Source organism: Pagrus major, chromosome 8 (genome assembly GCF_040436345.1).
Source record: "Pagrus major chromosome 8, Pma_NU_1.0".
Classification (NCBI taxonomy): domain Eukaryota; kingdom Metazoa; phylum Chordata; class Actinopteri; order Spariformes; family Sparidae; genus Pagrus; species Pagrus major.
This window is the reverse complement of record NC_133222.1, coordinates 26411493-26483581: the sequence shown is the minus strand read 5'-3', so window position 1 is coordinate 26483581 and position 72089 is coordinate 26411493. Positions and strand designations below refer to the sequence as shown.

Genomic DNA, 72089 nt, shown 5'->3' with positions numbered 1-72089 from the left:
TGATGACACGCACTGTTTGATAGATTTTGTGTTTACAACAGTTCTAAGTCCGTTTGTTACAGTTGCAGTTGGAATGTTAGTTTTAAGAATTTGAGCTTTAAGTAAGCTAACACTTGGAAAGCTACATTTGCTAAAGACAAAACTGTTCAGTCAACATCATCACATTTGAAATACATACATTAGCCTATTGGTTCAACTACTTTTACTTTCTGATTTTGGGCTAATAGAAATAAATGGACCATATAAAGTCTTTGATCGACACCAAATCTCAACAATAATTACAGTTAGCCTCTTTGTCTTGCCTTGGTTCCATTTAAAGTGTTATTGTACAGACAATTTCACAAAAAGACCACCAAGATAGATTCAGATGTTGCTGGGAGTTTCTTGATGCAACTGGAAAATAAGTTAGTAATATTTACGAACTACCTTGATTCAGAGCTTAAGGTCATACATATTGGTATTGTCATTTTGCCAAATATAACTGAACACAGTATATAACTGAGTTTGCAATTTATGATTTAATCATCAGTATGTTTACAGTTGGATTTTCAACCCCAAATGTCTAGGTATCAATATTGCTTACAAACAACCCAGCCATTCTCAATTCAAGTAAAACAAAAGTTTTATATTTGTACTTACACACTACATGTTCACACATATAATATAAAGGCAAGTTAAAGCCACCAGGTGCAGGATTTGAACATTACTGACTCTGTCACCATCCAGTAGTAGTATCTCGATAGACACTGTTGAAGAAAAGAATGTACAAATTCATTATTCATGATGATTGGGCTGAAGAAACACATGGGCTGCATGTGTTTTCAGCTGGATTGTCTCATTATTCTACAAACTAATTTGTGCCATCAAAACAATTTTATAGATATTTGAAATCAAATAAAGAAATGAAGAAGTGTAATCACTTTAAGACCACAGAGATTCTATAGTTTCTGATAATGATATTCAAGCTGAGGAGGTCAGAACTCCAGCAACACTTATAATATAAAGATCAGCTTTGTTGTCAGACTACCATGTTTTGACTTGTGGTCTTCATCATGGTCATGATGAAGACCACAAGCTGATGACCCCGATGAAAGCAGCTGAAATATGCTGGTCTGATAATTAAGTTGTTCTTTATGTTACGAGTGTTGCCTAAGACTTTTTCCCTCCTCAGTGCACCTTGACAACAGTGACGTTGGGCTAGAACTCCCTACCCTACTTCTACAATGATATTCAAGCTAATGCAAGTGTACATAATGAACCTGTGTAATGTTTTTTCTTGTTTGTATTGTGTGATTTGGGTTCAGATCCGTATCTTCGCCCGGAAGCCTGCTATTGCTGCTGGGCAAGGAGATTATGCCCTGAACATAACTGGACCCATTCTCAAGTTCTTTGAGAATTATTACAGTTCCAAGTACCCTCTGCCCAAGTCTGGTAAGTCCACCACACATGATGATCTGGATATAAATGAGTCTGGTTTACAGACAGATATAGGCCTACGTCTGCAAGTTGTTGCTCCCTATGCAGTTAGCATAGTTAGAATTCAGGGGGATTCCTTCTGTGTTCACTAGCATGATCTATGTGAAATTAAAGTTTATTTGGAAAGCTTTAGGAGGCTTGCACTTATTGGCCAGATATACTTGTCCTAAGTCTGCATCTCCTGAATTTCTACAGTGGAGGTGGAGAGTGCAAAGTTGGCCTGACCCGCAGCGCCTGATGCAAGAATTCAAAATGAATGGACCCTGGTTGAAAATACCAGAATGTTCTTTTCCTAACCAAATCAGTCACACTCTTTCCTCAGAGGAAATTTTCATTTCTGCCTTTTTGTGTCCTCATTAGATGTATCATTTCAGTCAGTGTTCTTTAGTTCTTGCAATTATGTTTATTGCCATCATGTGTGTTTTTATGGTTGACTCCAAATGTACCTCCTTTTGTAGACACTGGCTGTCACTATAAAACAGCTGTGTCAACACTTTTGAACACCATATAAAACACGTATCTTTAAATCTCTCCCTTATCATCTCTCACAGCAAGACTTATCTGCTGATCTGAGGGAAGCTTTTATCTGTCAGTTCTACATTTTTATGGCAGGGCTTTGGGGACAGGTGCGATCACATGCAGTATCAATTATTAACCGATCAAACTTGTGACTTAATTGTTTTACAGTCTTTGATGATAGTTTTTTGTCTTCAGCAAGTCTTTCTAGGCCATCCTCTGTGTTAAGATTTAATGCTGGTGCCATTACAACTTAAGTTTAGTCAACTTATATGCATTAATTTAGAAACTCCACAGGTAATTAACCATCTCTTTCCCTAACACAGATCAGATAGCTCTACCAGACTTTAATGCTGGAGCCATGGAGAACTGGGGTCTGATCACATACAGAGAAACAGCACTGCTCTACGATGAAGCGTTCTCTTCCAACTCCAACAAGCAGAGGATTGCCACCATCATTGCTCATGAACTGGCTCACATGGTTAGGCTTTAACACTCCAAACTGTATCAACTATGTCCAGAGAAGGTGGTTACTGTCATAACCCCTGCTGGATTTGGCAGTTAGCTCTTTAATCTGTTTGGATAAATTCATTTAAAATTGAACTGAGGCTTGTAAAGACCTTTTTGAAAATCTGAATAGTGTCAAGCCATCTGACACAAGTCTAAACCAAGTCTCTAGACATGTCAAAGCAAGTTTTAAGGCTGGTCTAGTGTCCTTGAGAGCAAGTCCAAGTCTAGTCTAAAGTCATGTCAAAGCATGCTTCAAGAGTGTGAAGAAACAACAGTGTTGATGTTATGTCAAAGACATCTGTGTACTGTGTTGTAGAGATGTCTACTGTAGTTAGCATGCTAAATAGTTAGCCCTGGCTTGTCCTTTTTCCTACTACTTTGTACCTGAAGAGGTGATAGCCCCCGTAGTTTCAGTGGGGGCATATATGCCAGTGGCATTTCACAAGCTCTCTAAACCTTTAGTGTAATAAATGAACAAAATACACTCACATGATGGAAATATTCTTACATCTATTTTCCTTACTGAACAGAAAAATACAAACGTACACCATCTGAATTCAAGCCATGAGCAAATATGTTAACGGTAGCCAGCTACAGCTAAGGATAGCTAGCAATAAAGAGCAGCAGTTGTCGCTTACTCTGGTGATATGCTGCCCCCTATATTTTTGAGCTAGCTTCAAATACTTATTTGAAGTCTTATTCATTTTTTAAGATTTTATACCTATACCTTTCCTCTGTGCTGTCTCTTTAGTGGTTTGGTAATCTGGTGACCCTGAGGTGGTGGAATGACTTGTGGCTAAATGAAGGCTTTGCATCCTACGTTGAGTACCTTGGAGCACATGAGGCTGAACCCGACTGGAATGTGGTAAGGATTTCCCTCCCACCTCATGGCCTTAATAATCAGTGTAATGAAGAATGACGGTGAGAGTGATGAGTGGAATTTTAACCTTACTGTCATACTTTGTCTCATAATAGAAAGACCTCATAGTGCTCAGTGATGTCCACAGGGTGTTTGCTGTCGATGCCCTGGCCTCTTCTCACCCTCTGTCCTCTAATGAAGAGGACATCCAGAAACCGGCACAGATCAGTGAGCTGTTTGATGCCATTTCTTACAGCAAGGTAACCCTTATACAGCGCAGAACATATTTCCCATCTCTGATCAGAAGATTAATCAGCCATTACCACGTTGAAAATGTGTTTGCATATCCTCAGGGAGCGTCTGTTCTGAGGATGTTGTCAGATTTCCTAACTGAAGATGTCTTCACACTGGGACTGCAGGTAAGAACTTTACAAAAATATACAGCATTTATCTAGTAACTAGTAATGCAGTCAGCCAACTGACATTGATTATTATGTGAATGTAGAATATGTACAGCATTGCTCTTTGGGATGGAGGCTCTGGAACATGAGCTGGGGCCAAGAAGTAGACTCAGAGGGTATGAGGTGGACTGCCTGAACTAGCTTGCAGACTTTGCTTCATTAGCAGTTCAGAGATGTTTTTTTTTTTTTTTTTGCTAGATTGAACATGTGACATGAACACATCCAAAGCAAAACCACTAATTCATTTCTTTGTTTTCTCTGTCCACTCTGCAGACCTACCTGGAAACGTTTGCCTTTAAGAACACAGTCTACACGGACCTATGGGATCATCTGCAAATGGCATGTTCTCTTTCACAGACTCTTTAGATCTGAACATTTAGCTGCATTTTAAACAAGATGCTCTCCAGTACAGCCAAATGACTGTTACCTGTATTTTTTATTGTCTGTCTGCTTCTACAGGCTGTTGATGCTAATGGAACCAAACTTCCTGACACTCTCCATAACATCATGAACACCTGGGTGCTGCAGATGGGCTTTCCTGTGGTTACCATAAACACCAGCACTGGGGTCGTATCCCAGGAACACTTTCTCTTGGATCCAGACTCTGAAGTCACCTCTCCATCTCCCTTCAAGTATGCTCATTGTCTTTCATTGTCCTTCCCACCCTCTCCAATAACGCATTAATTTTTATTTTTTTTGTTTTTGATTACATTAGCTGCTAATTACTATTACAGAAATACTATAATGTTCACTAATTCTGATTTCTATTGTTATCTTTAATTATGATGCTGCTGAGACTGAACCTTTATTTTACTCAATTGTTTCCTATATATATATATATATATATATATATATATATATATATATATATATATACATATATATATATACACACACATATACATATATATATATACACACACATATACACCTATACACCCACCCTTGTCCAGTTCATTAACGTTTAAATAGATAAACAATACTATATGTAGGTTTAATCAAGCAGCTTTTATCCATAGCTATGAATGGATTGTTCCAATCAAGTGGATGAAGACTGGAAACAACCAGACAGCAGAATGGCTAACAAAAAAGTCAGGTAGGATTAAGACTAGCTCTTTCTCTCTCTCTTTCTCTCTCTCTGCCCCTGATCTTTCTGTTGTTTTTCTACAGTCTCTTTCCTTTTCCCTCTTGTATCACAGGATTATCAGGGGGAGTTACTGTATACTACCTCACTTGAAGTGTGATTTTGTTTGCCTGACTTTGCGTAAATGGGTGAATTGTGTCTACTTATGTTTTATACAGTTGAGCATAAATGTATCATTTGGTTTGAACCCATCTTAAGAGGAACAAATGACCACTGCTGTCATTTTCCTGGTGAAGTCTTGTCATTGCATGGTACTGCTGCAGCTGGAAGCACTTATTGACTTTTTAATGTCTTGTCTGAAAACTCCAACATGTGCGACTTCAGTAATCACTGGCTAAATTTGAGGAAAATCAACCCCAGAAGACAAATAATAACTAAACACTGACACTGATAAAATAATCAAGTTCATTTAGCATTCTCTTGGTCTTGTGCACAACAATCAAGACAGACTCCAACCTCTTTTTCTTCTGTAGCAACAATCGAGAAGATGAAAGCAACAGGCACGGACTGGGTGTTGGCCAACCTCGACGTGGTTGGTTACTACAGAGTCAACTATGATACAGTCAACTGGAATAAACTCCTAAATGCTCTAAGCACCAATCATAAAGTAAGAACACCTGATGCATTGTTAAATTATTGTATTAAAGCTTTATAATAGAGATATTATGAACATGTGTCTTGATCTGAGAAGTTTGAGTAGTAGTGACAAGGATATTGCTCTTGATTTCAAGGATATTCCAGTGATCAACAGAGCTCAGTTGGTGGATGATGCCTTCAACCTGGCCAGGTAAGTCCTGCTCATACAGCATCATATAATGATGATAATATTAATGAAGAGAATAAACATCTGGATTATTGAGGTGAAGAACAAATAACTTGTTACCTTCAGTGAAAACAATATACACCATTAAAGGTAGAGCAACAACATCCCGTCTGTGACATTAATCAGCAGGATTTATGGGGAAAGGGACCTCAAATGAACTAAATATTGCTATTATACTGCACTGAGAGCATGACTATGATGCTGCCAGGTACTTTGACTTATTTAGGAAAGTACAGAACTATTTTGCCAGGTATTGAAGGGTAAAACTGACAACACTCAAGACTATTGAGTCACCCCAAGAGTAAACTCTTGTCACCCCAAAGGGCAAAGATCATCCCTACAGTGCGGGCCCTAGATACCACCAAGTACCTGAGCAAGGAGACAGAATATATGCCCTGGGAGTCGGCTGTGGGAAACCTGGACTTCTTCTACCTCATGTTTGACCGCAGCGAGGTTTATGGTCCCATGCAGGTATACTTTTTTATGCCATACATACCAGCATGAAAAAAAACAACCCAAAAAGTGACTTTTATTAGTCTGATCTTCATGGAATCACAATTGCTTTGCTGTTTTCCATGTTTTCAGGATTATCTGAGGAAACAGGTCACCCCTCTGTTCCTACACTACAAAACTTTGACTGACGGCTGGAAAAAGGTACCTGATGGACACATGGACCAGTAAGTACACACAAATACATTCTGGAGATGTAATTTTTTTTTAACTTTTGTGTTCAAGAAATGTTAGCCTACCATTGATCACTTGAAGAAAACCTGAAAAAAACATTATAATGGATAATAGATCTCGGCCCATTTTCCCCAAAGCAGTTTAAGATGAACATGATGTGCCTTCTTATGTTGCGGCCCTGAGCAGTTTGCGTACCTTGCCTAATGGTAAAGTCCACCACTGAGATTATGTAATATTAGTTTTAGGAAATGGCCATTGATACACTGTGTAGGGAAATGTACCCAGTGTTTTTAATGACATGAAAGAGATACAGTGCTTCCAAAACATTTTACCAGTAACCTCTTGCTCAGAATTTGTCTGAACTGTTGAAATAAAGTACCAGATATTGTAACACATCATCTTGCAGCAATATAGAAGGTCTGCGGCATTATGTCCATTTCTTTTTCCTGTGACCACACATTAGCCAGGAGCAGCCTTTAACCTGCTGGATTAGCATGGCTCTTATTCCAATTCTCTTCCTCCCTGGGGCAGTCCAGCCGGTCAGGTTGGATGGTCGAAAGACGCCGAGGGCTGTGATGATCTTAAAGTCTGCTGCTCTTAATCCAAAACACCCGCTTTCTTCTCCAATGACAACAATATTTCATAATAGCATAATTTGGAGGAGCTACTAGCCACTGCATCTCCATGTGCCATTGCTGTAGCAAAATGCATGTTTGATGCTTTCATATCTCATTAATGACAACACTTTCACAAATATTGGGTTGGAGACTAAGACCTAGTCCACGTGTACACAGGTATTTTTAAAAATGCAATTTTTTCCTCCTCCAATTTAAAAAAATTCCCGACCACACCAACTGTATTTAAAAGACATCTCTGTCCACGTGAAAACGCAAACGCAGGCTGTCAAGCGCATGCCAAAGCAATGATGCACAGAGGGCTGCCACTGGCTCTGTGTAACCCTGCTGTCACGTCAACTTCTGAATCGCGCACGCATGTTTTAAGACGGGTTGGGTGGGTTTGCCGACTTCACCGCAGACCCCTGACGCCTCTTATGTGGGCCGGTCCCCGCCCCGGTGTTGTGATGCGGTTAGGGTTTAGGAAATACCGGTGTATATGTGTACTGGGCCTAAAGAAAATGACAGCTTGAGTTTACCCCAAACTGATATTGTGAGATGTCGCTGTCATAGATATCAAAGACGCAAGCAAAGCAACACAGTACATCAAATAAGCACTGTAGTAACATCAGATAGTTGGACCACATTTCACTAAAAGTAACAGCTACTGCTGAATGTAGACACAGAAATGAACAAGTTTGCCGATTTCACATATGACTCTTCATGTTTTCTTTCTAAGATCCTGTAAATACTCCTTCTACTTCTCCTCTCTTCAGGTATAATCAGGTGAATGCTATCAGCATGGCTTGCAGGACAGGCCTTGAGGAATGCCAAAATCTGGTCAAGGGATGGTTCAAGCAATGGATGGACACTGAGACCAACCCGTAAGTTCATCCTCATCTGTAACTTTTTCCCCATCTACTATACTGTACTAAAAATACAACCATCATAATCTACTTATTAACTTTAAAGAGGTAATTATTCTTCAGGATCCACCCCAACCTGCGTTCCACTGTGTACTGTAACGCCATCGCAGCAGGTGGTGCTGCAGAGTGGGAGTTTGCTTGGTCAAAGTTTAAGAACGCCTCCATTGCTATTGAAGCTGACAAACTCCGCTATGCCCTGGCCTGCACGAAACAACCCTGGTTGCTAAACAGGTCTGCTCACAGACACCCTAAATACTATATATACATATACATTATACTCCAGCTTACAACTGACAGTTACTGACTAGCACACACTCTTTGTGTATACTCTCCTCACTGTTCTGCTTGTACATTTTCAGGTACCTGGAGTACACTCTGATTCCAGACATGATCAGGAAGCAGGATGCTACCTCCACCATTGTCTACATTGCCAACAACGTGATTGGCCAGTCTCTGGCTTGGGACTTTGTCAGGGCTCGATGGTCGTACATTTTCTCTGAGTGAGTATGACACAAAACTTTATAGTACTTTATAGTACAGACAACAACTCAGCATGCTGCTTGGCTTAACAGTTTTCCCACAACAATTGTAAAGGTGCTGTAAATCCCTTTAGCGCTGAGTAAAAGGTTGTTATGAAGGCAGATATATGGTGTGTGAGGTAACACACCTCCGTGACCTTTAATTTTCTCATGCCAAACTAAAACACAGTCACATCATAAAAGATCCATCATCACATCATAACATGATAACAGATAGGCAGTTTCACAGTCAAGTTTATGATCAGGGACAGCTTTTATTGACTCAGCATGCTAAGTGTAATTCAAGCTCTGCCTCAGGTGACCTGCAGTCTCGACCCCATATAAAATGTGTGATGTTTCAGTGGTGGTTCATGGAGTTCAATTGTGGATTTTCTTTTATCATTTTTACAAATATAACTAGTGCAACAAACAATTTGATTGCCCTCTCTGTACACACACAAACTTAGACCTATTTGACAGGTTCAGAGTCTAATGATGTAGTCACATGCAGTCAAAAACATTTGCCCTTCCCCAAAAAGCACTGAACTGATACAATGTGTCTCACAATGGAAAAGATGTATTCCATTCACAGTGAATGGTAGGCATACATTTATGCTATCAGCAGAGCTGATTTACAGATTGATTTACTGTACAGTACATACATACTGTAAATACAGTTAATGTCACAGCTTGTAATACAGTTCTCAGTGAAAGGAAGGAGCGGGTATGTGAACAGTGGATCTGATTATCTGCTTGTCTTGGCTTTGTTTTCACTCTCAGGTATGGTGGTGGATCATTCTCCTTCTCCAACCTCATCAACGGAGTCAGTGAGCGATTTTCAACTCAATTCGAGATTGAACAGGTGAGATAATATAGTCTTTTTGTTCCACACTATCTTCAAAAGTTTCTATACAATAGGTTCTTCCATAGTCTTTCTCACATCCAAACAAATTTGTATCTCTACTTTTACGGATTTCTAATGTCTTAAGATTGTTTGTTTCCAGATTGTTCTGCTTTGCTATCAGATTAGATAACAGCAGCTGTGCAAGCCCCAAATCATTATCCACTCCAAATGCAGTTTCAAGCCCTTGGACTAAAACTTTAGAACCAATTTGATTTCTGAAATGAGGCAAGCTCATTTGCTTCAGTGGGTTTTTTTCTTTATTGAATGCCAAGTCCAAGTCAAAAAATCAGAAGTGACAGATTATTTGCTTAACCCTTTGCCCAAACAGTTACTGTCCAATCATTGCTTAGCCACTGTTACTAGGTACTCAAACCAAAAACAAGCTGTAGTGAAAGCAATAGAACAAATTGTGTCACATGTGACTGTATTTTCACCTATTTGTTTGGGATTTCCATACCTTGTTATACCTTGTTGACCAATGTCAAGGAGAGAATCAATGAAAATATAGATAAAGCTGTCATGCTATTATATAGAATGAAATATAAGATTCAGGTTCCCCACCCCAGTACTTTCCGTACTGTCCCTAAATCATGTAATGTGGTTTATGATGACATAAAATGTTGCGTTGCGTCAGACTGGCCCTCAAGTCATTTGACTCTGGACCTTGGTCTGTGTTTTAGGATGACTGACACCTGCACTTTTTGACCATCCCTGTTTTGTTATTCGTTGCTGCCAACTCCAAGTTGCTTCGTCACGTCTCCAAACAAGATGCTCATTTCACGTTTTGTGTGTTGTTACAGCTGCAGCAGTTCAAGGAGGATAACTCTGAGGTTGGGTTTGGCTCTGGAACCCTGGCAGTGGATCAGTCTATTGAGAGAACCATTGCCAACATGAAATGGATTGCAGAGAACAAGGAAACTGTTCTGAAATGGTTCAATGACCAAAATAAGGCCTAGCTCTGCATGTACTTGTACTTCATGTGATTTAAAAATGTTATTTTTTTTCACAATGATCATTCTTAAAGGAAGATTTCACATGACTTTAATTGAAATCTACACAGGCTCTTGAAAGAGGCAGTGTGTAAGGTCCTGACAAAAGGATTTCATCATCTTTAAAATAAACCAGGTTTGCTCGCTGAGCCTTTCTTCTACATCAGTTTAGTTGAATTTAAAATGGAAAAAAGAGAATTACAGTGTATTTGGATCTTTGAAAGAAGTACTAATTTCAAAGTAAAAGTTGATACTTCATGGTAGGCCGAGGGGCAGAGAGGACATTTTAATCACAGTTGTGATTGAATGTTTTCTCATAAAGCATGAAAAATAATTTAGTCATTTCGTGCAGTCACAAAATGACTTGTGATTGCAACATTGTTATTTTGTATATATATATTTGTCAATTAAGGTAAAAATATGGCTCATGATTAAACATGCTTACTCTTTGGCCTTCTGTTAATATCAGCTGAGAAAACACAGAAAATGTTTTGCACTGTACTTTTCACTGTATTGATAACTGAGCCTAAACTGTCAATGCTTTATGTACCAAAAACTTTATTTTTTAACAGGTCACTTCAGGGACCCTGTAATTTGTAAATGTTTAACATATTATCTGTTCCAATACACAATAATGTACGATCAAACTCGACTTTTATAGAATAATTCCTTTATTTATTGTTTCTGCAAAATCTGTATTTTATCTGGTTATGACAGCTGTTTACTATGACCATTACAAGGCAGCCTGAATCAGTGTTCCAGTCCCAGTTATTAGGCATAAATGCAGATAAAATGTGTGTTGGGTACAGTTACAGTTAATCCCAGACAAAATACTCATCTATCTGTTTAGAAACATCTAGATAATATAGCTGTGGCCCTACATACATACATTAATACTTTGCTTTACAGCTAACACACACCATAAGCTTCTGTACAATGTTGTAAAGTAAATATAATGTCTATGTGCACCTTGAAAATGAAATGCACAAATGTTCTATGTCTCCAGGTTATTGCTGTGGATTTGAAAGAACAGCTTCAGAAATGTATCACACAGTTATTGCCATCTTCTGCTGACACTGGATATCCTTACATATTTGAATTGTACTCTATTCTAAAAACCAGAATAAAGACATTTGTTAAAAAGTTAGTGTTGTGCTCTATTTGTCTGAATGTATACTATTTCTGGCACATAATCATTTCTACATACAGTCATCATTCTGTACTGATTATACTGATTATATTCCCTTGTAAGTTAAGATGTATCAAGGTTTTCAAACATCCTAAAAAAACAAAGATTTTCTCAAAATATCTAATGGCTCACTCACTGAATAAATACTATATGTTCTTCAGAAATGGTTTACATGTTCTCTTGTTTTTTCCCCCTTTGCAAAGCATAATAAAAACAGGTGTCGCAAGGCTGGCAGCTAGAAGTGGGTTCTCTTCAGAAAACTTCAAATGTCAGAGACTGTACACATGTAATTGGGGTGTGCACGAGGGCTCAATCTTATATTCCTTTTTTTATTCTTTAAAAAGCAAGACCCTGCCCAGTGTTAATGATATTGTGGTCACACTTTATTTTAGAGTACACTGGTAAGATGTAATAAGCTTTACTTTTTGTCAAATTAGACAAAAACTACAAATAATATAGTCTTTATTAGACAGTAAACATACACCACTATACACTAAGTACACTAATAAAGACGTAATAAGCCATAATTTGTACAAAATAAGGTAATTAATGTAATTCAGTAAGAATAAAGTTAACCCTCAAATTAACCAGTGTTACTCTGGTGCCAGAGCGTTAGTGGACTGCTAGTTTTTACAGAGTTCTGCGTGAGCTTTGCTGTGGCTTAACAAGCTAACTGCATGTGCCACAACAGCACCTGTTTTATGTCTCTCTTTGCTGTGGGATGCACCTAACCCACCTACAGCAAATGCTAAGCTAATGACTTGGTAGATGTCATGGTGGAATAAAACAGACTGTCGGACAATGAATCCTCAAGATAACAACAAATGATGACATAGGCCTGTGTGAGTATGAGAGAGTGACTGACCAGTATTAATATGCCATTGCATTTGTCAGATCAGCTTGTATTGTCTAATTAAGCCATTGTTGGTCCATGTTGGTAGCTTTAGGCGTGCTGTCTACAGTATTATTTTGTAGAAAGGGTAAAATTGTGTCTAATTAATATATTTTGGATCTGATATGGTCTTGCATTTGATTTCTTATTGCATAATTTTGTGAAGTAGTTGTAATAGTGTATGTTGATCTCCTGTTTGGTTTTGTAATTACAGTATAATTCAGTACAGTAGTGTCAAAGAATGGTACATTTAAGCTCTTATAGCTTATTATATGCAGTTTCTAATTACAGTATGATCTAGGTATTTAGGTGCATGGTTTAAAATGAGGATATAAATATAGATAATATTATAGTTTTTACCTAATTTGATATAAAATTCAGTTTGTTACATTTTAGTTAGTTAGTTAGGATATCACGCTATTTTTTTCTAATAAAGAACATATTTCTAGTTTTAACCTAATTTGATACAAAGTATTGGTTAATACATCTTTATTATATTACTTAGTGTATAATGGTGTATGTGTACTGTCTAATGAAGACCATATTATTTGTAGTTTTTGTCTACTTTGACAAAAAGTAGAGCTTAATAAACACTCAAATAAAATGTATTAATTAATTTAATTCTCATTATGCTTCAGGATTGTATAATTACATTTCTTTTCTAATTCCCGAGGCTACAAAACCATAATCAAGTCAGAAAAATAAACTGTTCACAGTTAACTGCTGATGAAAATTAGCCAATCAGCTAACTTGGATTCATTTAATAAATGTACACTGTCCCTTTTCAAAAATAAAGAACTAAAGCGTGTTGATGATGAGTTCAGGAGTCTCACAGTCTGGGGAGTGAAGCTGCTCTGTAGTCTGGTGGTACTGCAGCAGATACTTCTGTATCTGTTGTCAGAGGGCAGCAGGGTGAACAGACTGTGGCTGGGTGGGTGTTGTCTTTCAGTATCCTTTGGGCTCTGTGCAGACATCTCACTTCACCGATGTCACTGATGCTCTGTAGATGGTACCAGTGATGTTCTGGGCGGTTTTAATCACCCGCTGTTGAGCCTTCCTGTCCTGGGCCATGATGAACCATGCCAGTTTGTGATGTTTCCAGTCAGGATGCTTTCTATTGCTCCTCTGTAAAAGTTGACCAGAACTTGTCACAGGTATTTAGCCTTCCTAAGCTTCCTTAGGGAGTAGAGGCTTTTTTTTTTTTTTTAACCAGAGTGGTGATGTGTGATGACCAAGATAGGTTCTCTGTGATTTTAAGTACCAGGAACCTAAAACTGTGTACCTGCTCCACCTCAGTTCCACTGATGTACACAAGGGAAGCATTTTATGCCTCCTTCTTTCTAAAATCACTGATTTCCTCCTGATATGAACTCTCATTGTAATTGGTAATGCAGCCAATGATGGTGGTGGTGTCAGTCATAACATCCACTTCCACATTTTTAGTACATGGCCAGGGCTGTTCTCCCAGTATTTCAAAATGATATATGAATGAAAAACTGAACAAAATGTTCACTTATTTTCAAATAAATCGCTTAAACATTTATTGAAGCCACTACATGAGTGAAGTGTCTCAATCTTTTTGACATGTTTTGCAATAAATCTCACAAGCGAAAAATGTGAAAGACAGTTAAAACATAAGGATATTACTTAGAGATTACAGATTCTGTACAGTGAAACATAAAGCTCAATAAGAAAAAAAGTTATTTTGAATGGAGCTGCCTTCTTGAATCACAATCTGAAAGACCTAAAGGTATGTGCTGTTATCTTCTGGAACCGCTGACAACAAGTTAAACAGAGGTAAAGCTTTGACCTATGACCAAAATGAGACAATGGCAATAATATTTTTACATCATACACGTGTGAATTCCCAGCAGACACGAGTATTTTATGACTGATATGTGGACATCCACTGAAACACAGTAGATAATTCATCAGTCTTATCACTTGTGAGCTGCTTATCAACAGTTTCCAGTTCTTCCATTGTCATGAGAGCTGTTCTCTTGTAATACATCATCCATTTACTGCAAATGATGAGAAGACTGGATTATGGCGGATGGGAGGTGGTGGTGGTGGTGGTGGGGCAGTTAAACACAAGTGTTGGCCACTCTGCATGAGATCTGACACTGTGAACCCACTCACTCAGTTTTTATAAGGACTTTTATTAGAGCACTTGCATTACAGCAGTGAAGCAGTGGTTTTAATCTTTCCTCTCAGTCATACACTTTGGATCGATCTGTGCGACTGCGTGCTGTTTGTTGCCATGGGGAAAAGCTGCCGAGTCAGCAAGATATGCATTTTGGCCGTGGTCTTAGCCCTAGTCTCTGTGGCAACCATTGTCACGTTGTGGACTATTGCCCTGACAGGGGGAGATGATGGTGATGATGTCACAGATCCTTGGGACAGGTAGGACAAAAAGTTTGACACTTCTGTTATACAGGATACATGATAGAAAATTCACCTAAAGTCACAGGGCAGGCCAATACACTGATCCACTGTGCCTCACAGGACGGGGGAAAATGCCAAACAACATGAATGAAGGATAAACTTGGATCAGTAAATCTGAGCAGCTGCTTTATTTTTTATTAACCAGAATTGAGACCTTCCAAATAAGCTGAACAGATGAATGACATAAAGTCTTAATGACTCATTTGTTCATTTTATAAGTCAGTGCAGGGTTTCACCACTTAAATATAACCACAACTAAAAGACTTGGGTTAAAAACAGCAAACTGTAGGAGCGCATATTTAATTTCAAGCAAATGTAGTGTGGTCTCAAGTTCAGGTTTTAGTGTAAACTTTATAGAGAGGTACTGTTTTTGACATGTTTATGCACCTTGAATTATGCAAAGGCCTTTGTCATGTCATGACAGATCAGCTTACTTAATTACATTTGGCCTAAAGTGTTAAAGCTAAATCTGACATTTTCAGTTTAGCTGTTAGTATCTCATAAATATATACAACATTACAATTTATGAAATGAAAAAGGGGACAATTCTGGTTTCATGTATTTAAACAAAGGTAACTGGATGGTGGTGCAGGTGCAGGTATTACTAATTACAGAAGGTATGAAAAGTACTCATGCAGTGAAGTGGTACCTCTCAGTGTTTTTGTGGTGTTTGGATTACTATTCCTGCTGCATTAATGTGTACGTGTCATTTTACTGCTGTAGATGTTTACAGTTGAGCTCAACATAACTACTGTACATACTACTTTTTTTGGCGTGGCTGTCCTGTGAGTTCAGAAAAATTGCCTGTTTTCTGCTTTGTGACGATGCAATGTCCAGCTCATCCAAGAGGGTCTTTAAATAGTTTATTAAGCTCTAGTAGGAGAATTTTATCAACACATAAAGCAACACTTCACCCTTCGGTTATCAGAAAACATTCAAATTAAAAGTTACACGTGGTTTTCACCAGACAGCAAGGGTGTTAAAAAAATTACAATCTGAAAAATGACAAATAATTAAAGCTGTCCGACAAATGTGGTCGAGTAAAAGTACAGTATCTGCCTCTGAGATGTAGTGGAGTGGAAGTATTACGCTGTACAAAATGGAAATACTTGAGTAAACGAATACCTCAAATAGTACAGCACCAGGGTAAATGTACTTAGTTACATTCCACTGACTAACAAGCCCACTGTGACTGAGAAAAGTAGACTTTACAAGACAGGACTGTCCAATCTAAAGAGCTGTTCTTTTCCCCTCTCACTCTATTCTCCTTCTTCTCCTGTCTTTTATATTAAATAGTAGAAAATTAGATCAAATACTTTGCTGAACAGATTATCATATTAGTACAGAGAAATAAAATAATTTGTATTAATTGTAGAACAGTCTTGTGAGTGAATGAAAGCTATGAACTACACAGTAGACTGGAGTCCAGAGTGACAGCTGTCTTAAATGAACTTCCTACCTGCTGAACAGTGCATGTGTACAGTTCTTTTAAATGTGGACACTTTAAACCAAAACATTGTATAAAAGCTAGTTTTTATATGGCTAGATACATATAGGATACACATTTAGGATACACATATCAGGATGAATATTAATATAAATTAATTAGTTACTCCTGACTGCAAACCTTCCAAAACTGTCCAGCTTAATTTCTCTGACTTTCTCCCAGACGACCTAAATCTGAATGACGTTTCTTTCATTCATCAGACGTGAAGTGAACCTGCAGAGGAGTGCTACCTTATCCTAATCGCAGCCATCAAACTACATCCATCTCTGACTTCTGCTCTCATTCTCCTGCTGCAGAAGCAGTTTGAGGTCTTGTTTCTTATACTGAGGCCATGATATTCTGCTCTCCACCTCTGACTCACGTCACACCTGTAGACCTGTTTGTCAGACTCACGTTGCCTCTGTAGCCTGCTGGGTCCACCGTGCAGACCCAGCTCGGGCCTTTCGATGCTGATAATTTTTTAAATGTGAATAAAGGCATATATGCTGGTGACTAGCAGGAGAGCTATTTATCAATATTTAGTCATTATGTTACGTCATATATAAATATTACTATACTGGTTTAGTGGCATTTTTTAAATACTGTGAATCGTACATCATTATGAAGCAGTTTGTGAAGTCAGATGTTTCCTGGATTGATTGCTGAAGTACTCTGGCTTCATATTGACATGTTGTCCTATGTTATATGTATGTAATATGAGAATATCCAGACTTGTAATCCACTCTCATCATTAGCACATTACAATGTGATCTGTTTCTCATCTTTTCCATTTCACCTAGTGCTGCTTTATGGATAGAAAGATAAGCCCCAAATGACCAAGTACACATCAAAATTTCATTTCACTCACACTTTGTGTTTTTCCCCAGCTATCGCCTCTCCACTGATTTAGTCCCTGACTACTACAACATCACTCTGAGGCCTCATCTCAGCCCTCAACCAAACACTGGACTCTACATTTTTACAGGTGATTAACAGGGTTTCTTATGTACACCACATGTCTTGTGGTCTCATCAATGTGTCATGCTGCTCCTCAGTGGATTTTATTAATATTGGCATTCTTGGAGCATTCTCTGTTCTCTGTATGAGACACCCTGTCCTCTGTCCAAGAACAGCTGTATTGTAAAATCTCTGTTGCCAACCGGTGGGTCGGCTGTGGCTCAGGAGGTAGAGTGGGTTGTCCACTAATCGGAGAGTCAGTATTCAATCCCCAGCCCCAGCCCAAATGTCCTTGGGCGGGTCACCGAATCCCAGTTTTCTCCCGAAGCTCAGTGTTCCATTAAATGTGTGAATGGCTGAGCAGAGAAATATTATGGGGCACTTTGGTTGGTTTGGGAGCACTGTATTGCTCCTGGTGAGCAGGTCAGCACCTTGCATGGCAGCCTCTGCCATCAGGGTTTGAATGTGTGTGTGAATGGGTGAATGATGTGAAGTGGTTAGAAGACCAGAAAAGTGTTACATGAAGTCCATTTACCAATCAAACATCCAAAGTAGGAAAAGATTCAAGAGACATTTTTGAAACATACTGTATTGATGCATACTATCTGTAATTTCGACTTCACAAAGATCATCCAAATCATCGAACATCTTTCATAATACACTCTCTTCATAACCAGACTAGGCCTGTTTTGTGGTACATCTGACAACAGGTGAGCTGTATATTAGTTATAATATTTATCTTTTCAAATTCACACAAACAGAAAAACATGTTTAAACATGTCTGTAGAGCAGGCAAGAGATTTCTGTATTCCGTGCAGTTGTATATGAACTGTATGCTCAAAAAGCAGTGTGTTCTTTATGAGTAATATTTTATCATATTTTATAGAACCACATCAACTGTTGTTGTTAGCACAGTGTCATGGTGATTCGCTGTTTCGCTGCATGAATGCAATATGATTTCTAACTTTTTCTTTTCAATGTTGATGTCTATTCAACATTCATTTGCTGGACAGAATCATTAAGGCCTGTTTATAGCTCAGGTCACTTAGTAGGTAGAGCTGTGATTTTGTGCTCTGCTGGTGTGTCTCCACTGTACAAATGTCCATATAAATAGCATTTCTTTAGGAACAGGAACTCATCACACTTTATGTGGAGTATCGACCTGCCAAGCCTCTAACTTAAAGTGGCAATCTCTAAGATTTCTGGAAGTGGCAATTGCAGCTGTATTTTTGGGCCTCACTGCTTCCTGGAGATCCAGATCTGTGTGACGTGGGTCAGTTGGCAGCTTTGCCACGCCTCCATAACAACACCACATGAAAGCGTAAAGGGAATGATGTCTTCTGGGACATTAATTATAACACTTACTATTTACCGAATAAAAAATAGTTGCTATAAAAGTAACGGTATGTACATACCTGGGCAGGGCGATATGGCATATGACAATGTCAACAGTGAAACATTGTGATGGTCGATGACATTGTTGTTAATGAATTTGAGGCAGCGTGTCTCCTCAGTGTTCTCCTCAGCCAGCAGTTGCATATTAGCTCACCGCTGTAGCCGCCGCTGTTTTCCCCTGTTGCTCTGACATGAATCTCCGACTGTCTCATCCTGCAGAGGAAACTATCACCCATTCCCACCAACATACATCCCTGTGCCAAGTTTAAAAGTGTCCTTGTCTCCGCACCACATGTTCATAACTTAGCTTTCTTCAGCCTCATATGCATAAAACAATGTTGACTGACTAGCCAAGGAAGCTAAGCTGAGAAAACTGTGTATACAAATGGCATAACTAAGAGAAACAGCGGCCTGCGGGAAAAGAAACACTGCTGCCACAAATGGGTTCTCCTAAATCAGCTGGTTCTTCACATTTCCTCTCCCCACATATCACAAACAACAACAACAACAACTCTTGCCCTATGACAACTCTGAGGGGACACGCCACTTGATTGTGTTCTCTGGTGGGGAGCCTTTTAAATCACGATGTTACGATGGCCAGGGATTAGTAGTGCATGGCTGTCAGCCATTGGCCCAACCCTAGTACATACTTATTCATTGTCTAACATTAGACGAACGTATTCAGGTCATTATGATGCGAAACCACCAACCACTGCTGGGTGAACGTGTCACTAACTGTGCGCCACTTGTGGTAATTTCCGGGAAAGTCGCCACCGACACCCAGTGCACATCTTTGGTATTACAGCAAACGCAAGGGCTTTCATTAGTGGGCCATAGGCTCAATCATCATTGTGTTACCTCATTCAGCTATAGATAGTGACTTAACAGATAATTATTTACATGAAAATCTTCCAGATTATTACTTAAATTAACTTAATTTTGCTTGATTCCTGCCTTTTTTTAACAAAAACATATCTGATATAAATAAGTCAAATAGTTTTTAGGATGAAAAAAATGAGTTCAATCAATAAATAAAGAAATACATAAATATTTTGATAAATAATGTTATTAATATGTACATGAATGCTGACATAACTACAGAAATTCATAAATTAAATGCATAATTGAACAAATGAATGCAGGTATTGAATCTGGACATAGATAAATAATCATTTTCTTTCTACATTTCCATAAATCTACATATATTTATTTCTGTACTTACAGTTATAGATTTGTTTTAATCTATTTCTGGATTTCTGCACAACTATTTATTATGTATTGTTTATGTCAACGTCTTCTTTCACCTTCTAGTTTTTGTAACTGCTTCTAAGATGCATCTAGAAATAATGTCTCTGTTGTTTCCATGAATTCATCAGGCCAATCCACTGTTGAGTTTGAGTGTGTGAGAGAGACTGATCTGATCCTGATCCACTCTAACAAACTCAACTACACTACACTGGACAACTCACACATTGTCAGGCTCAGCGCTGCAGGTACAGTACACACTGGGGACAACAAGTGTCAAATTATTTTTTTGATCATTTTCAACATTTAACGGCTAAGAGAAAAACTAGTTCATAGTACTAATTCTACCTTGTATCTCATCCTACAAAGTACACCTCTAATATAAAGGAGAGACTCTGAATATTTTCTAAAGCAGAGCTCTCAGAAAACACTGTAGAGAGGTAGAAATTACATCATCTCATTTAGCCTTGTTGCTTTCATATTTGATCAATCTTCATGAAGAAAACTATTTATTTTTTTTAAAGGAGGGGTTTTTTCAACTAGATTTTAATGTCACACATTAAAAAAAGTACAATTTTGTCTAAAATGATTAAAAGACAATAAAAAGAATAAGAATAGGGTCAATATGAATTCTTGGCATAATATTTCTACATCACTTTCTTCCTCAGATGGTGGATCTGCTCCCAATATTAAGTCCACCTGGCTGCAGCCTAAGACCCAGTATCTGGTCATCCAGCTGGATGGCAAATTAACTCAAGGACAGAAGTATCTGCTGTACACTAAGTTCACTGGTGAACTAGCTGATGACTTAGCAGGCTTTTACAGGAGTGAATATGAAGAAGATGGAGTCCGAAAGTAAGATCTTCTATGTCCCTCTATATCTATATCAACATTTGTTTTGGTGAGTGAATATTGAAATCTAATCTAAAATCAATCTGAATGTTGTGCATTCTCAGGATTGTTGCCACCTCTCAGATGCATCCAACTCATGCCAGAAAGACCTTCCCTTGTTTCGATGAGCCTGCTATAAAAGCTGTTTTCTATATAACTCTTATCCATCCCCCGGGAACTGTAGCCCTGTCCAATGGCAAAGAAAGAGGTCAGTGCAGTCTACATGTATCAAACAATGGTTGTATTAGTATAAATCCACAGTTAAAATCATCAGTATTATCTTACATGCAATCAGACCTGTGTAACCAATAAGCAAGATTTTTCCACCACTGCTGAATGCCATGGCCTGCTCAGTTTTCCAACCACCATCACAGTATAACTGATTCCACTAGTCTTACCAATAGCCTTAACCAGTAGGGTTACTAATTAGCAACCCCTCTACTATGAGAATCTTTTCTTAAATAATATCCCTTGACCTCGCCACCATTTCAATGAGGGAAGGGCAGCAGAGGTGAAGCAGTTTCGATGCGGTGGTTGGACTAAGAAGCCATGCACCCACATCAACATGCAAAGATTTTGCTCTGCCGCTCAGAGTTCACAATGCTGAACTTCTGGCAGTAGCCGCCTGGAATTGGCTAATCAAATAGAAGGGGGCGGGCATCTTGGAAATAGCCGGCATTGTGGCAAACATGGAGGAGCTGATAATGGTGGTGTTTGAGCACCAGAGCGTCACAACATGGCTCTAGCCTCGAACAACGACAGCCAGAAGGAAAACTGGGCATGGGACATTACAGAGCTGTATTCCTCTAACTTTATTGTACATAAATGTTCTTGTACAGAGATTTGCAAGCTAGTGTACATGTTGTGGAATATACATGTATGTATATATATATATATATATATATATATATATATATATATATATATATATATATATATATATATATTGTGGGTTACACCAATGCTGTGACGGTAAACGACCTGCTGGTCATTGCAGCCTCAGAGTCAGCGGTAGCAGTATTTATGGTGTGAGCAACACAAAAAGTGTTACATCGGCAGGAGTAAGTTTGCTCCATCTATTAAGTGAGTATGGTGATATGAATCATTTGCTCTAATGTGAAACCTAGGTTGCTCACATAATTCCTTCGTGGTGGTGAGTTGAATATTGAGTGTAAGGGCCCTTGATGTTTAAAAAATGAACCTAACTATACAGCAACTCTCTACTTCAACTAGGACAATTTCCATACAAACTCCACATGACACTAAGCCAGCAGAGTGGGCAACCTGCTGCTACACTGGCAGCAATGCTCAAGCCACCACCCAACAGGCAAATAATCATGTTAAGTCATGGGTCAGCAGTCTTTTTGAGACTCAGAGCTACCTCAAAGAATGAGAGTAATACTAATGCTAACTAGCATGCCTATTGGGCCACTAAATGAACCAAACAACCTGCTAAACTATCTAGCAAGCTAACAGCATGCTATGCCAGGTGCTGAATGAGCCACATACTGTAGGACAATCTGCTACAGCTACGACCCCAACCAACTATGCATACACTTCTGCCTAACACTATTAGACAACAACATGCAACATGTTGAGCCAACAGCCTGTCAGGCAGCATGCATCCATCCAGCCATCAGCAGCCTGCTGCTCAATTCACCAAACAACCCAGCCTCTTCAGCTACTTCATCCTCTCAAGTAACACACCATGCACTTCTGTCCTGCATCATCTTAACCATTTTTGCCCCAGTCAGTTAACTGTCTTCTAACCCATTGCCATTCACTGATGAGGCTCCATCTTCTTATACCCTGTTCACATAACAGGGACAAAACTGATTTGCCAAGAGAACCCCTACAGCCAAACTCCACTGGGCCTGCCTCAGGTTTCCAGCCACGCTCCTCTTCCTCTGAAAATAAATGTGTGAAACACTGTGTGTTTGTGTCTTTTCAGATATTGTGAACACCACTATTGATGGAGTAGCTGTGATACAGACCAAGTTTGAGCCAACCAAGAAAATGTCCACCTATTTACTGGCCATCGTCATCTCTGACTACTCACACATCAGTGCAGAAGGAGACACTCTGGTAACTGTCCGTCACATTAACAGAAATCCATTTTATCACTTTAATGCAGTGATTCCCTAATTGATCGAGGGCCACAATGATGCTGGAACGAGAGTTAATTAGCTCACTTTCATAGAACGTAGAAGGTACACCTGTGTTATAGGTACAACACAAGTGTACCTGCTACCACTATGTGTTTCTGCCCAACAGAGCTTTAATTGCTCGAGCTGAGCGTGAGGAGATTTGCTGCAGATGTGTGTGTCCAGCTCCAGCCCTCAGGGGAAACCACGTCTCAGCCTGAGATGAACCTATGAAACTCAAAAACAAAATTTCCACACCAAACACAAAAGTCCATACCAAATATCTAAATCGTGACAGAAACAAGGGTAAAAAGAAACATGCAGCTTCATCAACATCCTTTTGCTGCCCCAGTGTTCTGACGGCTTCACTAAAAAGGAATTAACAGGGGAACGACGTGAACTGTTGAGAATGTTAATAAATGAATTAATGAATTAATCATTCGTAATGTATTCAGTAGTGTTAAATGTTACTGACACATTACCATGTGAACTATTCATAATATTATATAAAGAAAAACTTATTTTCTCACCAATTTTCCTTCATCGATGTAGAGCGTGATGACCAAGCGCGTCTTCTTCTGTATGATTTCCGGTTAGCATGGACCTCTGCACATTCCCACTGTTATTGACACTGATCTGCCCATTCACCAAGTACAAGTCCCGCCTTTTCCGTTTGACAAAATTCGGATGTGTTTTCTGGTTAATGTTGTTGTGTTTTTGGAATTTGCAATTGTGTTTTCTGACTTGCTGTTGTGATTTGCACCCGTCAGCCACCGTAGTTTTCTCTATAAGTATCAGAACAAGTTAGAAGAGTGGTGGAAGGACAGTGCTGGAGGAATACTTGCACTGTTAAATATTATATCATTAGATTATTAATAACAAAAGATTTTTACTTTTTGAGTTGGTCGAGGTTGAACCAATTTCAATGTGGTGTCATAGGACTGCAACTAGTAATTATTTTCATTCTGGATTAGTCTGCTGATTAATTTCTCTGTTTAACGACTGATTGTGTTGTTTGTAAAATCTCTGAAAATATAAATAAATGTTGTCAGAATTACTCAGAGCCCTGTGACACCTTCACAATGAATTTGTTGTCCAACCAGTGATACGAACATCACAAATTACTATAAAATAAATCAAAATGATTAAAATAACTAAAAGGAAAGCAGAAGAAGAAATTCTCACACTTGTGTACAAAAATATCTTTACTTCAGTCTTCAAACTTTTTTGCTGTTGTGTGTTCAGATCCGTATCTGGGCTCGCAGGGCGGCCATTGATCAGGGACAAGGAGACTACGCCCTCAATGTGACTGGACCCATACTGAACTTCTTCCAGTTGTACTATAACATCTCCTACCCCCTCAGCAAGTCAGGTGAGCCTGCCTTAATATACATTTGAGGAAATGTCCCGCTCAGTTTGTCATTATCTTCTTTTGAGATATACATCACTGAGATTAATGCTGCCATCCCAGTACACCAGGGGTTGATGTAGTACTGTTGCTCTCCTTGCGTTTGGCTTGACACCACAACAGTGGAGTGTGGAAATGCTTTTGTAACTTAGTGTGGATGAACTGCATTTTTCAAGTTATGGTTTACAGTATATCGGCATGACTTCAAGGAGAGTTCCTTTCAGCTGCATTAAACCTGCTCTCTGCCTCACAGATCAAATTGCTCTGCCAGACTTTTATTTTGGGGCGATGGAGAACTGGGGTTTGGTGACGTACAGAGAAACCAACCTCCTCTATGACCCTGTGACCTCCTCCAACAGGAACAAAGAGACCACTGCCACCATCATCGCTCATGAACTAGCACACATGGTGAACAGATTTATTGTCATTTTTCTACTGTATCATGTGAGAGACTGTGATTTACTCATTGCTTAACAACAAATTGAGTGATGTCATCTGTGGTGCAGTGGTTTGGAAACCTGGTGACTCTGCAGTGGTGGAATGAGGTCTGGCTGAATGAGGGCTTTGCCTCATATGTGTCGTACCTGGGAGCAGACCACGCTGAGCCTGACTGGAACTTGGTGAGAGCACAATGTTCCCTGCATGTGGACTTGACACTTGCTGTTCTCTTGTCAATACAGTGTATACAATTCTGAACCACCTTTGCACATCATGTGAACTCTTCATACATTTCTGTCTGTCTGTTTGCTCCAGAAAGACTTGATAGTACTTGATGACATCCACCGGGTGTTTGCAGTCGATGCTTTGACCTCCTCTCATCCTCTGTCCTCTGAAGAGGACAGTATCATCCTGCCTGACCAGATCACAGAGCAGTTTGATACCATCTCATACAGCAAGGTACACAGACATCAGCAATATCTTCTTTTATAAAACATTACAGCATACACACATCTACATTGTAACAGGGTGCAGCCAAGGCCAGAAAATGCACTGAAAAAAAGAAAATTCAGCATTCAGACATTGTTCTAATTTTGTGCTGTACAACATAAAATGTTCCTTTAAACAGGTTGATATATAGATTGATCTTGCCTCTGTGTGTGTGTCTGTGGCTCTTCAGGGTGCAGCAGTGTTGAGGATGCTGTCTGATTTCCTCTCAGAGCCCGTCTTTGTCCAGGGACTCAATGTATGTTTGTCTTTGTCGTTGTCGAAACATTTGCATAATATGTACATCCTGGTGTGTAGTTAAAACTTGTTGTTGAGATTAATTACTCTATCACGATCATTCAGCCGCAGGTAAAAATCCTGTCTTTCTTTTGTCTCCAGAGCTACCTCAATCACTTTGCCTACAGTAACACAGTAGGGAATGACTTGTGGCACCATCTACAAATGGTAAGATTTGTTTTTTGTTTTTTTTTCCAAAAATGTCTCTGGTTACACTTACTTGCATCTGTGCACAGAGACTCGACTTGTGTTGTTTTAGGAAAATATGTATGTTGTTTTTGACATATTCAAGTATGTAATACACGACACATCCTCGCACCTAGACAACTGAACAGGCCACTGTCAGTGTTCCCAAAACAACACGACTGTTGTTTTCCTAAACCTAACCAAACTGTGAGTGTTCGACTCACAGTTTAGGAAAACATTGTGATTTGGCTTAAAATAACATTAGTTCCGTTACATGATGTACATGACGGCATTTACCTACAAAGTTAAAAGAACTCACCACTGACATGGTGGGCGGTCTGTTGGGTGAAAGTCCTGACACGAACATCTTTCTCCAACCTCCTTGCTATACAGAGTTTCCATCTCTTTATACTTCTTGCCCTGACCTGAACTAAACCAGAAAATCTTTGACTGCCAGTAATATTAAGATGCTTTCTGTCACCTTTGTCATCAGGCAGTGAAAGCCAACAATGTTTCACTTCCTCGTCCAGTTTGTGAAATCATGAACCGCTGGGTGCTCCAGATGGGCTTTCCTGTGGTTACCATAGATACTCCCACAGGAGTGGTTTCCCAGAGGCACTTTCTGCTGGACCCAGAGGCTAATGTCACAGTTGAATCACCTTACAAGTATGCAACACAACAAGTATTTACCTTGTCTTCCTCTTTGCTTCCTCCTTACCTCCACCATTTTCTACCCTGCTAAAGGGGAGTTTTTCCTTACTTGAATAGACGGTCCAAAGACAAGTATGTCGTACACTGTACAGATGTGATGAGACAGCAATGTGATTGGTGATGTTGGGCTATATAAATAAAATTGACTTGAAATTGATGTAACTCGCCTACATCATGAACACAAGTTTCATGTATTTTCTCCTCTAGCTATGAGTGGCTGATTCCTGTCAGGTGGATGAAGTCTGGTGAGGTCCAGAGAGCTATGTGGTGGCTGATGGAAAAGGAAGGTTTGTTTAATAATATTCTACTAATATGTAATACTTAGAAATCACAAGTACCAGTCTATCAACTAAGCAGTTTGCAAAATACTGTCAATGGCTATGAAATGTGAATGGTTTGTTTTATTTTCCATCACATCAGGTGGATATTATTATTATATTATTAGTAAAACCTTCTTAAAGCTCTTTATTAATGCCCTGTCTTCTCTCTGTCAGCGGTAAACTTGGAGATGAGGAGTGGTGATTTGTGGGTTCTGGCCAACATCAATGCGACTGGATATTACAGGGTAAACTATGACCTTGGAAACTGGGAAAGGCTCTTGGCTCAGCTGAACTCAGAGCACCAGGTACACAGTCAGGATTTTACTATTTCATGAATGCAAGACCTTGTTTTCATTTTCTATCCCTTTTTTTCTTTCAGTGTTTGCAGACTGTACAATAAAAGTTTGTATTTCACTCTGCTGTGTAGGTGATACCAGTGATAAACAGAGCCCAGCTTGTGGATGACGCTTTCAATTTGGCCAGGTAAGTCAGTGTAGCTGCTTGGATTTTCTGATGCAGCTTTCATCCAATTTCCATGCTTGGAAGGTGAAAACATGAAAAATGAAAAAAGGGCCTCACACTTGCCGCCCTAAGTGCACTTTATTAACACAACCACAAGTGATGTTGAAATATGCTAATATGTCCTCAGACTTATACACTCAGAGACGCCATCTTCACATACAAATGCTTTGGCCATATCACCATAGGACCAGTGTGTGGATCTTTTCGTCATGTTTAAGCAATTAAATAAGACTGAAAATCAAATGCAAGTAACACATTTACAACTTTGCTGTTCTAAGGGCATAACTAGTAAAACAACTTGCAGACTAGCAACATTTGGCACATTTGCATAAGCATGCTAGATGAAAGGTCATTGGATTAGTAAATCACAAGGGTTGATCCCCTTGAAATCCTGAGTGCACTCAGCAGGTTTCATGGCAATCTGTCTTTTAGATTATGAGATATCTTTTGTGAGATTGTTCTCTTCAGGAAACAACAGAAACAACAGAATCATTGGTTTAAGAAGTCACCCAAACATAAGTTAACATTCAAGTTCAAACCCAGTAGCAATGGCCTCAGAGGACATTAGCGCCTCATTCTGAAAGAGCTACAGCCAATATGGAAACTCCAACACTCAACAAATCAATGGTGTGACATTAGTCAGACTATCATGTTTATAGGGCTGGCCCTGCTTTACTGCGGTCCAGCTAAAAACACATTCACCTCCACTGTATTAGGGTAGACAGATAGCCCAACTTTATATTAATTAATCTAAAACGTGTATCTCGTCTCTCTGCAGGGCTCAGCTGGTGTCCACTACTCTTGCTCTGAGGACAACCTCCTATCTGTCTCTGGAGACAGAATACATGCCCTGGCAGTCTACTCTGGATAACCTGCACTATTACTACCTCATGCTGGACCGGACTGAAGTCTATCAGCCTATGCAGGTACACAACATTACGTGTGTGTGTCAGTGACAGAGTTTTTTTGAAGTATGTTCATCTTTTTGCCCCCTGGTAGCCATTAAGAGGCAAAGCATTGGTGACAGAAAACCAGCATCCTTTACTCACCTCTCTGTAATACCTCCAGGACTACATAAAGAAGCTGGTGTCTCCCCTCTTCCTGCACTTCAAGAACATGACATCAGACTGGGCCCGTGTTCCTGACAGACACACTGACCAGTGAGTGTACTTCTGTGTCCTGGTTGATGTCAGGTTGTTATAACAAAGACCTCTCAAACAATGACAACTTTACGGTGACATTTTTGACCGAGTGATACTTAATGACAACAGTCATTAACATTCATAAAGACTTAAGCACACCCTTTCAAATAAAGTGTTAATAATAATAATAATAATAATAATAATAATAATAATAATGCATTTTATTTAAAGGCGCCTTTCAAAGCACCCAAGGACACCACACATGGCAACAGTACATCAAAAAAGAAAATACTACGTTAAGTTAAGTTCAGTTAAGTCCCTGACACACCAAACAGACATCAAAGAACCAGCTGTGCTGAAGGCTGACTGTTGTGTTTCTTGTGTCTCGGCCAAAAGCTGCACTTGAACACACCATAAAGACTGCAGCTGGCAGCCAATCAGTGGATTTCAGAGGAAATACCACTCTGCCAATATACGGACCGCTGTTGTGCTTAAGCAGCATTTTTGACATCCCTCTTGTTAATATAGCCGCTTCTAATCGAGAACATGTCTGATAAAAAGTAACAAATGTCACTGAAGAGGCAGAGGAGACAAATAAGGACAAAATGCTCTAAATGGGTGAAATCATGGATAGTTCAGCGACAGGCTCAAGAGGCTTTCATTTCCTTTACCTTTTCTCTTTTCTGCAGTGATCCACTTACCTGAACAGCCAATCAAGAAGAAGCTTTGCTTTTTCTTTCGTATTTACATTAGACAGAGAAAGAGAGATGACATGCAACAAATATCCCTTGTGAGACTCCTGAATCATCATGAATACTGCCTCCTTAATCAGACAGTATTGGACATAATATATTACACTTGTGGTCATTCTTTACAACTCAGTTCTCTGTTGTTTATAATGAAATGGTTGAAATTGTTTTTGACTGTTTGTTTCTCCCTGCAGGTATAACCAGGTGAACGCCATCCGTATGGCCTGCAGGACTGGAGTAACAGAATGTCAGAACCTGACCATCACATGGTTCAAACAGTGGATGGACAGCCCTCAACACAATTTGTTGGTCTATTTTATATTTCATTTGATCACACTCCCTTTTTACAACCTTGATTGTAAAAAAGTTAGAACGCTGTGTAGAATGTCAATAAAAACAGAATGCAATGATTTGCCAATCCAAGTTATATTCAATTGAATTAGAGGACAAAGACAAGATATTTAATGTTCAAACTGAACTTTATTGTTTTTTGTTAATATATACTCACTCTCAAAGTGGTGAACCTCTCTTCATCCTTGCTTGTGAATGACTGAGCCTTTCGAGGATGCCCCTTTCATACGCGATCATGATACTATCACCTGTTACCAATGAACCTGTTTACCTGTGGAATGTTCCAAACAGGATTGGAGCGTGACTTTCACAGTGTATTGTGGCTCCTGCCCCAACTTGTTGCGGCATCAAATTTAAAATGAGTGGATATTTACAAAAAGTGTATTGGTCGGGACATTAAATGGCATGTTATTGTACTCGAAAAGGATTTGCTAATTGCATTGTGTTTATACAAAACTTTTTGGGAATAGAGGTTGTAAGTTAATCAGTGAGTTATCACCAACACTCTCCTCAGGATCGAGCCCAACCTGCGCTCAGCAGTGTACTGCAGTGCCATCGCAGCAGGTGATGAGGCAGAGTGGGAGTTTGGCTGGTCACAGTTCAAGAATGCTACTCTAGCTAGTGAAGCCAGCAAGCTCATGTCTGCACTGGCCTGTACCACCAAGATACAGCTGTTGAAGAGGTATGCTTCCTTCAGTCCTTTACAAAGATTTGGCTAGTAGTGCTTTCATTAACAAGTTACCAAATGCTTCATTCCCCTTACCTACATCCAGTGGATGAAACAAGACATTTTGTTATGTGACTGTCATATAATGTCCACCCACCTTTCAAAATGATTGTTTCAAATAGACTGGTCAAATGCTAAACTGAAATCAAGTAGGACTGAAACAGAACAGTAACTACAGCTGGCAGAGAGCAGTTAATCATTGGTCGCTTTAATGAATTGAGTTTCAGTGCTATGAGAGGAATCAAAGCCAGCAGTGAATTTCCAAACATACCATGAAATACACTGATTATAGTTTTTTTCTATTATCTTTGATAAGGTATTTAAAATAATTCCAAAATTATTTAAAACCAATGAGTTGACTATTTTGTGTTTAAAATGAGATGGGAGAATGCTACTGGAAATACGTGTAGAACAGTTATTAATGGATAGTCTTCTCCGTCCTCGCAGGTATCTGTCTTACACCTTAAACGCAGCTCTGATCCGTAAGCAGGATGCCACCACTGTCATCACAGCTGTTGCCAGCAACAGAGTGGGACAGATTCTGGCATGGGACTTTGTCAGAGAACAGTGGGAATACATGTTCACACAGTGAGTACTACACTATCAAAAGAAATAGGTAGCATTAAGGACATAATTAAGGAGGGAAGGAAGGAATTAAGGAAGGAAGCTAGGAAGGAAGGAATTAAAAAGAAATAAAGGAGAGAATTAAGAAATATGTAAAGGTGTTGTGTTAAACTAAACCAGAATCAGAGTTAGTTCTTGTTTGAGTTGAGTTGTGTCGTTTTTTTCAGATATGGTGTGGGTTCTTTCAATTTTGCCTCTCTGATCAGTGGGGTGACAGCAAGGTTCTCTACACCTGCTGAACTACAACAAGTACGTCCTCTGTAACAATTCCTGGTTCACTTATTAGCATCAAACTGTCTGTCTGTCTAAACTGTTCTGTCATGTTTTTCTGTGGCAGCTGGGGGAGTTTGTGGAGGAGCATGGAGCAGCAGGGTTTGGCACTGCCACCCTGGCTGTGGAGCAGGCCTTGGAGAGGACCAGAGCTAACATCAAATGGCTGCAACAGAACAAGCAGGAGATCTGGGACTGGTTCAACAGTCAGACTGGACATCAGATTCACTAACATCCTGGGAGCTATGACTCATCGCCCATATTAAAATAGTTGTTACTTTTTTATAATGAACAAAAGACCAATAAATACAACAGAAACCTGGAGCTTCTGCCAGGAATTAAGTACATGACATAAAAAATACAAAGAGTACTATGCTATAACATATCAGGTAAAATGTAATACCTCATAATTTGTGTAAATATGGTTGGATGGAACCTTAATTATAATAATTTGTAATTACTGGATGTTACGGATGCTCTCTCCTTATGTCGATTCACAGTAATGTTTTGGTTGGCACTCGATGATGTGATGCTAGTTTGGTCTGATGCTGTGGTTGGTGTGCCACTTTTCTCCAACCTCCTCCAGTCCTGCAGAAGCTGGACAAAAGTGAGTATTTTTTCTCCCAGCACAGACTTCATTATAACTGGATTCAGACTGGAGCTTTGACACTAAGGCCCAATCTCAATACACCCTCTCTCTCTTTAACAAGCCTAAAACTTCTAAACAAAAAATCGCTACTAGTTTGCTCACGTGTTGAGAGCTAACAAGTAAACGTTACATATTTATTGCTGATTTGTACATGACAGTCCCACATTGTGATGTATTTGAATGTTGCCCTTTGATAACATATGACTCCTCAAACTGAACTGAACCGATGACTTGATTGACAGCATGAAGTTGTGAACAAATAGCTTTTCTTTCTCCATCTGATAAAAGGCAAAAAGTATTGTGATAATACCAGGGTTGCCACGCTAACACCAGAAAAATCATCACAGCTGAAGTTGGAAGTGTCCCGTTGTGTCTGTTTACATGAACAAAAGTCTTGAAGGGTTTAACCACTACCTGTTTTAACTCTGTTCTGAGGAGCAAGGGGGCACTCTAAGAAGAGGGGTAGGGGTAAAAAATGGAAATGGTATTGCGCCTAAGTAACATCCAATTAATAAGCATTTAAACGATCTTTATCTGTCAGAGGGAGTGATTGCTGATCATAAATCAATCTAATCCAGACACTCTTTCAAACTGAATGTGGTATTGTTTTTATCCTGAGATTTATAATTATATATATTGTATTTTATTGATTTCAATGTGTTATCATGTCAAGATCAGATTTTAAGCTCTTGTTTTTCTGTCTAAATGCAGCTGTACATGTGATGAATTTTATCAGAAAGACTGTGCATTGATGGACTCCTTTAATTAGTCTGATTTGTCACAGCCACAAATATACACAGAAATGTATTCAAACAATAAAACATTTTGCACAGAACCAATGAAAAGAAGAACATGATTTAAGATACAAAATATTCAAACAAAGAACACATTATGGCTTTTTATCTCTGCATTACAGCAATGTCAGACACACATCCAAATAAATAAAGACATGAATTAATAAAAAGAAAAACTGTGTTCAGAAGCAATTTCATTGTTACTGTTTCATTGTTAATCTTTCAGCTCTGTTTGGGAGGGTTGTGAGGCTCCACCAAGAGGACACGATCTGTCTTCAGCCATGGTAGAACAGGAAAAGTTGTGTGGTGAAAAGTGTCAGATCATCCGAGTTACAAAAAACGACTTACACAGCTTAAGACCTTGACACTTTCAGCGAAATGAGACATTTGTAAATTCATTTTATGTAAGAAATCATATTGACAATATTGCATGCATGAATTTTCATGTAAATGACAGGAAACCTATATTATTATATTGTTACCATTTACTCTTGTTTGACTTTATTACTTTCTTTTTATTAAAGGGAATTGCTGACATTTTGAATTTCCATCTGCTTTGGCGATCTGTTCTCACTCCCAGCGTGTCAAATACAGCAGCCTGGTCAGTAGCCTACCACTGTAAGTGTGACGCTGTAGTTATCCCTCCTACATCACTGCAAGAGGCAACTCTCTTCTTGTATGAAGAGCGAGAAAAGTTTGTGTCAGGGGGGTTGGATGGGTGTAACACAGCACATTCCTCTAGGAAACTGGGTTCCAAGTGACCAACTGTTTTTATGTTATGTAAGTGAGGTAACTCATGTAAATTATGTAATTAGTAATTAGTGTAAGTTAGGTAAGGGACGTAACTGAACTCATTTCCTAAACCTAACCACATAGTTTTTGTGCCTAAACCTAACCTAATGTATGTTTACACCACTATCACAGCAGCGAATAATGCAAGTGGGTAATGGAACTGGGCTCAGCAGCATCTTGACATCATGACAGAGGTGAAGAGACTGAAGAGGTCAGTGATGGAAGAAGCTAAGAAGAGAAATAGAGACAGTGATCGAGTGAGAGGCCAGGGACAAGATCTCAGACTGACTTTTAGTCATAGGCGACAGCTTAGCTAAATAAAAGGCTGCAGACAGACGCAGAGCTGGACTCTTGAATAGTCACCAATATTATCTGGCTTATTAATTAATATGTTTTGTGTTGTTGCACCTTCAACTTTGACTGCCTCATGCAAGAAATGCCTGAGCAAGACATACGTTTTCAAGGACTAACATTGTTATGATGTGCTAGTTTTGTTTGTAGTTAGCATGTATATTACATCTGACAAACTGCCACAGAAACCTGGGATTTGTATTTCTGAAAGTTGCACTGCACTCAGATAATCGCTCAAAATACAAATGACTACATAGTGTTGCTTTAAGGCCTGTGACCAAGCTGCTGTTTTTGACAAGTAGGGAGCAGAAACATGTCGGCTTTGCGATGATGTAGAAAAGCTTATTTTGCATGTAGCATATCCATTGGTACCAAAAACATCTCACACCCATTATTCCAACACATGCTTCCACGTGTGCCTTCGAGGAGAAGAAGAATTAACGCTCCTCATGATTGCATTGTTTTCTTGTCTTGTTTTTATTTCTGTGAACCACCACACTAACCACAGAGAGTTTTATCTTCTGTAATCAAAGAAATGTCACCAAAACAGCTAATTAATGCCTATCTCATAAAAACAGTGATGATAGTGCCAAAAAAAGCAACAGTTTCTCATCCTACATTGAGACACAGACAGTATTTTTGGCCTTAAGATTACAGCCAAACTTTGATCAAAGCAAAGCAGCCAACAGCAGAGGTCGACGTTAAGATCTGCGTCATCTGCTCAGCAACATCATCAGTTCAAGCAAAAAGTAGTTTTGGAATACAAGCAGTAGCTTCCCACCACTGATAGAGGATCTGTAAATCTAACCAGTGATCATCTGTTATATAGCCTATCTAAGTGCTGCTGGTTCTTTCATCATGTGATAAAAAATGACCCAGACCCAGACCATGTTTCACTTCACATTGAAACATACAAAGAGAGAACATTAGACAAACATGCAGTCATTTATACATCCAGTCGCAGCACAAAACCATTTGTAATAAATACATATTCAACATCAAAATGTGCAAGAAAAAACTAAATAACAAATCAATCATCTACACACCAGTGCTGACCTGTAGCTGATGTGGTGTAGTTTGCTTTGTAAGAGTGTTGATAAAGAGAAAGGGCAAAGCCTCAGTGGTGAACGTAAGAAAGTAAGAAACAAATAAGAAAGCAGGTTTATACACTGTCAAAACTTGGGATGTCATAACTGACCGCAGCTGTGATGAAAATGACTGTGAATGGATGGTGCTCACAATCATCACTCTACTGGAACTGCCATTTATCATGCAGGGGAGAACAGGGGGAAAAATGGAGCCAGTGGGTAAAATGAGCCACCCCCTGTCTCTAGTAACCATAGGAGTCATGTGACTACAAATTAAGGAAGTAGACTTCACATTACTATTACTATTATCTGAAACAAATACACTTTTATTTTGCAGTAAAACCAACAAATGTAAAAAGTATCGGGGGGAGGAAATCAACTGTCACAGAGAACAATCTACTGCTGAACATCAGTAAAACCAAGGAGCTGACTGTAGATTTTGGAACAGAAGTAACAGAACTGATGTCTAACACCATGTCAGTGCAGAGATCCAACATGAGCTCTTGTGAAACAGAGGAGAGTACTGTTTTAAACAGGTCCAAAGCAGTGGGTTGGCAAATTATATCTTCTATATTCAACAAATTTAGAATAAACCCGTAAAAATTTCACATTGTAGTTTCAGAAGCAGTTTTATGTTTTTTGGACTTGACAAGCAGTTTCCTACGTCTTTATACCGAGCTATCCTTGCCATGTTCCCTGCACATCTCTGTAGAGACACAGGATGGGTTTAACTGTTGCTTTAGATGGTAGAAGGTTTCTTGGTCAGTTCTCTACAAATATTCATCATGTTTTTTTTTTGTTCTATATGTTAATCTTTTGTCCTCCACCTGCATGATAAATGGCAGTTCTACTTGTAATATACTATCATTTTCAATTCACAAGCATTTTCATCCTCAATTTTAGTGTCGGGAAGGCAGTGTGCATGCAAACAAGAAGACCAAACCAACTGTGATTTACAGATTCTTCCACGAGATGGTGCAATAATGCCATTAGTCATTTTAGGTACCCAGGGCAAGTATGAGGAGGAAGATGAAACTAATTGTATGTTGATTAAAAAGGAAAGGGACTAACATTCACACACCCAACAGACACAATGTTATCTAGCTGCCATCTGTTTCTGAGAACATACCCATCCAAAACTCCAGGTCAGACAGAGACAGAAGAATACATGTGCACAGTTTTACTCGGGTACAGTGTTGTCAGTGTACGCCAAGCCAATGAGGATGTACTTTTCCTGTAGTGATGGCAGGAGGACATTAATATCAGACTGAACTCTGGAGGAGAGGTGATAGTAGTCATGCAAAACACACAGCACAATAGATAACTGCTGGACTTCAATACACACATATGTAGCAGCATCACTTCAAGTAATTCCACCACAGTGTTCATTGATATTAAGCCTCTCTATGGAATGATGGAATGGGATGTAAGAAGAAATTAGTAGGCGTTATACTATCTGTATGTTTTTACCTTTTTGGTAAAAATTGTAATTACCAAAAAGAAGACTTTTAGATTTTGTTTATCTCATTAGTGTTGAGACACTGGCATCTAATGTCATTCTTATATCAACAGTGTGCATCCAGTGAGTCAGACTACTCAGAGGCTTGAAGCTTAAATTGCTGCTAATATGTCCAGGTTATGGTTTTATCCTCTTTTGTAAAATGAAAACTGTGCACATAGTCTCCTGACAAAAAAGTGAGAATTCAATTTTTGGCTGTTGTAAATTTACCAAATAATTTAAGAGTAGATCCTCTAATAAAATCTTAGGTGAGGGTTGTATGGTGGTTTTGTATACAGACAACATAAACAGATTGGTACAGTGTCCTGGTATGTGACTAAGATCAAGCCAGAACTCGAAGACGTCTGTGATAGCACAAGACAAGGAGACGATTATTGACAGCTGACAACTAGACAGTGAAACACATAGTAGAGGGAACTTTAAGTTCAGAGGATTCTGAACTTCAACAAGCCTCTTTCACAATTTCAACACACAGGCGCTTATCTGCTATAATGCTGAAAAGCCTAAAAAGTGGCAGTCACAGAAAACATTTGGCATTATTGCTCATCATGCATGGAAGTACTGGTAGAAAGACATGAAAATCAGTTAGATTAACATTATTCCTCACACCGTCATGTGGTTAGTAAATCCAGTGTGTGTTAATAAATGCATTGCATCATCAAGGATCAGACTTTCTTTCAGAAATAAACATGTTTTTTCTATATCAGCCTCATCTTTGAACACTTTTTGTGCACACCCAAACCCGTCTGCCCCCACCAGCCCTCCTCTGAAACCTGTACAACATGAAAATGGTTCACATGAAAAAGAGAGCTTGGCATTATACATTTAATAGGTGTATAAGTGTAAGGTATTTCCATTCTTGCTCTCTTTACAATGCAGAGTGAAGTCTAAAACAATTCAAACAGCCTCCAACATTAGGTGAATATGCTGTGGCTTCTCCCTCCCTTTGTGACTCAAATGACCTCACTGAAGGATTTTCTCTCGTGTGTCAGGAAGTCTGAGGGCCACCAGACCGCCACACACCAGCGCAGTGAAGGACAGCAGGATGGGGACGGCTTTGGTGACGCCTACAAAGCTGGAGAAGATAGAGCTGCCTAGAACTGCTGCCAGCTTACAAAGAGCATTCAGCACGCCAAATGCTGTGGCCCTGAGAGACAGAGACATAGACAAGACATGGGCTTTAGAAGACCACTTTATTAAAACTGAAACTTCCTCAATGACCTGTATTTTGAAGATCTTTGAAGGTCTATTTAGTAAGAAACGGCAAGAACTTGAAGGAAGCTCTAAAACTTTAGGAGGCAGCATAACCGCTAACTGCTGCTCACTATACTCTTTGCTGTAGCTATCTTTGGCTGTAGCAGCTTGCTGCCGTCTATTAGCAAGCAGCTTAGTTCGCCTTGAAGCAAAGTGGCTCTATTAGCTAACAGGAGTCTGCCCGCACCGTGATGGGGAGTCACCGCGGTCAACAGGGCTCAGCTCGATCAGGCTCAGTGAACTTCCAGTGAACTTGGCTGGATAGCAGACTGGGACTGAACACAAGCCTCTGAGAGCAGAGACCAGTTTGAAGACATGGGAAACAGTACAGAGGTGATTTACAGTGGCTCTGATCAGGACTATGACTCTGGGACGAGAAGACACGGCAGACGGGGACAGGAGAGACATGAAGCGGCAGATGAGAGAGAGAGTCAGACATCAGCAGTGGGTGAAACAGTGTATAGAGTCAGAATATTTTCACATCTTGCGCTGTGAGCTGAGGATCGACCGAACCACAGGTGAGTTTGATTTAGCTTATGTCCAGTTTGAATGAAACGTGTTTTACGATGAGTTTACGAGGCGATTAAGCTCGTATTTTTCTGTTAAGTAAGGAAAAGAGGTGTCAAAATATTTCCTTTCTTGAAACTTTGTTCATTTATTTTGTTGACTTATTAGACTAAGTAGCAGACTCGCAGCTTTTACATCTCCAGGCTGAAACCATCACACTGTCACCTCTTGAGGTACAAAGTGCAATTATGAGACAGGAGAGGCCGGGGCTAGCTGTTTTGCACGTTGACTTCAGTAGACATCTTTTCAACACAATAAAAAGAAGTCTTGCTGTGTCTAACAACACTGCTGTTATTTACTTGTTAAGGTTTGAAATTTTGGCCATATCTTTCAAACTGCCACATTGACAGGTTGACAAAGTTTGTGTAACGGTGCATTCAGACCAAACACGAGGCAAATTATTTACACATCTAGATTACATACAAAGTCAATGAAAAGACACGACTAATTAGTAATAAGTTTAAAATACTGAACTCGAGCGACATTTTCGCATTGTTGTGTTGTGTAAGCCTATCATGTTGACATTCACACTGAAATCATGATATTGTGCTGATGTCCAGACATTGACCATGAACAACAATGGAGTAGACTAGACAACTGAACTTCAGGACCACAGATGGGTTTGGGCCAATACATTTCGAATACAGTGTTGTTGGACCTCTGACAGCTGTGTGAAATTGATGAAAAACAGTATAATATGGGACCTATAAAATGCTTCTCAGCACTGAAAAAGCATTTTAAAAGTTGCTTGCTTGTTGTCTGGTGGACAGACCTGACTAAGCATGAATTCCGGCTTTTTACAAGGCGACATTATGATGTTATTTCAGCATCCTTTTATTTTCCCATTTATTCACAGAGAAATCTATTTGTTTTGGGTTCATACTGATGTGTTAAGACAGATTGGTCTACGTCCACTTCCTGGCCACAGTTACTACTGTATTTACTAATTTTATCATAACAAGTAAGTAACTGCACCGGGGACAGATGGACAGGCGCTCCACAGCTGAGAACTGGGCACTGGTCAGCCCCAGGTAGCGCTGGAAGCTGCAGTCATCCAGATGCAGGTCCAGACACTGAAATTCACCCAGCTGGGTGCTGCACGAGGAACGCGAACAAGAATTAATGATCCCACGATCAAACTCACACGAGTAACGCGACACAAATACTTACTTTGCGTTTGGTCTGAATGCACCATTATACATTTAGACAGTGACACAGAATAGGTCAGTATAGTTGTTTTAGTGTCTTCATTTGACAAGTACATTATAAAAAATAAGGAAGATCAACACAGCTGTAACAATAAAATATGGCACCTTTTAGAAGCAGGGTACAGTTCCACGGTCACCACCTCGATGCCATTCCATGCAGCTACACTGACGCCACAGAACAGACACTGCAGTGCAATGATCGCTGATTGGCTGAAGCTCAGGAACAGGAAGAAGGTACAGCCTGCTGAAATGAGCATGGATCCACCTGAGGAGATCACACAATTGCTTTATTGAGTCCTGTAGATTCTCACCGTATGTGACATACTGTATTGATACAACACTTTCTGTTCATTTTTTTTTACAAATAGCTTCTGCTGGACAAGCAGCAACAACCATTGTAAGTCAACAGACAGAGAAAAATGAACACCTCCTCTAGAAAACCACTACAACCGCTGCTTATAACTTAAAAGCCAAGCGACATCTGTGACATTGAAATATCATGCTTGAAATGTTTTGTATATGTCAAAATAACAGATCAACAATCATGAGTAGAGGATGAACACTTCTGAGCATCACCTATGATCTTGACCCTGCCAATCTTCTCCATGAAGAGAGCTGAGATGATGTTGCCCGGCAACACAGCCAGACTGCCCAGGAAGCTGACCAGGTAAATAAGTACGTCGTTGTCCTCAACAGTGTCTAGGTGGCACCCGTGTTTGGTGTGCTCAAAGGAGGTGTTCTCCATCCTACAGTCGATGAATTTCTCCTCCCACAGGTCTACAGAGAAACAGGGAGAACATGAGACGTGATGAGGAGGGTCAAGGTTTTGTATGATTGAAATTTTGATGGAAAATTTGAATTTGATAAAGCCTTCTATGTTGCTGATATTTAGTCCTCTATACATTCTTTACCTCCTATATTTGCCATTGGGTAATGACTGGCATCATTTTAAACTCAAGCTGAAACACTTTAAAGGGAAAAGTCATTTAGTCATGAATGATCTGGTGCTTCCAGGGAAGGGCACTGTAAATCTAGTTCCAGGGTATGACAGTTCATACAGGGAGGAAATCAACAATCCTGCAGAGTGGTGCACAGAGAACAATCTACTGCTCAACATCAGCAAAACCAAGGAGCTGATTGTTGATTTTAGAAAGAAGGAGGCAAAGACACACCCCTGTCTACATCAGTGGAGCTGAGGTGGAGCAGGTGACTAGAACTAACTTTTAAGGAAGAGCAATAGAAAGTATCAAAAATCACAAACTGGCATGGTAGGCTTTACAGCGGGTCATTAAAACCACCAGAACATCACTGGTACCATCTACAGAGCATCAGTGACATCAGTGAAGTGAGATGTCTGCACAGAGCCCAAAGATACTAAAAGACAACAGCCACCCAGCCACAGTCTGTTCACCCTGCTGCCATCTGACAACAGATACAGAAGTATCTGCTGCCAGACCACCAGACTACAGAGCAGCTTCATTACCCAGGCTGAGAGGCTCCTGAACTCATCATCAACACTCCAACATTAAAATAATTATATTTTTATGACTATAATGATAAATAAATTGAATCTTAAAATTTAAACAGTTACTCCCCATGCATTTATCTGTAAACATGTACTAGACTGTTCCAGGTGGTGTTCCCCTCTCCTATCCACTGTCTCAGTGTGACTGTTTTTAAAATCCCTGTCGCTACATCACACAACAAAAACTGACAACCTACATGCTGAAATAGGTGAGTGACTCGAACACTCACCCAGGGCCTCATTTATAAAGCTTGTGTATGCACAAAAAATGCATGGCATACGTCACTTTCTATGCATTAATTGGGATTCATAAAAACGGAAAACCTTGACCCATGCTCATGTACATTTTGGAGGCAAGGGGAATTGGCAACGTTGAAGGTGAGGTGGTGAATAGACAGCCAGAATGTAAAAAAAATTAAACATGAGAGACAGTAATTCAAACCAGCAGTCATTTGTGCTTGTGCTTGAAGTGAAGTATAATTATTCCATAAACACCTTTCAGTTGTAAAAATATCAGCCAAGTCAAATCTTAAATCAATATTTCCTCAGTCAGTGCCCTGTCACCATCACATCCCCTCCCCCGGAGTGCAGAGGAGAGGGCCGGACTGTTTGGGAACTAACTGATCAAAATATCATCATCGATGGTAGAAATCCAAGATTACATCAAACAGCATTAAAGGAATAGTTCACTCTAGAATGAAATTCAGTCATTATAGACTCACCCTCATGCTGATGAGAAGTCCGGTGTAGTTTCTTATTCCTCAAAGTGCAGCTGGAGACCCGTGGGGGTACCCTCCTGCAGGAATAATCCATATAACGGCGTCAATGGTGTCCGAGACGAAAAGGTCCATAAAACTACACAAAAACTTATAATATTCTGTAATATTCCTCCATACTGCTCGTCCGCTGCAATCCAAGTGTCCTGAAGTGGCGACATCCAGAGTTTACTCGAAACAACGTCATTTAGTACATTTTTCTAGCCTAAACAGTCACTATGCTATATCTGTCCGGAGGCACACTCCGCGTGACGTCGTTTCGAGTAAACTCTGGATGTCGCCACTTCAGGACACTTGGATTGCAGCGGACGAGCAGTATGGAGGAATATTACAAAGTTTTTGTGTAGTTTTATGGACCTTTTCCTCTCTGGCACATTGACTCCGTTATATGGATTTTTGCTGCAGGAGGGTACCCCCGCAGGTCTCCAGCTGCACTTTGAGGAATAAGAAACTACACCGGACTTCTCATCAGCATGAGGGTGAGTCGATAATGACTGAATTTCGTTCTAGAGTGAACTATTCCTTTAAAGAATGAAGACTGTGCATATTTCACCAAGTACGATTTTAGTTTGCATGTAGTTGTTGTGTGTGAAATTGCTCCAGTGGCCACGACTGTGCTGTCAGGCGCACACCGTGCACAGTTCAGTCTCCGCACGTACACTGTGCCTTCTCCGGTCAGCTCACCTGGTACATCCTCACCACCTGCACATATGGACTGTATACATTATCCAAGCCTGGAAATAAAGTCAGTGACAGCTCTCACACAATCGTTACACTCCATATCCTCATTGTGAGTCCTAGACTAGACTTCAATAAATAAATAAATAAATAAATAGTGTTCCAAACTTCCATTTTCAAATGATATCCCAGGCTGAGGGATACCACTGATTGTCGTGCATAATGTGGGCACGTGAGGCAGTCAGTGTGATCGCTGTAAACATGGAAATACTGCGGTAGCACTCGTGCACAATGCTGCATGCAAATCACAAAATTTTCGTGTGTACGTACATTTCCTCTTTTGTATGTACACAGTTTAGTTTAGCTATTTTAATCCCAGGGCTTGCCTCCCTATGTGCAAAACAAATTCCCCCCCCAACACTATTTTGCAAGAGCCACTATCCCTGCATCCTGGGTTTAGCTCCACCCAAAACGATTGTTACTGGTTTAAAGAAATGCAAGCCAGAGCACTTTTTTCCCTCTTACAAAATGAGAATCTCAGCAGCCAGACCTTTCTCCAGTGCTGAGATAACGCTGTGGAGAAAGGTCTGGCTATGTAAGGCTTGCCCCCTATTAGCTCATCTCACTTGAGTATATCTACCCGGGCTCTTCTTTGTTTCAACCTCAGTGGTAGCAAACATTTCAAGGCTGATAAGTTCCTTGCTTTAAGTTTGCCATTGTGCATTGTGTGCAGATGTTTCTCCTTTCATATGACCTGTTTGCTGCTGCGTTACCATAAGGACCCCGCGGTGGTAAAAGGGGGGGGGCTGCACTTGATAACTGTAGACACTAGGTGGCAGCAGAGTGCTTGAATCCTGATGATGACGGTAAAATCCTAATGGCAGGATTTTACTTTATGCCCTCTTTGACTACAATGTGCTCAGCAATCGCAGAGTAGCACTGTCCATATTTCGCCTGGTTGACGGGAAGCAGGTGTATGTAGTCTAACGTCATTTTACTATGACTGCTTCGGCTGATAAATAGACTAAAGATGTGTAACGTTAAGTTGCTGTTTGTACTTGCATAAGCCTTTAAGTGAAACATACAGTCTGAGGTGTATGATTACGCCCAGCTCGAAGGCAGTGTGGAGATCACTGTTAATTAGCTTACCTATGGCTTTTGGTAGCTGTTGTTGATTTCGTTCAAATATGCCAAATTGTAATTTTATGGGTTCGTGGGGCTAAACTAGCTAATATTTGCTAACAGCAGTTGCCACTTGTTGCCATAGCAACTGCAAACATCATGTAAAATTATGGGCTGATGGTATGTGAATACTGTAGAGTGCAGATTCAGGCTACATTGTAAATACAGATGAGATCCCATGTATTCAGCACAGTATGCATGATTTTATGAGTTAGTAAACCGATAGAAAAGAATACCTTTTGATATATCATTTGGGAGACTGTGATTTTGATACAATAGACTGTGATTGTTGCCACATTTTATTGTCAATTTCTTTATTTGTTATATCTTTTGTTATTATAGTAACTAACTGATGGAAAAACCTAATAAGAGGTGATTTAAATGTTCATAAGAAGGCCCTACATGTTTTGTAAATGCAATTTTAAGGTCATCAATATCCATGTTATCCATCAATATTCATTTTCCTAAGCTACTGACACAGTTGCGCAGCGTGCATTTGTAGTGTTACTGTACAAAGGCTCTTGCTCTCAGTGTGACAATGCACCTTGTGGGGGCTGGAAGACCTGTTGGACGATGGCCCATTAAGTGAACAAAAAGGCCCACTGTAATGCTAATTAGGTGTTGTTAGATGTTGACGAGGGAGAGGGAGGGGAGAGAAGCTCAGGGCCCTGATGTGTTCACTGTAGTCTGGACTGCTCACATGTGCTACCTGGTGGTTGTTGGTGCACACTGCAGCTAATGCAAAGTCAGCTGGATAAAATAAAAGTCCCCCCTCCTTTTCTGCGTGGTCGTGGTATCTTTAACGCGGCAGCAGTGGCGTCCTCTGAAAGGAGAAATGTCTGTATGCTAACCCATCTCTCTCATGTCTGCCCTGCCTGCCTGTCCTCTCGCCTGCCAGCAGCTAACCAAACAGTGTCATTCTGGAGGGCAGAAAAACAGCCAAAGAATTTTCATTTCAATTTAATCTGAGCTAATTCATGGTAATTGTTTAATTTATCTATATAGCATAAGTAAATTATTTTTTTCAACCATCAATAGAGCTACTAGCCACAACCTATAAACCCATTAAAAGGGTGCCTTTCGGGACAGTTTGGACAAAAGGTTAAAACTGTTTTTGGAAAGTGAGATGTACTATAAATTGTATGATTAAACACTATTGCCTCGGCTGCCCATTATCGGTATAGGATATATGGATAATAAGTATTGTGGCTTTGCAATGCAGTGACTGTCAATATGTCATGTCTTATGGTCAAACAGTTTCATATCATGTTTAATATTGACTAGCATGGGAGCATTGCAAATATATGTTTAACCTCTGTGGTTCTGAGTGGTTAAACATGTCTGAACAATGGTGCCTTTTGTTCTGACTCCTGAATACTGTCTGAGCAACAGGCACAATATTGGTGTCTGAGAATGATGGCTCACATGTGGCCCACTTGTTTCTCACCTCGGCCCGATTGGACCCACTTACAGAAAAACAAAGTGGAGATGGAGCCAACAATGTGTTTCAGTTCAAATCCACCCAGTCTCACAGCAAAGCGTGTAACAGACCTGCTGAATCACTGGAGAGCAGTGTGTGAGTGTGACCATTTGCCTCACCTAGGCACGAAAAGTACATGCGCGCATGAAGGTGCAGTACAGGCAGCACAGGATGAACAAGGTACAAAGAGCCAAAAGGTCTACAACAGGAGCAGAACAAAGATGACTGGATGGTTCATTCATAGGACCTTCACCTTGGTGTGAGGTTTGAGTCCCAAGAGAACCAAGTAGTCAGTAGTGACTATAACAGAAAGCTGTTATTTTAAGCAAAGCCCCGATGTTTTCCTAATCCACACCAAGCAGTTTTGGTGTCTTTGATTTTAAAGTTTGATATTGCTAATTGGGGCCACAAAATGAGACCGTGATATTTTGACAGGTAAGTGAGGCCAAACATGTTAGTGACGCAGTGGACTGGCGGGTCTGTTACATATCAGAAGGGATTCAGTGGTTCACTTGCTTTGTTCCTATGAGTAAAACTCTTGCTATAACAAATCAATATTTAATCTCAAACCTGCATTTACTGATTCTTCCAAACCCCTGCTCCAGCTGAACCTACCTGTGTTATGGAAGACAGTGGAACGGATGGTGCAGTTCTCAAACACTGTGTCTGTGGACCTGATGTCCTCAAAGTGACAGTCTTCAAACAGTGAGTCCTCAAACTTCACTGACTTCATCTCTATACTGATGAACCTATGGGGATGGGATGGGACACACACACACACACACACACACACACAGGCACACACCAACAGACAAAGAAAACATGGACTTCTATTGTAGCAGCACAGAATCAGAAAGGACAGAATGGGCTCAACTGTGGTCAATCCAAGATGGCAACCACTGATAATGATGATGATGATTCATCATCCATTCTGTCTATTTCTATTTTAATACTGCAGATCATAGAAGTTAAATAATATACAGTAGTGTAATATACTGTATATCTGCCCTGAAAACGTTTTCATGCGGAGGTGAAGCATCCTTGAAACACTATCATTTTGTCAGAGAAGCTAATAGTAACCCCAGGTCTTTACGTTTCCTCCCAGCTTAACAACTTGAGAGTTCTTTTGGTTTTTAGGCATTTGAATGCAGAAATGTTACATGTATCTTTAAAACCTGAGTGGCACACCCAATGTAGCATTGTTGTAAGCTATCTTCACCCTTTTCACAGGTAAACAGTTGATCATACAATTCTCAGCCTTCTGTCCTACCACTGCTGCATACACTTTAATGCACAGTGAAGTTCTAACATTGAGCAAGAGAGCAAGAGAAACGTAAGTGATTTGGGGGTGTTGAAACAAAATCAGGGGCTTTATCTTTCCTAACTTCACCCACATGGATAGTAAGCCTCTGGCTTCCGCATGTATACAAAATAAAAGTATGTTGTGTATAACATCTAAAAATAGTGATAAATTAAAATTGTGAAGCCTTCATAAACCTTATAAGGTTTACTGTCTTCGCAATGTAATTCAGTGTGTTTTTGTTCTGACCATTAGTATATGCAACAAAGTGAATACCTGTAGACATATAGCTAATGTTTTATGGGTTCCAGGGCATCACATAAAACACATACAAGAAAACACAGCATGCAACAATTTCTGATAACAAAATAACTGAGAATGAAATGATTGATATAACTAATGATAGGAATTCTGTAAAGCACAGCTGTCTTAAAAAATAAGGCTGTGACTGTGTCTAACTGTTCTCACTCTGACTGCTTCCAGATAGCTAATAATGTTGGTGCAACCTGAACATCAGCACACAGCAGTATGTAAAAAGGTAGAGAAAGTGCAGTAGCTTTATTGGATGAAGTGATATATTTCTGTAAAGAAACTTAGTGGAGATGGTTCTTGAAAAAAGTGAGTATTCTTCTCTTAATACTCACTGAGCATTTACCACTGTTACATTCTATATTGGATCCAAAATGCCTCCATTATGAACAAAATAAGCATGTAGTAGATACCTAGCTTTTGTATACAAAGAAATAAATTAATAATATATTAATATTGAATAATAAATATTGAATAATTTAATAGACATGTTGTAGTTTTTACTTTGCAAGCCTGTAAAGGCAGGATGAAAAGAACTTTTTTTTTTTTTTTTTTACTGTTTCCATGTTTGCTATGTAAGGGGTTCCCAACCACTGGACCATGGAACAGTACCTGGTCTTGGGTACCGGACCGCAAAAATCTAGTTGTAAGCAAGAGGGCTAATGTAATTGCCATATAAAAAACTCCATTGTATTTTGTTATTTATTTTCCTGGATGTGCAAACATTGTTATTACATTTGAGGCAAATTATTTTTATTAAAAACATAAAATGTTCAAAAAAATGATTTTATTTAAGTTAAACTTAAAAATAATAATAATAATAATAATACAAAAACAGACTACATTAACCATTTTTTTTCACTGGGGCTGTTGAAAAAAGGCCCACGCACAGTGAGATTAATGGAGATAGTCAGAAAAAAAGCTAAATTAAAATGAAAACATGATGACAGCTACATAAAATTCAGTTTCTTTGCTGCTGGGGATGCAAATGCTCCAAATCGCTTGTGTGTGGTGTGCAGGGAGAAACTAGCAAATTAGGCTATGAAGCCATCAGAGTACAGAGAACTTGGAGACAAAACATCCTGCTCTTAAGGACAAGCCAGTGGAGGTGGAAGTCTGCAACTTCAGTCAACGCTGCTGCATTGAAACCTCGTATTTGCTAGCAAATCATATTGCCAAGGCATCCTTCTGGATTTAAATGAAAAGAGAATAGGGATTCGACACTGTGGTACTCAAAACCAGATCAGACGGCAGCAGCAGGGAGCAGGGCCAAAAAGCTGACAAGACAGTTTTCCAGGAGCCTTCAGTCTTTACATGCAAGACAATAGTTTTCATTATTGATCTGTCAGATATTTATACCGCCTGGGCTTCACATCTGAATGCTCACATCCCATTTGCCAGAAGTTTTTGTGTTGTTAATATTTCAACAGGCTGAATTTAATTAGTCCAATGTTAATATAGAAACAATTATTTATTGTGTCCTGTTTAAAATATGAATTGTCCATAGCATGTATTCTATTAACAAAATAGCCTAAACCTTCTAAATAGGACCAATAAGATAAAAATCTCTATAAAAAATTTCTATAAAACGTCATATAGTTGAGCCAATATCTAAACCAATCAGCTGTTAGATCAGAGCAACTGCAGCCTCCTCGATCTCACATTGATGGTGAGTTTTGGTTTTCGTCTGTTTTGTTCAGTGTATTGGGTTGCATTATGCTTTTACAATGCTTCATATATTTTAACATGACATTAGTAGTAGATTGCCATCAGCTGTCTATGTTGTCAAAAAGGTTGGGAACCCCTGCACTATGTAAACTGAATTCAGTCAATAAAGAGATGTTTCAATTATATTTATCTCATGTTTTAAATAGAAGATATATTAAAGCACAGAATAAGTATATATACCTCAAACCTGAAAGTAAATATGTCCATTTGAAAGGTGAAACAGTGAGACTTACTTGTCATGGATGTATTCCCCTTCTATATGGATCTGGTTCTCTAAAGAAAAGTTAAAATGGAAGTTCACCACTCGTTCTCTGTGGAACACCTAAACAGAGACATAAGTACATTGATCAGCTTCCTGTGCTGGTATTTACAAACCCAGCAATGTCAGTTCAAAGCATGAATACGCTTATTAGTTTAGATCAAAATCTCACCAAAGCAGGACACAATGATCTGAGTTACTGTACATGGATTACCTTGACTTTGGACTCGTACTCCTCATGCTGAAGGTGTTTGATCATGTCAGGGAACCAAACAGACAGACCATAGTAACTGTGACAAAAAGTAGATTGAGAGAAAACAGAATCAACAGAAGGTGCATGAAACAGTCAACTGCAACCCAAACAGAGAGAATGCAGCCTCTTTACCTCATTGGATTCTTGTTTCTTTGCTTTATAAAAGTTTTTATCTTTACATGACTGCGCTCTTTGGGGTAACCTTTGTGGACCAGCAGTCTGAGATGCCTATCATGTACTTGCAACATACCTGCTTTAAATTGGGCTATGTTGTCTGTTGCAACATTCTTCTTCTCTGTTTCTTCATGATCTCCAGCACTCTAATGTTTCCTATATGCCCAGATGATGGTATAACACATGACTTTGTAAACTAACCTGAAGGCCATGCAGAACCAGATGATGGCCATGAAGAGTGTAGCAAACCTCAGTTCTGCAGACAGGAGAGACGCCACGTTCCTCAACACCTGGAACAAATATGCATATACCAAAGTGAATCAAGAGCCAATATGCTCTCTGTTTATAATAAACCCATCAGACATCTTGCTACAATGCAATGCTGTGTTCTGCTGGCAAACCCTTGGTCCTGCAATTCATGTGGATGTCACATGGCATACACCACCCACCATACTAGAGCACTCACCAATGGCAGTGCCTGACTGAGGACAATGCAGCATGATACATTACAAATTGCTCAGGAATGGTCCGAGGAGCGTAACAAAGAGCTCAAGACATCTACCTGGCCTCTAAATTTCATAGTTCCCAAACTGATCAAGTATCCATGGGATGTCCCTGAACAAGTCTGATCCATGAAGTACTCCCCACATGAAGACCTTGGGGCATGTCCTGTGGTGTCTAGCACAAGGGCATTGGTGGTGACTGGCCTGAGTCCTGTGGGTGGTGGGTTTGGGCACGGTGTTGTCTTTTAAAGATTATAATGCTTACATCAATACAAATTAAATCAAATGATAATTAGCTGACTTTTAACAATTTTCTATGACCTAACTTATTGAATGAATCACTTATTTTTAATCAGTTAATTCTAAATTATAGATAGGTGACACGCCTCGGGCACCTGAAACCCTCCGTCTCATAGTTTCCAGAAGCTTGTGAGCATTGACCATTTTGAGTTGAGATGTCTTTTACGTATCTGATGGCTTTTAAATCTTTCATCCATCCAAGAAGTTGTGAATTAAAGCAAACGTGAAATTTACCAGTGGCATTGTGTAAGACATAAAGTTGCAAAGTACGTATTACAATATTTCATTTTCTTAAATGTAAATTTTCAGAAATAAGGCCCAGTCACTCAAGCATATCAAATGGCCAATTAACTTACATGGACATGGGTTTAATTTAAGCTTCTTCCATGGAAACTGTGTGAACTTATAATGCCATTAGTGACCAAACAAAGCTAACGAGCCAAAGACAAGTTTGCCAACTAAATGGCAGTATGGTCATTTTAATTTTATTAAGTGAAATAGTGTACAACGGTGAAAATGCCAGGGGGAGAAAACATAACAGTAGAGAGAGGCTCTGGGAGCTATTGTGACTGATTGGCCTTGGTCCTCTGTTCTTTGGGGCTCTGGAGAGAAATAGGCGAACAAGAAAAGTGTACAAAAACAAACCCACATCCACCCTCCTCTCAGGGCTTAACAAGTGAGCAAACATGTTGCTAGTTGCTACATACCAGTTTACAGAGTGTTAGTGAGCGTACAGCCCATCGCTGTATAGCTGTTCCTGTGGCAGCTTGAATTTCAATAAACTCATCCTCTGCTGTTTTAGGAGCCTTGATGTGAGTCACCTGAAAAGACAAAATACAGTTTAAAAGAATATCTTATCTGTGTCCGAGTGGATACTGTCTAGAAGTATTGATTTTCAAAGCTTCGTACACACTTAAAAGCCACAGTGTGCCCATGCTTCTCAGCAGGAGCAGTGTCAAGTCAATTCTGAGCAACATGTTTTACTGCTGCTCATCTCTCCAGTCAAAGTGTCACCTTAAGAAATAATTTGACATTGTTTTAAAATATTTTTATTTGTTGTCCAAATCTGAAGCTAGCCTACCGAAAGGAGACAGTTAGCCTAGCTTAGCACAGACACTGGAAACATGGGGACTTAGTCTCCAGTTTGCACTGTGAAGGTTGTGTGACAGTTAAGAAAAAGTCCAGCTTATTACTTACATCACATTCCACATGACAGCTTGTTGTTTGTACACGTTTACCCCTTTATGGACTATAAAAACAATATATAGCTAGTATGTTAATTAGTAACATTTACAGGGGCTGGTAGGGGGCACCTTTGGACAGAGCATGCTAACTTTCCCCTGTTTTCAGTTTTATGCTAAGCTAAATTAACCTCTGCTGGTTGAACATTGAATGGACAGATGTGAATGGTATCGATCCTTCCATCTGGTGCTGAGCAAGAAAGCTAGCAATTGTTCCTATATAGCAACCTTCCTGAAAAAGATGATACAGACCTTATAACATTTTTAGTGGGCTGGTTTCTGATCCTGTCTGAACCTGATATCTGGGCAGATAAATGGTCTGCTCACCTTGTCTATGCCAAAGACAGGGACAGAACATATCTACCTTCACATCTAGCCTACATGAATACTGTCAGAACGTTCATGCTGAACCTTACATATTTAGGTTGTGGGATATACAGCACAGTCCATTATTTACCACGCCTCTTTGTACAGTGTGTAAACTGTGCAATGACTACATTGGATGTTGCTGGTATCTAATCACTGCTCATCTGTGCATATCTGAATAATATATTTGTACTCTGTTTCATGCATATTGTTTAGCTAAATGTACTCACAGTAAAGACTTTTTCTGGCTGTCCCTTGGCTCTCCAGTTGGTGTCATGGACCTGCTTCAGGATCATCCATGCCTCATCATGCTTGGCATTCTGATGAGCATACACACAAACATAAACACATGCAACCAAGCATACAGACAGTCATGTAAAAATCCATTTCAAACTTTGTTTCCTTGCATTTTCTCCTCAGAGTCCTGTACATGATGTACATGCATACATTTGACCCTGCTCTCTAACACCATAGGTTAAAGGTAGTGAGCACTGAACCTGAGTGCAAAGCATGAAAGGCCAACATGGTACTCCACAAAAATTAAAGCAGTGCTCGATTAGTATAAATGTGTGATACATTATTGATTTGTCTTCCTGGCAGGAATCACATGTAATATAGTTATCTTTTACATTACTTAGTTAAGATGGTTCAGGTCTAATGAAACCTTTGAACTGCGAAGTGCTAGTCCTTCATCTAGTGTAAGCATGTCTCAGTCTCACCTCCAGGAGGAAGCGGGGGCTCTCAGGCATGAAGGTGAGTCCGACCAGAGAGGCAATAGCAGGAAGAGCTGCCACCAGGACAAACACCCGCCAGCTGTGGAACTGGAACTCTGTACCCATACTGAACCCCCAGCCTGCGTGCACACACACACACACACACACACACTTTGATTCATATATTTTCAGAGACCCAACATTTCCCACATTTGATGTGACCCAATGTACTCATCACACTGATTGAACACTGGTCTAAGTTGCCTGAAGTACAACAGGATATCTGGCATGAGAAAAGCCCTAACCCTAACAATCTTTTATTGTATGTTTCAGAGCCCCACACCTCTATACCTCCCATCTCTTCACACTGCTCAGTATCCGGGGTCAGCTGATAGAGCAGGTTCAGTCTTTTAAATACCTTGGAACAGAGATGGACACCTGCCTGTCTTTTTCACAGCATACTGGCTCTGTGGCTCTGTGAAAAGTCCTGAGTTCTCTCAAACTCAGGACTTTTCATATCAGCAAGGACATTTTAACACTGGTTTACTATCTATCTATCTATCTATCTATCTATCTATCTATCTATCTATCTATCTATCTATCTATCTATCTATCTATCTATCTATCTATCTATCTATCTATCTATCTATACTATATAGCTTGATTATTTGATTATTTGAATTTCTCATTATCTTTATCTTTTTCAAAATATTTCTTTCCTTAAAACTTAAATGCTTAAATTTTTCAGTTCATTTTTTCAATTACTGGAAAAGACCATAAAATCTGGAAGGAAAAATCATATATGTTCAAAAAGAGTACCCCTCAAAGACATAAACAACTTCCTCCTCTTACCCCTCCAAATGTCATTTACTATCAGTGGATTGTAATATCCAGAACATTCTGCATCTGATCCAACATTAAATTGTGCTTAAATCAAGTCAAGATCTGATTGCAATTCTGAAAACATTTTGATTTAAATACAGTCCAACCACAAGTCAAAGTTCTTACCATATCTAGGTATGATTCCCCAAGCAGTGAATGAAGCGTAGATCCCACCGATCATCCAGAACATACACAACCAGGACAGGTGCTCTCCTCTCTTGTCCATCTGAAGGAACTCGGAGAAGTACGAGTACACAATCGGCACTGTGCCACCAATACTGAGAGTAGAGAGAGTGATAATGAGAAAATAAGGAAACAAGGAGAGTCGCAATTAACTAATAATTTCAAAATACAACCTCAGTGACATAAACCTTGACACAAAGCAAGAGATAGATTTAGATAGACATATGAAGAAATATATTTCAGTTTTTTGCCATGACAGAAGGACTCTTCCTAAATTAAACATTATTAGAGGAACCAGAAGTCATGTCGCAACAAACTAAAACAGAAAATAAAAAAAGCAGAGTTAAAAGGACAATTTTCCCCTAAATAAAAAATACATATATGAGTCCACAGACCTTGCTGTGAGTACTTTCATGTAGGACCTATTTTCTTTTTCCATATCACCTTGCGCTAAGCTAAATGAGTTAGCTATCATCACAGCTCAGCTGAGGAGGTGCTGTGATGAAGACCAGCCTCTTGTCTATGACTCGATGCATGTTTCCTTCTGACACAGTCAGCAGGCGTAGTTCAGTAGAAAGAAAATAGTTCCTACATTAAATAACAAGGTGTGGATAATCTTGAGTAAGAGGGTCCTGATCACTGGAAAGAGACATTGTGTTAAGTTTTCAAATGTTTTTTTTGTGTGTGTGTGTGTTTTTTTGGCACCATAAGCCCAGTGCTAACTAGTGCCATTATACTGGAGAAAAGGCAGACATCTCTACGGTTGATATCTCCAAATCTCTGCACCTCACACCAAAACAATCTAGATGGTTAAATAGCACTACAGGTGAGAGGAAACATTTTGGAGTGAACTGTCTCTTTAGGATAACAAAGGCTCTGCTGCGTCTGTGAAAATTGTTCATATCAAAAAGATGTGCAGATGTGTTATATCAGCAGAGGTATGTATGACTAAGTATACCTATGAGGCAAACAGTGTTGTGGTGCAACATCGGTCTTCTTCTTAAACTGTTAGTGATTGTGTATCACTTTCACTGTGCTGTGCTCAGTATGTGACCTCATTTCTGAGTCAGCGAGGCTCCCTGTGGACTACAGTTATTCTGAGATACTCTGCTGTGTCACTGGGATAAAATACTAAGCAGACTCTGCATATGGATTGTGTGGAACTTTATGTGTTGAATGATCTTCAAATTGAAACACTGCATCAATGGCTGAAAACATTCTATGACTCTTATGAAGCTATAATGTTGTGATTTGATATGTTACATATTGGTGGCTCTGAGTGACAGCAAAACAGACCCACAGTACCCAGAAATCCTTTAATGTGGAAGCATACCTCACATAACACCACACTGCAGGTTTATACCACACTGTTTTAATGGATACAAGAGGAAAGTGAGCTACAAAAAATCATGTCCTCTGGAAAGGTGAAAGTTTGAAGGACCTGGGGAAGAGTTTACATTCTATGATCACACACAAACTACACCCAGTGTTTTTTACATGGTTTCTCAAATGTTTTAAAACTCAAAATCTAATGAAAAAAAGATAATGAAATAAAACAGACTAAAAATAAATTAAATTTATTAAATCATTAAATGATTGATTTCTTGACTCTGTATGTTTGATGCAAATTCAATCTACTAATGAATGAATGTTGAAAGGTCTGGTACAATACTGTAAGAAGACCTTGACTTTAGATGTTATTTGTCAAATATATTTCTTATATGACTTCAATAATGCCAGATTTACCATCGTTTTTTGTAAAGTGACATATTGAAAGAATACATTGTGTAATGATATTATAGACGTAGATATGATACATTTTCCTTATGATATATATGATCAGTGTTGGGAAATGTTACTTTTTGACTTAACTTAATACGTTACAAGATTACTGCCATTAAAAAATAACTTGTTACTGTGTTATTAACACGTACTTTAGAGTTACCATACATTATGGTAAAGCCCTTTGCGACTTGTTGCACATTTTGGTTGTATTGTCCAGACAGCGTGTAGCCAATTGTACATGTACCTTTGAATGTATTGACTCTACTGTCATTTTGTGGCCTTCTTTACGGCCAACAATCAGTAACTCTGCAGCCTAATAATAAGAATGACAGACGCAGAGGCAGACAGTATCAGGCACAGCTGTTTCAGTGAAAACAATATTACACAGGCTCTTATAGTATATGTATATCCAGTATATGATGTTTAAAAATGCAACTATTGAACTATGAGGGCTTATAGAAATGATGAAGCACAAATATGATGAAAGTGCATGGGCTTTTTTTTTTTCAAAACACATTCCTACATACAAACGATTAAAGGGCAAAACAGAGTTGTAGGGCCATATTAAAAAGAAATCTGAGATTTCAAAAATGAAGTAGTGTGAAGTGGTAAGTAGTAGTAAGTTGCGAGCAAAAAGTAGTAAGAGAATATTTTCATAATATTTTGAGAAATAAGTCGTAATATCATGGGCATAGAGTTGAAAATGAATATTACAATAATAAAGTTGTAATTTCAAGCTACATGTGTACTGACGGTACGGTTTACCTTCAGCTGAGCAGCAGGAGAGAAACAGAAGCAGAGCAAATGCTTCAGGGATTTTATTTTATTTGTCTGGCGACAAAAGGTTTAGACTGTAATTTTTTCCAGTAATGGACTATTTTTATGAGAAACTAACTAAACAACGGATTACCTAAATTGAATTACTTGTTACAACAAAAAAGTAATCTGAGTACTCTAACGGATTACTTTGTGACAAGTTACTGCCAACACTGTATATAATTCATGACACCGTGTGTTTTTATGGTGTTTAAGTGGAAACAATAAATCTATGACCTAACTAAAAGGAGAGTGTGTGTGTTTGTAAATGTTACCCTATGCCAGACAGCAGCCTGAAGAAGAGGAAAAAGCCATAGCCCTGGGCGAACGAAGACAGGAAGGCAAAGATACAGTTTATAGCCAATGCCACAATGAGACAGCGCCGACGGCCAACCTTGTCTGCCAGACCCCCCCACAAGAACGCCCCCACCATCATGCTGAGAAACACCATCAGACCTGCACAGACAGAGAGAGAGACACATAGAGGGTGTTCAGACCTGGTATCAACATGAGTCCTGAATGATCTGGGTGGGCAGCTCAGTACAAATACAGGTGTGAACACCCCCAAGATGCAGCGGGGATGCATTTGAGATCTGATCTCGCAGATCACATTCAGAGGTTGCCTGGGCCACATGTGACCACATTATTTTAGCAGTGTGCACGCACATGTGTGTGAAGAAGAAGATGAAGAAGAAGCCACAGCAACAGGTAGAATGGATTCCACACTGTCTGATCTCCATGTGCTTCAGTGTAATGTAAATGATGTGTCTGTTAACCTGCCAATGTTAGCAGCAGCTGTTTGTGAACACAGTCTGTTTCAACTGATCCAGCCACTGAACTAGTAACCACGATATCACCACACTCCCTTAACAAATGGTGTGATTTGAAGAGTTGTTGAGTGAAGTTGTTCCCCTGTGAAAAGTGTCAATCTTTTGTTTTCATATCTGAAGTGCATCCTGTCTGTTTCCGTGTCTGAAGTGCATCGTACCTCCCAACAGCTGTTTGAACACACCATTTCAACTGATTTAACCAGATGTATTAAAGAATATGACATATTGACTGTAAACATTTCTAAATTTACAAATATAGTAAACAGTAAATAATAAATGATATTTTCTGTCACTCGTGGAGACCCCCTTAAAGAAAAAAAAATCTCAATTTTGAGACTTGTGTCAAGAGAAACTTTATAAACTTTATGAAAAGCTATTCCTAAACATTTGGGCCCACTTGTTAATTCAGCAAATGTTGAACATGAAGATATTTGTTTTTTTGTGTGTGTGTAAAACAACGCATCTGTTTGTTCCAGTGATATAGGTGTATATTTGCATATAGAGCGGGGAAGCGGATCAGACGCATGTCGAGACGCACTTTAATGTGTGAACTGATGGACTTAAAGCTGTCCACTTGTGATCAGGTCACTCAGTACAGGTGGTAATAATAAAATTAAACAGCCTTATAACAGAGGTTAACTGTGCGCTCACATTAGTCATATCAAGTAACAAAATGATAATGAGAATCTTAAGCTACACATTCCCTTTGCTTTTTTTTCATCTGTACATATTTGCACATTTTGGTAGACTCACCCTATAAACACCATCATATGACTATCATCATACTCAACGTTCTGCAACTGTCGGCTAAGTAACTTGTAAGCATTTTTTTTTTTTACAAAAAATCTTCTGAATTTTCCTTGAAATTAACTTTACAACAATACACTTGCAGAAGCTCATCCAAATCACCTTCATGTTATCAGGAACAACTTCCAGAGTGTTGTGTTGGTTTAAATGTCCAACCTGTCTAAAGTTCGTTTTACCCTTAAATTTTCAGCACCTCGATGAGCAGTGTTTTTCTGCCTCTGCTTCAGTAAGTGGTGCCAGAGAGTGACACACTGGCACCTCAGTATGCAGATGGCTATGCACCAGGGGAGAACTGACTTTGTGATGAATCATTAGGTCTTAAATTATAACACTCCATCCAAAAATGCTGTACAACACACACACATCATTTGAAATAAATGCACCTGAAGACTTACGTTATGACAACATTCAGTTCCTTTCTCTAGCCCTAGTAAGAAAAAGCTATAATGCATGTCTATTTTCAAACTGCGTCCCTGGAATATGGGGCATCGCTGAAATGCTGTACAGCTCTTTCCAAGGTCAGGACAGAGAGTATCGATCACTCTGGCTGTGTCTGCTGACTCACAAAGCAAACACACACACACACAAGCTTGTTGTAAGTGCTGCTCTGGACCAAACCAGGGTAAGGTGGGAGAATGTGGGAAGTGTGAGACAGGAGAAGAGCAGAATCTGGAAAGGGAGCTAGTGTAGGAGGAGAGCACGATAGGGAGAGAGTGGAGGTGGAGGGGATAAACAGTTGTTCAGTTTCTCAGTTTCTTAAACTCATTCCCAAAACAACAAACAGTTAGCCAAGTTCAATTAGTAGGAAGTGTTGAGTTTGCATGAACTCACAAAACACAAAAGTACGGAAGGCAGAACAGAATGTATTAACATAAACCCAGATACTGTTTTGAGTCTTATGTGTGTGTTATGTGATAAATGCCAGCCACACAAGGTCCGGATCCAAGTGATCATGTCGACTTTAAAGCACTGATCTGACCCATACCATTTCTAAAAATGTATGTAAAATTATCCTAAATAAAAAAGACTTATAATATAAAAGAATAAATAATATAATAATAAAAGGCCTATCCCAGTCTAGGCCAGAGTAAATGCAAAGCTGTTGTTGAACAGTTTGGAGAACAGACATGGTTTTGGGCTCTTTTGAAAGTTAGTCTGATTTCTTTTTCCAAACTAGTCTGAGCACACTCAACTATTTATTTATTTTCCTCACCTAAATGTTTTAATGCAAATATCAGCCTCCAGATGACCTGCAACTGCCCCTATTGGCTAGAAAACATAATGGGTCCACATCATATAGTCTTACATGGTCCAAGTTCTAATTTAATCACAATATCATCATTCAACGCTTGTTTTTCTAAGGTGTCTGGCAAAAAAATGCCATTTGGTGACCTCAATATGCCCTGTCTGATAGTAACGGGGACTAAGGGCTAAGGTGGAAAAACAGCCTATACAACAGGGAAAACTGCAAATAAAAAAAAAAAACTTGCAAAATTTCCAAGTTTAGAGCTTTAAAAACTGATATAAAATATATGTATTACTGGATTTGAAATCTCATTGGCTACATGACGCATCAGTCATCTGGTGGCTGGCAGGTAAGGAGGCTTAGGTTGGCTGTTTTAGGCCACAGGGCAGACATAGAAGCTCCCAACTGGTCAAATGAGGTGTCAATCAATAGTTCGGGGTTGGCAGCCTTCTTAGGTGACTTGCAGTTGCAGTTTAATGGCATTCTTCTTTTTTATGAAAGATAAAAGCATGACAAAGCATCTGTGATTGCAGTTTGTTGCTATGTTGTCACCATTTCTGCATGGAATTATGTGTTTTGGACTAAATATTTTACTAAAACGGATCTACTGGACATCTGGCTCAGCTTTCGGTGGATTTTGATACATTACTGGCTCAGTAAATGCTTGTTTTTTTCAGCTAGCTTGTGTGTTGCCTGTCTGATGTGGTTTTATTTTAAAATGGTTTGCATCAGTAGAATGAAAATGATCTAAGCTGTCTAACTGTACATGACATGACTATACACTTCAACTGAGGCATTAGCCTAGTCACTTAGCTGTGTTTGTATTGTTTGGCAAACCAGCCGATGTGATCACTCAGCTAATGAAGAATTATTTAAGTTCCTTTACAAAAAGAAACTCTGGCAAATACATTACAACTTGTTTCTCTGTCAACCCTTCAGAGGAATATGGAGGCAGCTTTCTATTTCTGTTCAGGGAAGCAAACACCAACCGATCACTACATCACTAATGGACAAACACAAATTCTTCTGACAGCAGCACAGAGAAACACTTCCCACAATGAAACCACACTGTAAGCAACATTAAATCATTAAAGCCCTTACCCAGCATTCCTTTCTCTGCATTGGACAAACATAGATCTTTTTCTGCAGACGGTAGAACGAACGCAACCACAAAACACTCGACTCCATCGGCCATCAGAGCCAGGCCCAGCACTGTGAAGAGTGTCCACTGGAACCTTCCGTGCCCGCAGTCCTCCATGATGTCTTCGTATTGTTCAGATAACTCCTCTAGTTCAGAGACTGCACTGCCAGCTGCTCGAGTTTTAGCCCTGGAACACAGACAGAGAAAAAACAGTAACATCAATCTGTTTAATACTGAAAACAATTCCTTTTATAATGTCATGAACATCTGCAATTGGCTCTGGTGTTGTTTGTCAGATTAAGGGATTACACGCCCCTAATAGGAATGTAATTTGATTGCGTTTGATCAGAAGAATTAAGGAATTAATATTGCTGAAATCTGATCCAACCAAAAATCTTGTTGCAAAGCCAAATCATGGTGAAGAGAACTAAAACTGAAGGGAGTGACTGTTGAGCTGTACTGCATTTAGACAGCTCGTTCACCTCTGAGTATATCTGGGACTGCAGTGCTGTTCCCTCAGTGTGACGTAGATAAGACGGAAAAATAACCAGACTGAGAATCAGGGGCCTCATTTATCAATCACAGTTTTGTGCTTTACGTGTACGCCCATCTCATAGAATTTGATTCATCAAATCAAAATCAATATAACGAATCAAACCTGCTGGCAATTAGTACATGATATGGGCTGAGGATATTATGAAAAACAATTAGCAGGAACATCTTGAGATGTGAAATCAATCACTGTGAACATCAACCCTGCATTCACTTTTGTAAGTGTTGTTATTATTGTGTTTAGGGGCAGAAATAAATATATATTATATTATAATAATATTCATAATCCTGATTTCACTTGTATATAATCACCTGAAACTAAGAATTGCTGTGTTTTCATTAACTTACACTGAGCCTTTTCTATCGACAAAGGTGTTGCACTGCCACCATGTTGCACCGCCATGTTTCTACAGTAGCCCAGAACAGACAAACCAAACACTCTGTGAGGGGCTTTGCATGTTTAGCAACAACTTTAGGAGTGTGTAAGTCAAGGGGTGTTCAGTCGGTTGCAAGCTGCAACCTCACTGCTAGTTTCCATTAAATCCTACACAGAGGAACTTTAATGGAATTAAAGTGCAGATTGATTTAAATTGTCTGCACTGCATTACCTTATAAGCAAAATGCAACTTTGACTAAAATGAATGCAGACTTGGTGTTCACTGTGATGGATTGCATGACTCAAGAAAGTTTCAACAGTCTGTGTTATACACAAGTCATGGAAACCAAGGCTGCCAGGAAAATAACATTCACATTTCTATAACCAAGCCAGTGTTGAAGGACATATTCAGATTTACTTAAATAAAATTACCAACACAACAATCTAAACACTCTATGACCAGTACAGTGTTACAGCTGTATCTGTTCTGAGCTGTTTGTCCCTTCTCTCCTCCTGTCCTCTCTGGCTCTGCCCTGATTGCTTAATGAGGGCCACCTGGCGTGGGAGGAAGTGCTTATAAGCTCCTGTGCCAGCCTCACAAGGGAGAATCTTCCGGATTAAGGACTGCAGGTGATTCGTCTCAGCCTGAGATTTTCTTCTGTTATATTTTAGTTTATTGTCGTTTTTTTTTAGTGTCTCAATTGTTAGCTGTTTTTCACATTAATTAACCACAAAACAACACCATTAAAACAACCAGATCCAACCAAATCAAATGGGATTTATTAAGGTCAGGGGTGGAGTGCTGTTCTCTCCAAAGAGCTGCCTAAGGAGGGGGCATAACCGCAGTTAAAGTCCTAAATTGAAAAGGCTACTTAAAGGGTATCTCCATCAGTTTTCCACATTACAGTGTGTTTAGAGGTGTTGGGGAGTACTACTGCTTATGTAAAAAAAAAGTAGTTTAAAGCCTTTTGTGGCTCCAGAAGAAGCTGCATGCACACTGATAAAATGCCTCCAGTGATGTCACTCAGTGGTTAAGTTGCATTGTGGGTAATGTAGGTGACAGGTTTTGAAGGGTAGTCCACCAGTCTGCATTGCATTCCTATAACACTGTTGGACTCATAATGGACTGTTTAAAACAAATGGTCAGAATGGAGAATGGAGAATCAGTGATACTTGATTCCACACATTCTTTTCCTTTTCAAAACCTGGTGCCTACATTATCCACAAGGCAGTTTGGCCACTGGGTGACATCACCAGAGATAATTTAGACTTGAATACATTTACCTCAAAATTTAACCTAAGTACAGTGCTGCATTATGGAGAGCTGTATTGCTACATGTATATGGGCTAAAAATACAAAACCCTGGCTTTAAAGCAGGTACATATATAGGTTGGGATCTGTGAAGCTTGGAAGATGTTTGTCAAAGCAGCCACAGCAAGAACACTGAACTAATGTATGAGAACTGCAAGAAGAGGAAAAGGCAGAGATGGCACATGGATGCAGGTGGGCGAAATGCAACTCATGACTAATTCATCATTGTGTGTAAAAATAAACAGATAAAAAAACCAAAGCAATTCCTTCTTCCCACCACACATACATACATCTGAGCGGAGGTTAAGAGAAAGTTGGTGTCTGAGAAATTTGGGACTAATAAGGTGAGAGTGCAGTCTGAAGCCATACTTATACATTCTTCTCTGGTTTTTGGTACATTAAGAGAAGAACAAAAAGAAGGAATCTGCTGTGTCTTACCGTGCGGCTCGCTGTGCAGCCTTCACTTCGTCAGGATGTGGTATCCCTTGATATTCTCCTTCGTACATCTGATCCTCTTCATCGTGTCCCTCTGTCACGTCACTTGCTGCATCCTCTTCCTGGGGAGGGTAGTTAGCCTGGTAACCATATCCATCATGGCCACCACCTTCTCCGTACGTCCCATAGCTGTCATCCCCTCCTTGGTGGTATACGTTGTTTTGATAGGGGTCAGCCATCTTGGCTCAGTGGTCTGATGTTAAATTTCAGGAATAAGTGATTGTGATAACTTTACAATTTTGAATGCTACACTACTTGTGTCACAGTCATTAGTTACAGTGACTGTTCCTCTCACTGGCATCTAAAGATAGTAGTGAGTAATGGTGTTAACATCTAGCATCACAAATTCACCAAATGATTTGCTAGATAAGAGCAGATATTCTGAACATTTATGAACTCAAGGTGGAACTTGTTTGTGTAATGTGTGTCTGTCTCAGCTCCTGGTTGGAGTTGTGGTGAGGCTGGTGGTGACTCCAGGGACTTCAGATCTCTTCAGTTTTCACTCCTGACAAGAGAAAGACTCGGGTAAGTTTATCCTCAAAAGAAAAAACAAGTCTCTGCATAATGGCTGCTCATGGAACTTTACAAGCATTCTCTAATGTCTCAATGTGCTGAACCAGTTCAACTTGACCTTTATGGCAGATTGCTCAGTCACGTAGCTGTGCATTTTATTTGTGTTTATGCTCATCCACAAGAGAAACAATGAGATGGTTGTTTCCTCACAGCCATTTAATCATTTTTGGATGTGGAGAAACAATAATCCTCTAAAGGGAAATTCTAAAATTAAAGTGGTTCTGTCTTTTCTTCTTCCTGGGTGACAAACACATGAGTATAACACACACTCAGTCTTGTTCAACCCAAGCAATGTAAGCTTGACATGCTGCAAATTCTGTATCACTTACAGCATCCTGTAACAAAAATGATTTTTTCATCCACTTGACAGGAGAAATCATTTTAGTGTAATGTTTGAGGATTTTCAGTTTGATAAAACCTGCCGCATGCTGCTGACCCATGTTATTCACACTCATCACAGTAAGGCAGAAATAATTTTACCTTCCCACGGTGGACACATGGTGTTTAAGAGGCTTTTCCACTTAAATCCATTTAATTCACAGTGAATCCTATAATTATTATCTGAACAATAATTATTATTGGGTCACATACCATATATTGTTATAAACCACTGTTCTTCTCTGTCAATAGAGGTAATAGCTTTATCAACATAGCAAACAGGCAGACAAAAGCCCCTAATTCCCCTAAATGCTAACATGCTCATAACAATTTTGACAAGCTGATACTAAGCAGGTACATTGTTTACAATGCTCATCATAGCATGTTAGCATCCTAAAACCCGCAGATTAGCACTAAATACAATAGAAGTGCAGCTGAGGCTGATGGGAATGTCATTAGGGTTTTTTTGCCTTTATTAATAAGACATAAAAAATTAGACAAGACATAACAAGGTACTCTAGGAGACATTAAAGGATTAGCACGACGAGGGAAGACAAACACTGAACAAAGACAATGATAACAGCAAAAACAAAAAATACTGGGTTATTGAAACTATTTATGTTTGAGAAATGTTATGATGTGTTTGTAGGGGATCAGTAAGGGGGAGTAGTTTTACAAACATCTGTGAGGGGCGATTGGAAAAAAGTAAAATAAAATATAATAAGTCCAAATAACTAAAATGATAATAAATAAATGAATAGTTTGATGTTTTAGCTCTCTCTTGAGGAGCTGTCATGACATACATACTGTATATATATGTTTCATTCGTCATAAAACAAAGTACTGCATGAGCTGATTTTTTAGCCTGATGATGACTATGGAGTGAAAATCAGGAGATCAACAAAAGTGATTACAGTCTCTGGGCCAGGGTGTCACTAAGTCCATTTCAGACACAAACACTCTTCATTCCAGGAAATTGACACTTAATTCCACAGATAACTTTGTTTGCTCCAGTTGTAAAAATGATGGTATAATTTTAAAATGATTATTTTGTTCACACAAAGACATGGTGGTCAACAAAAAACAAAGTGCAGTATACAATTTACCATTGGAGACTCAACAGGACTTGAGGGATTGATTTACTTGAGACTTGCAAAACAATGACTTGGTCCCACTCCTGCCTCTCCTTGTAAATTCAAACAATGGCATGAACTGATTTCAACAGAAATTTACAAAAGTGTGGTGATGTCAATATTATGACAGAAACACACACAAACAGACAAGCTTTTCACTTTGCCAGTAGTTGTGTTATACATTCACACACCACAACATATGGCTACACACAATAGTACAAGCTATCACAACACCCATGACGTTTATCATTATTCATTCATTCATTATCTGTAACTAGTAAGTTAAGTTAGTAATAAATTTAAAGTTCCAAGCCAAAACGAGATTACCCTGATGACATCATCTGGGTTATTTTAATTAAACTTTCGAAAGCTCTCTCTTCAGAGCCACATCCTAAAACTGGCTATGTATAACTCATGGTCTTTTTGTGTTACATCAAGTGCCCCTCATTATTATTGCCAGAATCAATACATCCAGTCATTTCACATGATAAATGTATGCCTAACACTACCACATCATGTATCTCATCTCAGCTACTTGTAATTAAAAATATCCTCAGTGCTCTCCAGGGAAATGCCAGTTTGCTGGTGTGACTCTGTGCTCTGTGCCCTGTACTGGCAGGAAAATAGAGCCCTCAGTCCTCCTTCCTGTTCGTGTTGTCTTAGAGGTGACTGCGTCGTATCCACCATATGGACGCTTTCTTAGCCAGGAGGCCAGTCATTGTCAAGCTACAACTACAGCTCAGCTCTTCTCTGCAGGACACATATTCTCCATCTGTATGGGAACCTATTAAGATTGAAAAATAACCCTGCATTTTGACTCACACCAGCAACATGAATGAATGAGTCATAGGACCACATTGTTGAATAATGATGAAATATGCTGAGAGTAAAAGTGGTACTAGAAGTGCAATTATGTGATGCTGCAGAATTAATTATCTAATGCCAGTTAAAGAACTTGGAATCAATATTCATTTATTTGATTCAATTGTATAAAAGTCTTTCCAAGCCAATGAGAGGGATTGTTCAGTGCACTGGGTAGACGAAACTGCAGAGGAGACACTCATCAACATCACAAGGCATGTACACGCAGCAGTACGTTCAAGTGTTGGGAGCAGGCGAATCATATCATCATATCATATCATCATAATAATTTTGCCTGCTGGATATATGAGATTCATTTCACCAGTACACATAATGAAAACTACATACTGTACAGCATAGGACAATATTTACAGTAGGGGCAATCTAGTAATAGATATATTTAGGAAGTATGCTTATTGTTATTATTTTTAAAAATTAGATTCACATAAAATGTCCCCAGCAGCAACTATGAAATAAGGGAGTTACAAACTGTTCCATGCTGTTGTTATAAATAAATAAATGTAATTGGAGACAGTGGTGATCTGAATTTATAGTGAGAAAAGTTATGATTCTCTTTTGAATCAGAATCAGATGCTTGTAGCTCAGGTCACTTCATACATGCACTGTGTCAGGTCTTTGTCTCTTTTCTGACGCTCAATGAAATGTATCTCATTGTAGCTCAGAAAGAACAAATTCTTGCGATTAGGATACTTCAAACTATGAAAGGAAAGGCTGTTTCTGCTGATAAAGCTCCGGAGACAAACTAGTAGGTAGTCTCTGTGAAACAACTTAAAGAAATTTTAATTATTGTTTCATGAACAGTTTAATATTTATATTTAGAATGCCACCTCAGGTAATCATGAACTGCACTGATGGATAAAGTAGGTAAAGGTTTTTTGTTCAGACAGGGACTGAACAGTCCTCGTGGGTCAAGGCTGAATCATCAAAAAATATTTCCTTTTTATAAAAACTCAGTGACTCATTGACCACTGCAGTTTTTAACAAATGTCACTTGGGTGGAAATACATTTGTTGGCATCTATTTTGTATTTTGGGATTGAGTCAAATGAGTGTGTGTGTGATTGAGTGTGTGTGTGTGTGTGTGTGTGTGTGTGTGTGTGTGTGTGTGTGTGTCATCATGGTAAAATGTGGTCCTGGAGACACCTTTTGCAGAAGGAACTACCACAGAAGCAGTTTAGAGTACTGAGGCAGGTGTTTATATGTCTGTCTGTCTGTAAATAGACTCAGCGCAACAATATCACAATTGCACAGCCACAAACTTTACAGGTGCACACCCATAAAGTTTGAGATCAAAATGAGGGCAAAGTCTGAAGATGAGTGTGATCCGACCCATCAGTAGTGAGTCCGCATGTAATAATGTACTAATGACTATTTCACACTTTTGGGTCAGAACGTCACCATGTTGACAAGCACCGCAGCTAATGTGATCCCATCACAAGATGATCTCTAGTTTTTAGTATTTATTTATTTATCATCTCCAGAAAGGAGGATATGTTTTATTAATACAGATTCTGTAACAGAACATATCCTTGTGTCACTGAAAGTAATCACAGTTTTGCCAAAATATTAATAGGTGACTATTAGGTAACACTTCGACTGATGACACAGAGCTGTGTGTGTGTGTCTGTGTGTCTACCCTGCATCTTTATCACTAGTTAACAAGGTTGTCACTCTGGTAATGCACAAATATAGAGACTGGCAGCGGCTAATATGATTTATTGAAAATGGAAGGTTGAGTTTAGGGAAAAGGTCTATGTTATGGTTGCTCACATATATTTTCAGTGCAGCACATAAACATTATCACATTATTGTTGTGATAAATGTTTAATTTGAGTATCCTGTCTGAAATGGAGTCATCAACATGATTGCATGACTGATGTCACTGGACCAGTTGATGTGACGTTTTACTTACCTGAGATTTTACTTAAGTTGTCTTACTTCTATTGTTCTTGTATTAGGCACTTCTTTTTGCATTTTACACCTGAAACATATTTTGTATATTTTGTATAGTTCACTAATATTTAATGCTCTTTATTGTTTTAAACTGGGCCCAGTGTGTGACCCTTACTCCAGGAACCCACTGGTTGTTAATGATTTTTCTATTATACTGTAAATTTTTGTAGCAATCTCTGGCACAAAATTTCCTTCGGGATTTAATAAAGTTCTATCTTATCTCATCTTATCTTATAACAAATTGGGATTCAGCCACAGGAGGTAGGTAACACCGTTACTTGTAGGTAAACTGGAAATTCGGATTTCATAAACAACTGTGTCACATGTAATATGTTTCAACATTTGGCCAGTTTAATTTATCCCATGAGATTTATGATCTGAGAGCAACTGTGGAGGCACTGATTGCAGAATTACAGACTACAGACTACAATCAGTGAAGGGCAGTATTAAGTCACTTTATACTGTGTGATACACTCCTGTTGTTTGATGAATGGCTGTACTTGCTCAATTCAATAATGTATCATTTGAAAGGTAAGACACTACACTGAAGAATTTCTCACTGAACCATCATAGCTTCTAAAACAGATTACTGTGATACATAATGAAGTGCCCTACTTGTCTGGTTGTGTGGCTTCTTCCACCTCTGAGGCTCTTGATGAAGGCAGACCATTACTCCATTTGGTTAATAGCAGTACACCATTAGTGGTTGAGGTGATGGCCGCTGGATTTATTACTTCACTTTGTTCTACACAATTCCATTTATGTGCCACTGCTTTGTTCAACTGTTTGTTAAGCTCTACTTAACTGCTCTGTTTGCTCAGGTGGCTTCGGCCTTCTTTTCAGCTCTGTTCTGTTCAATAATCTCCGTCTTTCTCAGTGCATTACTGTGTCCCCTTGGATTACAGTCATTACAATTCTCTAATTTACAGTACATAATGGGACATTATGTGTAAAATCATGGACATGATCATTGCACAATTTGAATAAACCATATATTCTGTTAGGAGAGGGCCAAGGCCAAGAATGCTTTCTGTCAGTTCTCTCTACCCAAGCAAGCAAAAAGGGGGACCACGCCCAGACCTTTGTTCTGCCCTCTGTTGAGTGCATGTAAATCTGAAATTTGAGTGCTACAGTACCCCTTCCTGATTACTCAACAGCGGTATTGTTAAAGCAGGAGACTTTCCTCAGACTAAATGAAGCATGGTGGAACAGTATGACTGCTTCTCCTGCTGCAATTTACCTTCCTACATTGTTACCCTAGACATTGTTTGTCCATAAGTATACTCTTGACCATTTTTTGGAAGCAGAAGATTAGTGTAGTACTGCTTGGCCAGGAAGGACAATCATCAGGGACCAAGGCATTATACGCAGGTCAAGTGGGGAGCCCTCACACCAGAGCAGAAAAAGGTAGTAAGAGAGGTTAGAGAGGCATTCAAACAGACTCACACTACAGCTCAAGCTCAGCCACCAAAAAACATCAGACCTTCTGCATCCCCAAAGCTACAAGGCCTCTCCTGTACCAAATTGCTAAACACACCTATTAGGATACAGAAGCACTAACCAAACCAAATTCCTACTCCTGTATGTGTGTGTGTGTGTGAGGTCGTATACCTGTGTGGCATGTGTATGTGGACTTGTGTTTGTATGTGTTTGTGTGCTACTCTCCAGCTGCTGGCCCCCACCACTGCCCCCTGTTATTGTCACATATTGTACAATCTGTGATGCTGCTTACAAGTTTTGGTACTTATGTATATCTCTGCTGTCACAATAGTGGATACTTATTTGTCTCAAATGAATAATGAACTTATTTAAAGGTTTGCAAGTTGTTCACCTGAATATAAGAAGCTTGCTACCTAAAATTGACCTTTTAAGAGTCTGGCTCGCTTACAACAAACCTCATGTAATCACTCTCTCAGAAACCTGGTTGAACAGTAATATTCCTGACAATGATGTCAAACTTGACAACTATGTCCTATACAGAAGTGATAAGGGCTCTAGAGGAGGGGGACTTCTGATCTATATCTCTTCAAGTCTGACTTCGGAACTAGTCATACCAACTGAGAATCCTTTGTATTTTGAATGTCTCTTTGTTAGGATAATTTTTCACGAGAACAAAAGATTAATTATTGGAAATATCTATAGACCTCCTAAATCTCCTATGGAATCTACAAATCGTATGTTATCTACCATTAACTCCTTAGACCACTCAGGTGAGAAAATTCTTTTAGGGGATTTTAATTCTAACTGGCTAGACCGGTCCTCTCTCAATGATCGCAATCTTCTCAATAGTATAAACCTCACACAACTTATAACTGAACCCACCAGGGTGTGCTCTAGCTCAGCTTCCCTGCTTGATTGGATACTAGTCATCCATCCTGATAGAATTATTCAATCTGGTGTATTATCGGATTCTTTTAGTGACCACTCCATTGTCTTTTGTGTTTGGAAGATTAGAATGCCTCATCTTCCTCCTAAATTTATTAAAGTAAGGAAAGCTAATAACATTAATCCTGATCTCTTTAACCAGGACATCTTAAACATAAACTGGGAGAGGTTTCAGTTAATACCAAATGTTGAAGATGCGTGGCATTTCTTCTACACCAAGTTTTTTTTTAAACTCCCTCATCTTGGAAATGTGCCAGAGTGACCCCTCTACATAAAGGTGGTGACCCCCAAGATATTAACAACTATAGGCCCATCTCAATCATCAATAGTATTGCAAAAATATTTGAAAAACTTATTTTTAACCAATTATCCAACTATCTCAATGATTACAATATTTTATCACCACACCAATCTGGCTTTTGACCCATCTTCTCGACGACCACTGCTCTCACAAAATTCACCAATGACATACTATCCTCCTTTGACAATAATATGCCTACTGGTGCCATATTCATTGATCTATCAAAAGCTTTCGATATGGTTGATCACTACCTCCTCCTAGACAAGCTATATGCTATTGGTCTCTCATCAGAATCAGTTTTATTTTTTAATTCTTTTCTTCACAATAGAAGCCAGTGTGTCTCTTTTCAGAGCACTCAGTCCGACTTTAAATCAATAACAAAAGGTGTGCCTCAAGGCTCATCTTTGGGTCCTCTTTTATTTTCTATTTTTGTTAATGATCTTCCACAAATCTGCTCCGACTGTCAAATTCATCTTTATGCTGATGATACTGTAATCTACTCATCTAAACCTATCATTTCACAAATTCAGCACTCCTTACAATCTAATTCTAACTCAGTTCAAAAATGGCTTTCATCTAACAAGCTTCTCCTTAATAAGAAAATCACACATAGCATGTTTTTCTGCACTAGATCTGATTTACTACCCAAAGACTGGTCCTTAAATTTTCTTGATGGTGCACCACTAGAAAATGTAGTTGAATTTAAATACTTGGGCCTCTGGCTTGACTCTCAGTTATCCTTCAAGCCACACATTGACTCAACTACAAAGAAAATTTATTGTCGCTTGAAATTACAGTATCGTTCCATTGACTGTTTCACATTACAGGCCCGGAAAAGAATCATAACGCAATTAATATTCCCTATTCTTGACTATGCAGACATTATCTACCAGAACACAACAGAAGCAAATCTTCATCCTCTCACATCCTTCTGTTTGGAGCCACATATTGCGGAGTAGCTCTTACAGTGGCAAAATCGAAAACAGACAATACCTAGAAATGGGAAATAGCCACCTGGGAAGTAGACAAACCCCAACCCTAGAATGAATATACACGTTGGACAAGGAGTTCCAACCCTAGAATGAATATACACGTTGGACAAGGAGTTGCCATGCTTTTCTGATCTGATGGCCTACCTCTCACAATTAACCAGCAACAAGTTAACTGAAGTTCTCATCATCAATCTCCATCATCAATCTCCATGAGAAATCCTCGAGAAAAGCCTTTGACTCTCTATTAGCCAAAGAGTGAATCTACAATGCAATTGAACTAGGACTGGACCTTATTCACAGAACCTGTTTGTGTCCAACTTGATCCATAGCTATTTTTTAATGCCCCCACCAGCGCTGACCAAAAACAAGGAGCTCAAGGGTACCAGCACTGTTGTCTCTACAGTCATTCACCCCATGGAAAAGGTCAGAAAGACATTGTTACAAAAACATTAAGGCCCTTGGTTTAAGGTCTTTGAGTGCAGAGTTAATGTTCACACCTTGTCTTCCCAAGGTGCTAAGGCTTGCAATTTACCAACACAAAACCAAGTCTCTTCACAGGACTAATGAGATAATGATACAAATGAAGCTTGGTTCAGTGGTTGTAGCACAACAGTCTACCATGCAGCTGTCAGCTGTGATTCAATTGTCTAGGTAAATCCAGAGATCTATACAAAGTCTTCATCACACCCATTTTATCTCCCCTGCGAATTCCCCACTGTGGTCATCAGCTATGTTAACATAGGCTTTACATTACTAGCTG

General features: G+C 39.3%; 3 protein-coding genes across 3 annotated transcripts in view; 2 read left to right on the top strand and 1 right to left on the bottom strand.

Annotated features, from left to right (window-relative positions):
• LOC141001655 (aminopeptidase N-like) overlaps positions 1-10391 on the top strand; it is a 13208-nt gene extending 2817 nt beyond the window's left edge. Inside the window, exons 5-21 of the mRNA XM_073472800.1 lie at positions 1305-1431; positions 2319-2473; positions 3254-3367; positions 3478-3621; positions 3715-3780; positions 4096-4161; positions 4282-4454; positions 4842-4918; positions 5440-5573; positions 5698-5753; positions 6113-6260; positions 6375-6466; positions 7864-7971; positions 8077-8244; positions 8373-8513; positions 9312-9393; positions 10236-10391. Of these exons, the coding sequence (XP_073328901.1) occupies positions 1305-1431; positions 2319-2473; positions 3254-3367; positions 3478-3621; positions 3715-3780; positions 4096-4161; positions 4282-4454; positions 4842-4918; positions 5440-5573; positions 5698-5753; positions 6113-6260; positions 6375-6466; positions 7864-7971; positions 8077-8244; positions 8373-8513; positions 9312-9393; positions 10236-10391 (2007 nt within the window). The remainder of the gene's footprint in view (positions 1-1304; positions 1432-2318; positions 2474-3253; positions 3368-3477; positions 3622-3714; positions 3781-4095; positions 4162-4281; positions 4455-4841; positions 4919-5439; positions 5574-5697; positions 5754-6112; positions 6261-6374; positions 6467-7863; positions 7972-8076; positions 8245-8372; positions 8514-9311; positions 9394-10235) is intronic.
• A 4374-nt stretch (positions 10392-14765) lies between these two features.
• On the top strand, positions 14766-31531 carry LOC141001654 (aminopeptidase N). Its single transcript, XM_073472799.1, has 23 exons — positions 14766-14908; positions 17324-17421; positions 20165-20281; positions 20702-20888; positions 20990-21132; positions 22876-23009; positions 24314-24440; positions 24730-24884; positions 24983-25096; positions 25230-25373; positions 25594-25659; positions 25800-25865; positions 26377-26549; positions 26802-26881; positions 27089-27219; positions 27342-27397; positions 28215-28362; positions 28505-28596; positions 29522-29632; positions 30193-30360; positions 30853-30993; positions 31197-31278; positions 31367-31531. Exons 1-23 carry the CDS (start codon positions 14766-14768, stop codon positions 31529-31531), a joined length of 2841 nt encoding a protein of 946 aa, XP_073328900.1.
• Positions 31532-37455: 5924 nt separating this feature from the next.
• Positions 37456-62912, bottom strand: LOC141001388 (synaptic vesicle glycoprotein 2B-like). Its single transcript, XM_073472451.1, has 14 exons — positions 62677-62912; positions 59959-60185; positions 56250-56430; positions 53317-53468; positions 52315-52448; positions 51826-51915; positions 50696-50809; positions 49387-49475; positions 48973-49048; positions 48733-48821; positions 45778-45911; positions 40098-40298; positions 39627-39786; positions 37456-37639 (listed from the first exon to the last, which is right to left on the bottom strand). Exons 1-14 carry the CDS (start codon positions 62910-62912, stop codon positions 37456-37458), a joined length of 2067 nt encoding a protein of 688 aa, XP_073328552.1.
• Between the last annotated feature and the right edge of the window lie 9177 nt (positions 62913-72089).

Bases quoted from the DNA above. Each gene is read 5' to 3' on its own strand.
- LOC141001654 (XM_073472799.1), top strand. From the start codon at position 14,766: ATGGGGAAAAGCTGCCGAGTCAGCAAGATATGCATTTTGGCCGTGGTC. The intron at 25,866-26,376 runs GTAAGATTTGTT...CTTTGTCATCAG, and splicing joins TGTGGCACCATCTACAAATG to GCAGTGAAAGCCAACAATGT. The intron at 28,597-29,521 runs GTGAGTGTACTT...TTCTCCCTGCAG, and splicing joins CCTGACAGACACACTGACCA to GTATAACCAGGTGAACGCCA.
- LOC141001388 (XM_073472451.1), bottom strand. From the start codon at position 62,912: ATGGCTGACCCCTATCAAAACAACGTATACCACCAAGGAGGGGATGAC. The intron at 60,186-62,676 runs GTAAGACACAGC...TCTGTGTTCCAG, and splicing joins GCTGCACAGCGAGCCGCACG to GGCTAAAACTCGAGCAGCTG. The intron at 39,787-40,097 runs GTGATGCTCAGA...TGATCTCCTCAG, and splicing joins TGGCAGGGTCAAGATCATAG to GTGGATCCATGCTCATTTCA.